The sequence below is a fragment of the Xenopus tropicalis genome, chromosome 1 (genome assembly GCF_000004195.4).
Source record: "Xenopus tropicalis strain Nigerian chromosome 1, UCB_Xtro_10.0, whole genome shotgun sequence".
Lineage (NCBI taxonomy): Eukaryota > Metazoa > Chordata > Amphibia > Anura > Pipidae > Xenopus > Xenopus tropicalis.
This window is the reverse complement of record NC_030677.2, coordinates 9,586,893-9,658,981: the sequence shown is the minus strand read 5'-3', so window position 1 is coordinate 9,658,981 and position 72,089 is coordinate 9,586,893. Positions and strand designations below refer to the sequence as shown.

Genomic DNA, 72,089 nt, shown 5'->3' with positions numbered 1-72,089 from the left:
GGGGTTGCAGCGACGCCAGCGGAAAAGGGACTTGGCCAGTTTTACCTGCATGGAATTCAATTGGTTGGGTTCCATAATGCAATCTGATACCTACAGTAGAACCCGATTTTCCATCCTTGGATTTTACGTTTCCCACAAACAGTCCCACAAGCAGCATCTTTATTCCCAGATTTTATATCTGCCCAGAATTTACAGTGGGTTCTACTGTACTACAAGTTATTGATTCTGTATCCGAGGGGAATGGAGAGAACATACAAACTGAAATGAATGAAATGGGAATATTATGTTGTGGCAAAGGGCCAAATCCAAGAGCCCAAGTAATCTTGTATGTATGGTTTAGCAGCCATTCATGGAACCTGCTGTAATATCCCTTGTGTAACCCAGACACTTTCATTCCTTATGTGACTTTGCATACACAAACTGTGGGTGAGTTGCCTGTAGATATAAGGGGCTATAAATGTTCTATTTCCTATGTGACTCAGTCTCAGGGATCTGCCCCTGCACTGCTCCTACTGTCAGTATGGGGAGATACTTACTGCTTGGCCTCTGCGCTCTCTTCTCTCTCTCTCTTACAGGTACTTATAGCAGCACTCACATACACACATTTGCCCACTGCTTTACAGCTATATAGACTTACTGTGTATTTATTATCCCCAGGTTCCTATGGGCAGATTGTGCTGACTCAGTCCCCAGATTATGTCTCTGTGTCACCGGGAGAAACTGTCACCTTCACATGTAAAGCCAGTAGCAGTGTTGGCAGCTATTTAGCCTGGTACCAACAGAAATCAGGGCAGGCACCAAAGCTGCTGATCTATGGGGCAAGTACCCGACACACAGGGACCCCAGAGCGGATCAGCGGCAGCGGTTCTGGAACTGATTTCACCCTTACAATCAGCAGAATGGAAGCAGAAGATGCAGGAGATTATTACTGTCAGCAGGGTAGCAGCTGGCCACTCACACAGTGATACAGAGCTGAACAAAAACCTTCCCCTTTATGAAGATCTGTGAATACAAGAAACTGACAGTCAGCGCCTCACTGGCTTCAGTTCCGTTGGGTGCCGGTCCCACCAGTAAAGTGATGCAAATGCTCTTCAAGCTGTTGGAACACGGCTGTATGTCAAACTAAATCACCATCATAATAATATTTCCTGAAAACCTTCTGAAGCAAATGTTTGAAGCTCCCAGTTTTAGTGCTGAGTCGGCACTTACCTCCTTAGTGAATTATCTGAATCAGCAACTTCTATCCCAGTTACAGCCCCAGGGGGTACAAACTCCATAGCCTTTTCTGGGCATATTTGTCAGATATGAGGAAGGTAAACTCTTTGTCATAAACCAACTGAGCCAAATCCCTTATTTCCTGCCTGTAAGTTTCACCCACCGGCTCTAATGAGGGAGGTACCATTTCCCAATGAGTAGAATTAAGCGCATTACGTGAGAGCCCCATGAACTTACCCCTTCACTTTCTACTATGGCCTCCGAGAGAGGGAACTGTCAGGGTATCACTGAGCAAGCACTCATTGGGGTAAATAGTAACACTGAGACAGGGAGAGCAGTGATGGGCTTGTGTGTGAGTGTTGGAAAGAGACAGAGTAGGATGAATGAGAGTTTCCCTTTACTTACACTTTTGTGTCTTTACTTTGACCCATTGGGGAATTCCCCCATACCTCTAATTGCTGGGTTTCCTTGCTTTTATGGGTGCAATCCCCTAGCCTGACTGGGGAACAGCAAAGCTTTCATGTACTGAACAGGAGGAATGAAAATAGCAATGAGATCTTTTGTGTTGTAAAGCCGGGAATATTTGTTCATTTAGAGCAGCGCTGCCCAACTTATTACATGTAGTGGGCCAGTTATTTCCCATATAGCATGTTTGAGGGCCAGAATACATTACAATGATGATATTATACAGTAAAGTCTATGGAGCCTTTGAGTAAACTGGGGGCCATATAAATCCTTTGGAGGGCCACATCCGGCCAATGGGCCTCCACTTGGACAGCCCTGATTTAGAGGCTGTTGCCTAATGGCCCCTATAGAGAGGTCAGTATCAGATCATGTGTTCAGCTTCTTCTTGGCCAATAGAGACAGAGAGGGGAGAGCCAGGAAGAAGTAGAGGCTGCAGTAGTCTATGCAGATAGGGTGAGGGCTTGGGTGAGTTTGTTTAACCATAGTTTAAGACGTAAAGAGAGATCCTGACATGCTGTGACTGGGGGTATGAGCTAAAGTATTGCACTAGGCCCCTATAGCACGTTCTGCCCCAGGATTAGAGAAACACTAAAAGATAGATATACTGTAAGCCGGGAGAATTGCTGGATTCCCAAACCTGAGTCTGCACCAATGTCCTGCCTCCTGAAGAGTTATAAATTAGAGAGAAATAGAAATTTTAATTTCAGTGATTATAAGGACCTGGGAAACTGGGGGATTTACTCCCCCTAATGAAGTACATCAGTACCGAGCAGAACATCTATGGGCTAAACTGTGGGCACCTGATACGGCTACAGATATTTATACAGACTTGTTACCCAGATATAGTCTTAGAGACATAAAATAGATTTTATTGGAGTTCCCTACAGCTCTCCTGGTATTCCCCAACCAAAATCCAGGGATAATTCCTTGTTCAGTTCCAGGAATCCCCACCATGGGCAGAAGGGACGGCTGAGACCAACAGGGGGGGCCCATTAGCCTCCCCCCAATCTTCCTTACTCCCCTACTGAACATTACCCCATCTATCTGTTGGGGGCCTGTTGGGGGGGTAGAGGAGTAATAGGAGGAATTTCCAAATTGAGCAGTGATTCTTATCCTGCCAGGTATAGAAATGTGCCATAGCCCTCTCTATACCCCCCTTTATAGGCATATAAAATCATGGTCAGAAATAGCCCCTCCTACAGGTATGGGATCTGTTATATGGAATGCTTGGGAACTGGGGATTTCTGGATAATGAATCTTACCATTTAGTGGATCGCCATAACTTATAAACATTTAAACATGAATTAAACATAATAGGACATGGATGTGTGCAGCTTAGTTCCCATTAAGTACAAGGTGCTGTTTTATTATTACAGAGTAAATGGAAATCATTAAAAAAAGATTTGCTTCAAATAAAAGTTAAAAATGAAGTAGAAAAAAAAGTTATAAGAAGTAAGAGATGTGGAGTCTTCAGCTCCTTGTGCCCCCCAGAAATGAACTGCTCGGGGCTTGTTATTATAAAGAATGTTCTATTTAGTATGGATAGACTTTACTCATGGGAGTTCATTGAGCCTAAACCTTTCCCTATAAAAGGAAATGAAGGAAATGCAGCCATTACATTGCAGCGCCCAACCCAACCCAAAAGGCAAAGTCATTTAGTAGTTACAGTAATCCCATCTCTTTTCTTCATGTAAGATCCCACTCTAAATATCCCTTGTGTAACCCAGACACTTTCATTCCTTATGTGACTTTGCATACACAAACTGTGGGTGAGTTGCCTGTAGATATAAGGGGCTATAAATGTTCTATTTCCTATGTGACTCAGTCTCAGGGATCTGCCCCTGCACTGCTCCTACTGTCAGTATGGGGAGATACTTACTGCTTGGCCTCTGCGCTCTCTTCTCTCTCTCTCTTACAGGTACTTATAGCAGCACTCACATACACACATTTGCCCACTGCTTTACAGCTATATAGACTTACTGTGTATTTATTATCCTCAGGTTCCTATGGGCAGATTGTGCTGACTCAGTCCCCAGATTATGTCTCTGTGTCACCGGGAGAAACTGTCACCCTCACATGTAAAGCCAGTAGCAGCCTCGTAGTTGGCTCTTATAACTGGTTAGCCTGGTACCAACAGAAATCAGGGCAGGCACCAAAGCCGCTGATCTATTGGGTAAGTACCCGACACACAGGGACCCCAGAGCGGATCAGCGGCAGCGGTTCTGGAACTGATTTCACCCTTACAATCAGCAGAATGGAAGCAGAAGATGCAGGAGATTATTACTGTCAGTATCATTACAGTTCCCCACACACACAGTGATACAGAGCTGAACAAAAACCCCCCTGTTACTGTGCCAGGGAGTTATTTGCAGGATATAAAGCTACAGAGCGGGGCAGGATATTCTCAGTAGGGGGGGGCACAGGGGTAACTGAGCTCTGTGTATATATAGGTATAAATCCTACTTACACACATAGAAAGGACACTCACAGCTAAATAAAAAGATGCGGCGTTTCCCATACACCCTATCAATACAATTGTTTAGGCTCCGTGAGCTCCCACTTTCCTTGTTTTTAATACAGAACTCAGTGAGGCTCTTTTATTATCAGTAAATGCCCCGACAGATGCAACACTGTGTGAGGCCCAAACACAATACAGAAAGAGAGCGCGTATATGATGGAGTGTCAGTGACTCTGCCGGTGTCGGTGTTAGTTACAGGGTTTGAAAACTGGGAAAAAATCTTTCATAAAGTTTAAAAAATACTGAATCAAGACCAATTAAAGAATAGGACACTGTATAATATACTAAAAGGTGAGTAAAACTGTGGATTCCCCACTGGGTCACTGCCCCACTGACGCCATTGTTGGGGCCAAGGCTATTGTTCTTTTTAGCTTGGTTAATACTGAGATGAGCGCTACTAACCTGCCACTGATTAGCCCTATGGCAGAGGGATAGTTACATTGGCCAAATAAGCTTTTCCTACCTATCATTACCCTTATAAAGGGCCTATGCCTTTGGCTCCCCCTGTGGGCCAGTAACTGTAAGTGGCGCCCAGCCAACAGCCGACCTACTGTCCAACATATGAAATACAATGAACTATGTGCAAAAGCATTTCCCCCCCGTACAGGAGCTGTTATGCTCATACTGATATAAGAATACTGACAGGGAGAGGCCCAGCACAGTGTCCATATTGTATGAATGGCGCATGACAGTGCATATATGTCCTGCAGGGGGCAGTAGCTCCAGGGTCCCACAGGCAGGTTGGGCCAACTGGCACCGCTGACTTGTTCCTATTGGATCGGACGCTAATGCCATTATTAATTCTGTGAGGCAGAAGTGATGCCGCTCTTACACAAACACATGGGCATCGCATCTGTCGTTTAATCCCACACTCCTCCTTGTTACAGTTAGAGCTGCTTTATTATTTTATTATGGCTCAAAGGGAAAACATGTAAAAGGGACATATTTACTGCTATATATTCCAGTTTGGGGAGATTTTTTTATCGGTCACTTTATATGACATAAAGTAAGTATTCATTCTGTGGTGGGGATTTTGGCTATTGGGGAGGGGCACAGGGCCTGGATCCACACTATGAATGTGGGGGGGTTAGTCCCATTGGTGTAAGTGGGGCCCATCGGTATTCCCATTCCCCGGAATCGAAGGCCTTTTCATTGTCCAGGGAGACAATATTCCTGTTTCCACCATTGTCATGTTTAATGGATACGTTTGTAAAAAGTCTCCGGATATGAGTGTCGGTTGAGCTTCCAGGCATAAAGCCTGTCGGGTCGGGGGGTATTAGGCCTGTAATGTGCTCAGTCAGCCTAGTGGCACTTTGGCTAGAATTTTGCCATTTACATTTATAAAGATACAGGTGTATAGGAAGAGCACAGCAATGGATCCTTTCCTGGTGTGAGTATAAGGAATATTAATGTTTCTCTCACTGACCGTGGGGGAGGGTTCCCTTTTAGTTTCCCATTATAGAGTTGGGCTCGTGTATTCTCTTGTATCTGTAATTAGGTTTTCAGTAAGTAGAACCAGAGAACTAAGGCACACACTGGGACAGTTTCATGATTGGGTTTAGTTCCCCTTTAAGATGGTTACTCAGCAGTTATGGGGAATGGGGCCCCTAGTGGCAGGGGGCAGGGGATGCATGGCCATACTGTATTGCTGCACTAACAGCCCCAGCATTCCTTTATCCACTGTCCCCATGGGGTGGGGCTGAACAGTCAGGGGGAGCCCCCCAATTGCAATTATTTCTGTGCCCAGATGAGGGGGGGGCAGATACCATTTGCCCAATCAGAGGAAAGTCTGTAAGATTTGCCCAATCAAGGTGCCCATATACCTTCAGAGCTTTGGCAAGAGGGCGGAATTAGGACAAAATGGCTGACAAATTCTGTTTGGATATTGCAACCTTTAGGGGCAGATTTACTGAAACTTTATCATTTCTCATTTTTTTTTTTATTATTTTAAAATTCGACTAAACTCATTTCCTTGAATGTCTGACATTTACTAAAAAAAATCCAATATAAAAAGTCCATGTGGGAAAAACTGATTTTTTTTTAATTGTCCCTGAAAAAACTCAAATTGTTCCAGTTGTCTCCCCAGAACCCCTACTTTCTTGAATTGTCGCACAAAAAACCAGCATCAAATATCTGAAACCGTTAAAGTTTCCAGACAAAAGAAGGAATTTCAGGGAAAGGGAAGGGGCCTCTGCCATTGGCTTCTACATGATCTCGGCAAGTTTAATCCGGCAAATTCTCAGATTTGGATTTTTAGCCATTGGGACGCATCTAATCTTGAAAAAATGGCCTTTATTTCTGCAACTTTTAGAAATGAAAAAAACAAATCCGATGGTCAATAAATGTGCCGCTTAGTGTGCGGCCCCAACCTATAGCCGATACCTGTACTGGGTCACATGATCAGTAATTCCAACTTTAAGAACATTCTAGTTTCTTACTGAGGCTTCTGACCAACCTGCCGGCTAAGCTTTGGGTATGAATCTTGTGAGATGGAAAGAGACAGAGCTGGGCTTATATTTAATATTACAGAATGTGTAACAGTGCATATAGGCAGAGACGTCATTATATACAGAGATATATTCATATAAACAGTTGCAAATAGTTTTATTTAAAGAAAGGAAGAAACATAGAAAACCTATAAGTTACCCAAAGGGTTCAGACTCCCCAGTCCTGGGGGCAATTGTGTCTCCAGTTCCTTGTGCCCCCCAGGTACCCCAGAAAGGATATGCTTAGGGGCTTGATTTTCTTTATTATAAAGAATGTTCTATTTAGTATGGATAGACTTTACTCATGGGAGTTCATTGAGCCTAAACCTTTCCCTATAAAAGGAAATGAAGGAAATGCAGCCATTACATTGCAGCGCCCAACCCAACCCAAAAGGCAAAGTCATTTAGTAGTTACAGTAATCCCATCTCTTTTCTTCATGTAAGATCCCACTCTAAATTGCCCTTGTGTAACCCAGACACTTTCATTCCTTATGTGACTTTGCATACACAAACTGTGGGTGAGTTGCCTGTAGATATAAGGGGCTATAAATGTTCTATTTCCTATGTGACTCAGTCTCAGGGATCTGCCCCTGCACTGCTCCTACTGTCAGTATGGGGAGATACTTACTGCTTGGCCTCTGCGCTCTCTTCTCTCTCTCTCTTACAGGTACTTATAGCAGCACTCACATACACACATTTGCCCACTGCTTTACAGCTATATAGACTTACTGTGTATTTATTATCCTCAGGTTCCTATGGGCAGATTGTGCTGACTCAGTCCCCAGATTATGTCTCTGTGTCACCGGGAGAAACTGTCACCTTTACATGTAAAGCCAGTAGCAGTGTTACAAGTGGCTATTAGTGATGGGCGAAAAGTTTCGCCAGGCATGGATTCGCCGCGGAAAAATTCGCTGCACGTCCAAAAAATTGTCGCCGGCGTCAAAAAAGAATAGTCGCGGGCGACAAAATAATAGCCGCGCAACGAAACAAGAGCCGCGCGACGAAACAAGAGCCGCGCGACGAAACAAGAGCTGCGCGCGACGAAACAATAGCCGTGCGACAAAATAATAGCTGCGGGCGACGAAATAATAGCCGTGCGACGAAACAAGAGCCGCGGGCGACGAAACAAGAGCCGCGCGACAAAACACGAGCTGCGGGCGACGAAACAAGAGCCGCGCGACGAAACAAGAGCCGCGCGACAAAATAATAGCCGCGGGCGACAATTTTTTTTGTCGCACGACATTTCCGCCGTTTCGCGAATTTTTCGCCGTTTCGCGGATCTTTTCAAAGATTCGCGAATTTTTCGGCGAAGCGAAACGGAACAGATTCGCTCATCACTAGTGGCTATACAAGCTATTTGCACTGGTACCAACAGAAATCAGGGCAGGCACCAAAGCTGCTGATATATAATGCAGACACCCGACACACAGGGACCCCAGAGCAGATCAGCGGCAGCGGTTCTGAAACTGATTTCACCCTTACAATCAGCAGAATGGAAGCAGAAGATGCAGGAGATTATTACTGCCAGCAGGGTTATGATACCCCACTCACACAGTGATACAGAGCTGAACAAAAACCCTTATGAAGACAAATACAGAAAGGGAAATAAGCAGCCGACAGTATTTCCGGGGTTCATGCAATGGAAGCAGTGACCGTGACCTGATATAGAGTAGCCCCCCCTCTGTGCAAGGGCCCCGCAGTGTCACAGAAAAGCCCAGAAAGGAAATAAAAACCACAGAAATATAAATAGTGACACCTTTAGTTCCTGTGTAGCTCAGACTCTTACATGAACTCTCCCATCGTTGTATCCAGCAACCCAGTATAACCAGTACAGCCCCTTAACTCACAGCGTTCTCCTCCCACCAACCCCCCAACACTGTGCCCCCCCTTACATATATACATATACAGTATATACCTATAACAGTTTTATGCGTAACAGATCTTGCCAGACTAATTTAGTCGCCTTTTATGAGGAGGTGAGCAGGAACCTCGATGCTGGAATGGCAGTGGATGGGATCTACTTGGACTTTGCTAAAGCGTTTGATACAGTACCTCACAGAAGGTTAATGATCAAATTAAGGAATATTGGCCTAGAACATAATATTTGTAATTGGATAGAGAACTGGCTGAAGGATAGAGTACAAAGAGTGGTTGTAAATGGAACATTTTCTAATTGGGCCAGTGTGGTTAGTGGGTACCGCAGGGGTCAGTCCTTGGGCCTTTGCTTTTTAACTTGTTTATTAATGACCTGGGGGGGGGCATAGACAGTATTGTTTCTATTTTTGCTGATGACACTAAATTGGGCAAAACTATAAGTTCCATGCAGGATGTGCCGCTTTGCAGAGCGATTTGACTAAACTGGAAAACTGGGCAGCAAACTGGGAAATGAGGTTCAATGTTGATAAGTGCAAAGTTATGCATTTTGGTAGAATTAATATAACTGTGAGCTATCTACTGAATGGGAGTGTGTTGGGGGGATCCTTAATGGAGAAGGATCTGGGGGTTTGTAGATAACAAGTTGGCTAATTCCAGGCAGTGCCATTCTGGGGCTAATGATTAGTGCCGCTAATCAGATAAGTTGTGCCCCCAGCCCTGGCAGCTCGAGAGCTCTTTCTTTCCCTCATTAATGTAATCTAAGCCCAAGGTATAATGGAACCATTTCTCTAATAAATAACCTATACGAATGCACATCGTTTTGAGCTTTTCCCTTTGCTTTGCATTAGTAAATGAGCTATAATAATAAGAATCATGGTACATTTACATGTGTACTTACACAGAGTGACCACTTGGTGTCCCTACTAGTGCCCTTATGTGCCTAATGTGAGTGTCCTCTGTGTCCTAATTTGTTCCTTTGGAACTATAAAACATCACTAAAGAGGTATTTATGGAACGTGTCACTATCCCTTTAATCCTATTGCAATTGCCTGGTCAGAGCTAAGTGCTGATTTCATTGGTTAGTACTTCTCTCAGGGGGGGTAACTATAGTGGAAACAGACCCTGTGGCTGCTGGGGGCCCATAGTTATAGGGGTGCAGTGGGGCCCTGACTCATGTTTCAGTATAGAGACCCTACATCAGCATCAGCCTTTCCCTGTGCCCGTAGCCATCGTGCCGACCCGAGTGCAGGCACAGAGCGGATTTCAGCCCAGAAACCTGCATTTTGTGTTGAAATCCACTCCATGTGCCTAAACCTGGGTCGGCACGATGGCTACAGGCGCAGGGAAAGGCTGACGCCAGGGTTGGGGTTGAGCCCCGCGGGGCCTTGGAAGTAGAAGTGCATTAACATTAGAGAAGGGCATCAGTGAAGGCCATTGCTTTTAGTTTCAATGAATAACAGAATTATATATTTTCACCTGGCATGGGGGGGGGAGAACAAGAGTTAATGGAAGCGAGTAAAGTAAAAAAAATCCTTTTAGTTAGTTCCTTTTAAGTTACAAGGACAGAGCAGCACCCACAGATAGTTGGCTCTCTAGGCTGTGAGAGCTCCCCCTAGAGGAGGAGATTATAATAGATTATTACTTCAAAAGAGATAATGTGCATTGCCAAACTATATACCCCGGCTCCGATGGGCCTAAATGAGAATCTCAGGTTTTTTTGCTTCTTTTAATATGTGTAACCTTTCCAGTTGTATCATGGAATTATGATGGACTGGGGTTCCTGGGGCCCACCAGAGAGCCTCACCCCAGGGGCCCCCCATACACATAAGGGCACCCACTAGCTGCTACATTATGTACTCGTATGATCAAGGAGTCTTAACAAATATGGGGCCTAAGAAAGGTCAGCGCAGAAAATGGGCAATATGAGCTCAGCAACCAAGGAAATGTATAGAATGAAAGGATTCCCCCACTAACGGCTGCATAACAGAGCGCTCTCATTCTGCTTCTCTGCCTACCGCTACTTTACTGAAGCTCCGGCAAAAATGGAAGATGGTTTTGAGTTCCACAGTGGAACACGCGGCCATCTTTGCTTTTATTTCAGCTTTGGTTTCAGGCGCTGGTTTCTGTTTATCAGTAGCGAGCGGCTGGTTTGTGCCGGGGGCAAGCAGCAGGGGCCAGCAGGACTGGGGCCCAATGGGATTGTTCCCAGTATCCCGTTGGGCCAGTCCGACCCTGATGATGACTTACATGGATTTACTATTAGTGATCACCATTTGTTCTTTACAGCCACAACTGTATTGTCATGGATGGGACTATTTTTTTAAAATGGACAGGGTTGTAATATTGGGCTCTTTAGGCAACTCTGTCCTACATAATGTTTGTTTGTCACTGATAGGTATTGTTTTGTACTATTATTATAATGTAATTAGTATGGAAGCCGTACACTTATTGGCTTAATTAGGGGGAGGGGTTTTGCCTATATAACTGCGGATAAGGTATAGTGATGGGAGACCAGGGGAGGGAGTCATAAATTGGGTAATTCCAAGGGAAATTGGGGGGGGTGACAGGTTACTACTCAGCCCTGATAGTCGGGTACTTGGCAGCTGGTGCCATGGATTTTATACCATAGAGCAAGGAAATGCCGTGTCCTTCTGCCTCTTCTCCAAATATTGCTCTGATCAGAACTAAGGTACATGGGGCAATTATACTGGTGAGAGATTTCAGTATGTAGTTATACAGAGTGACCACTAGGTGTCAGTACCAGTGTATGTGTGTATAATGTATGTGCATAATCTGAATTTCCTCCGTTACAGTCGAGAAACATCAAACTGTGGGGAAAATACTTTATTACATAGTAACTATCTATTTTGCATACAGTGTACATGTCCCTCTGTGCTTGTGGGGGGGGGATATAAATGTGAGTGAGTGCAGGCAGGGGCTCAGGGATCTGTATCAGCCCTGTGTGCAGTGATCACTATGGTGTCCCACAGCTGCTGGCTGCCTCTACTCATGCTCTGGCTTCCCGGTGAGAAGGAATCCATTGCTCAGTAAATATACAGAATATGGACTAACAGTTCTACTGAGTAACAGTAATTGTACAGACTATGCCCTTTTAAAATTTGGGGTGGTTACTGATGCAACGTAAGTCATTTGTAATATATATTTTTTCTAATCCTCAGGTTCCTATGGGCAGATTGTGCTGACTCAGTCCCCAGATTATGTCTCTGTGTCACCGGGAGAAACTGTCACCTTCACATGTAAAGCCAGTAGCAGTGTTGGCAGCTGGATAGCCTGGTACCAACAGAAATCAGGGCAGGCACCAAAGCTGCTGATCTATAGGGCAAGTACCCGACACACAGGGACCCCAGAGCGGATCAGCGGCAGCGGTTCTGGAACTGATTTCACCCTTACAATCAGCAGAATGGAAGCAGAAGATGCAGGAGATTATTACTGTATGCAGAGTAGCAGCTACCCACTCACACAGTGATACAGAGCTGAACAAAAACCTTCCCCTTTATGAAGATCTGTGAATACAAGAAACTGACAGTCAGCGCCTCACTGGCTTCAGTTCCGTTGGGTGCCGGTCCCACCAGTAAAGTGATGCAAATGCTCTTCAAGCTGTTGGAACACGGCTGTATGTCAAACTAACTCACAGCTTGGTACTATTTCCTGATATGTATAAACTGATTAGTTTTAGTATTAAATGTATTACATTCTGCAGTCATATTTTTAGATTAATGTTTATTATTATTTAATTAATAATTTATGGAAGGAAAGAACACAAACCAGTAGCTACGTCCCCCGAAAAGAGCCCGACAGCCCCCCATCAGCTCCCATTCACTCACTGAGAAACACTGCTCAGCCCAAGGTTACTCACCAGAGCATTTTTGGGCTGGAAACAGTCAGTACTGACACTGCCAGGGGTTTGCCAGTTACGGTAACGGGGGGCAGCAGGGGCAGATCTCAGGCAGTTTCACGTAGATGAGCCCCCCGTGTGCTATCAGCCTAAAGCCGGCCGTACATAATCAGATTAACTGCCTCCCTGACAGATGTTGGGCAGGTTTGAACTTGCTGTTGGGTGAAGACCCCCATACCTGCCTTATTGTGATCTTCTCCCAATGGGCCTGCATTACCCCTGTTATAACCCAATCATTGGCCCGATCAGATTGGTTGGATTTGGCTCAGCTCATAGTGTCTAATGGGGCAAAGATCTGCTCATTTAGTGACCTTGTCATACAAATAACCTTTATGTGTATGGGCTGCACAGCACGGCTCAACCAAACGTTACTCAGCTGTTGCCGGACTAGGAACCCCAGAATAATGTAACATATAATGAAGGGTGAGGCATGCTGGGAGCTGTAGTCCAGCAACATCAGGGTTGTATTCTTAAAGCAATATTGCCCAATAAAACTTTCCCCCAAATCCCCATTAAAATGTAAGAAATTCCCCAATGAGAATCCCAGCTGATGTGAGTAAATCCGGCTCCCTGTTCTCTGTTCCTGCAATTGGAGTTGGGAGCAATAAGCACAGTTTCCCAGCACTGAACAAGTCTGTCCCTTTATCCCCATGTCTGATTCCTGTGCCATATAATGACGGGAAAATGCCATCATTATCTCTATATGTAAGGTACCAGCAAGGGGCCTGAAACTGAAGTTATTTATCAGTAGAATTCCCATTAGTGAATTTTCTTGCATCTATAATTATATTTTTTTGGCAACTTCTATAGCAAAACTATGGGGCACCGTGGGACAGCATCATGGCTGGGATTGTAACTGTAAATTACCCTCCCTTCACCGGGTGACTGACCAAATTAATACATTGATTTACAATATAAAATAACAAATCAATACTATTTTGACATGTGATCCTAGTGATAGTGACAGGATCCTACCAACTAAAGGGAGTGTCAGTTACACATTAATGGGAGGGGCCCTGCTGTTACACGTGGGTTTACTCAATAAACAACCAGTGGCTCAGGGGTAACATGTTGCTCCCCAACCCCTTGATGTTGCTCCCAGTGGCCTCAAAGTGGGTGCCATTTTTACATTTCTGGCTTGGCAGTAAGTTTTGGAAGCCCAGAGACACCATTGTATCCCAGAGCCTCCTGCATGCCAGCTGCCCCCATGGGGCTACTAAATAGCCAATCACAGCTCTTATTTGGGGTATTTAAGGAACATTTTCATGCTTGTGTGGCTCCCCAACACTTTTTACATCTGAGTGTGTCTCCCGAGTAAGTAAATTTGGGGATCCCTGGGTTAGAGTTGAGGCCGTGTCTGTGACCCCCACGTCATTCTGCTGTGACAATGGCATGAAGTAGGGCCAAACTTGCAGCAAAAATCAAAAACAATGAGCACAACTGCTTATCTAGAGGGAACCATTTTCATTGAATTCACTGTCAGTGAGACTTGTAAAGATGCACAGTTAGAAATACAGGGAACTGTGGGTTTTATAGGGAGGGGGGGCCCCCAGCAGGACTTCATGGGATTTGCATACAATATACATGTAGGTCCCCCAGTGCCTCTGTGCTTGTGGGGGGGGGATATAAATGTGAGTGAGTGCAGGCAGGGGCTCAGGGATCTGTATCAGCCCTGCAGGGTCAGACTGGGGGGTGCAGGGCCCACCGGGGCTCCCGCCCCAGGGGCCCTGCAGGTGCCCCAGCCGCGTCCCCTAACCCCCCCAGGGGCCCCCCTAACCCCCCCCCCGCAGGGCCCCCGCCTGACGTCCTCCCCGAGCATTTATAAATTGAACACGTAAGGGGAGGAAGTCAGTAGGGGGAGTAGGGGGAGCGGACTGGGCCGCTGGGGCCCACCGGGATTTTTCCCGGTGTCCGGCGGCCCAGTCCGACCCTGCAGCCCTGTGTGCAGTGGTCACTATGGTGTCCCACAGCTGCTGGCTGCCTCTACTCATGCTCTGGCTTCCCGGTGAGAGATAATCCATTGCTCATTAAATACGAGAGTAATATATTTTATATTTTATATTTATAATGGAAGAATTATGCCTCCCTGAAAGGGTTAAATCCTGTAATCTCTGTTCGTAACACCTGTAGCACTAACTGTTAGGGTAAATCTCTGTAACTCTGTCTGTGCACCTGTAGCACTGTCCCTATGAGCAGTCACGGACCGGTCCGATTTTAATCTCTGTGTGATGGCAAGATATCTGATATGTCTCTTCAGGTGCGCTGATCAGGGAACTTGTACAAATGATACAACCAGTATGTGTATTGCAAACAAGTTCCAATATATTTTGTTTTGATATTACTTATATAGTAGATAGAAAAACACATCCTATTATGCTTACGTATCATGGGTGGGTACATATGCCTTGCAATTATTAGCAGAAATTCAGAAATTATTAAAGTAGCTACTGAAGCTTTATTATGATCTCTTAGCCTTGAATATTAGCTGAGATAATCAAGGCCAAAAGCAACTTGGACAAAGACAAGATAGTGAGGATAATCATAACAATTGAAGTAACACATTCACAGACCTTCATGATTGAAAACAAAATTGTGTAAATTCAGCATTTAGCAATTTTAACCCTATCAATCCCCCTTTTAGTCACAAAAGTGACTACATACAGTATGTGTAGCATAAATAAGCTTTAAGTTGTTCAGACTGAGCATGTGAAATCATTTTTTTTGAATACGTTTACGAAAAGTACATGAGAAATATAAATTGAATAATACAAGTAAAATAAGCACAGCAATAACAGCAAAAAGTGGATAAATAAAAAGACTTTGCATAATAGCAGAACCTGTAGGAGACCAGCCAGTGAAGACATCGTACCAATGGGGTTGCAGTTCATCTTGTATTTAGAGCCCAGAGAGAGCAATTTGTTCTTGGTAGCAACAGTCTTAATATCAGTGTCATGCAATTGGGTATCATGCTTACGATAAGCAGCAATCATGTTAGTGTTATGGATAATAAGTGATTGATGTACAGTATTGGGAATCTGATCCTACAGGCAAGGTAGGCGGGAAATACACAAAGGAACGATGGCAGTGGGGATAGGAGAAAAATAATAGGTATAATTATACCAACGTAAAAGGGTGACGTTAGTGAGGCAACCACTGAAAGGTAGTGAGGAATCTATAGCAGGAATTAATTTGAGTTGTTCTAGTTGAGAAATGGAAATCATCTTTTGTATGTGTTTGCAAAAGGTACATGACAAATACAAGTTGAACAAAAAATAAGCAAAACAAATATAGCTACAACAATGATAAGCAGATAAAAGATGCTTTGAACAATAGAATAGCCAATGTGTGACCAACCTGAGAATATATCATACCAATGATGCTGTAAATTGTCCTGTATTTGAGATCCTAGGGATATTAACTTGTTCTAAGTTGCTACTGTTTTAATAGCTGTGTCATACAGTTATTGGTCATGTTTTCGACAAGCGGCTATAGCATTAGTATTATCAGTGATTAAGGAACGGTACTTTGAAGTAGGGATCTGATACTGATCTAAGGTAAAGCAGATGGGAAATACATGAATGACTTGTGAACAGTAGGAAATGGGAGAAAAATAGTAAGTACAATTGAAACATCGTAGCAGAGTGACATTTGGCAAAGCAGCCACTAAAAGGTAGAGAAGAATCAACAGCATAAACACCGACAGGAAAGTCTGTAGCGAGGCAAACACACTGTGGGACAACTGTAATCATTACAGAATAGTCAGATAAACATTCTAATGAATGTAGTACATTCAAATCTTTGTGTAAAAAATAAGGTTCAGCTGTGGTTTACTTGGTATTCAGCCTTGAGCATTTTAACCTTGATGGTATTGGCAAAAAGAAAAACAAAAACAGCTTGTCCAATAACAGGATGGCTAAGATTATTTAAGAAGGACAGAGACAAAAAGAGAAGAAAAAAAAAACATATACAGATTTTTATACACATAGAATAACTATGTGTTAAGGTGTATCAAGATGGACACACTTGATGTTAAAAATAAACTATGTGCGGTTAGTGATAGGAGTATTATTAATAAAAACTAACGCAAGGTCTACAGGAAGAGACAAATTAGTGACATAAGTCCAGGTATAAGTAGTGGACACAATGTTATTCAAAAAAGGTTAAATCATAAACAACAGAAAAGTAAAGAATAATAGATTGGAATGCAGTGATATTAGATATGGAACAGTTACAGGTGGTGTTAGAAAACATAAAATAACCTTTTAACAGATCTGGAACCTTATAGATAGAGAAAGTTGCAGACATATTCCATATAGTACAGTGATTATTAGCAGAGCAAGTTAAATTATCTTTAAGTGTGAATAGTAATAGCATTGAACCAACCTCATTGCATTATCACAATTCCATTAAAACCTTTAAACAAAGAAACTAATAAGGTAAGGTGATTAAACTTCATGTTTAACCCTAGATACTATAGATAAATTGGTTGTAGAAATAGAAAAAATGTCATTAATGGGAGGCTTATAACAGAGACTGAAAAGTTTCTGCAAATGAAGAAGAGTAGATGCAGTTAAGTAATATTCACAATGGGATAAACATCAAAAGGAAAATAAGAGGCTGCACCAAAGTGCATATTTTGTCTATTTCCTGTTCATTACAGGTAGTTATCAGTTCTTGAGTTTCTCTCTGATCATCCTCCTGGTCATCCTGGTCATTCTGTCTGTCCTGATGTCTTGGGGCGGTGTTATCAGGCAAGAAGAGGTCATCTTTGGTAGTGTTATAGTCTTTAGAAGGTACTGGTGGTGGTAGCAACTCGGGCAAGTTTCACTCTCGAAGCGTGAATCCACTCGACACTGGAGTCTGTTAGAATGGAGGTTGGTGTGATGGCAATAACTGTGGCTTTGGGTCCAAATGGAAATCCCCCATTTCGATAACGATGCAGCTGTCGAACAACAAGAGAGTCTTCAGGGCAGAAGGTATATGTAGGTTCCTGTGTGGGTAAACGAAAAGATAAAGAGACATCATCATAGTTGCCATTCAAAGTAATGATAAAGTTATGTACATATTCTTATTTGAATAGTTCTAAATCACTGGGAATAATAAGTGGACTTCTAACCCAAAGAGTTAATAGTTAATGGACCTGACTAAATGACTATATCAGGGAGTTGCACCACTGCGTAGTCTGCCTGGTACTCGTGATCTGAGGTCCTGGTACAAGAACCCTCAACGAAAATGTTAATAGTATTCTCTAAGGGATATCCTATAAATCCCCTCTTGGTGTAGTACTATTATGAATTTCAGTAACACACAGAGCTTGTAACAATGGATTGCTATCAGAATTAGAAAAATGTAATAATGCATTGAAAACTGCTGCGGGACCTTGTGTTGTAGAAGCATATTCAATAGTTAAAATTTTGCGTGTCAAGTAAGATGTCTCCACTAAGGCATTGGGAAGTCTTATGTTGGGTGGTAATGTTTTATAGCCAATGTGTGACTTGGTGTGAAGTATGCAAGATAGTATTGTGACCAATCGTGACTGACTATGACATTTCTACAGCCATAGCACTAGCTGCTAAAGCTTTGAGACACGCCGGCATCCCCTGTACCGGAACAAGCATTACTTTGGAAAAATGGGCTACCGGACGCAAATTGCCTCCAGACTCCTGAGCATAGACTGCAGTCATGGTTTTACAGGTGTCCTTAACATACAAAAGAAAAGGTTTACAATAATTTGGTAGTCCTAAAGCAGGGGCTTGAACCAGAGATTTATTAAGCTGATAAAACACATTTTGCATAGCTGGTGACCATATAATTAACGCATATTGATCTTTCTTTGTGCACTGCCCAAGAATATTGTATTAGTATTCAATAGACTCAGCCCCCATCTGAGTTTTGTGTTTAGCAATTTTGTGACCTTCAAGTGCAAAGTGTTGTAAAAAACAAACCATGTGAGCAACATTAGTAGCCTGATTAGGACTACACAACAGTAGGTCATTGACGTACTGAAGCAGGATGGAACCATGGCTAGGAGTCCATGACTTCAAGGAATTTTGAAGCATCAGGGAATGGCCACTGATGAAATCCAATAACCTTAGGGATGATGGGTCTAGGTATATTAGGCCCCATCAAAAATAAAAGCCAATAGTAACTGTGTCTCAAGGTCAACTGGGACCGAGGAAAAAACATTACTTTAAATCATAACTGTGAATACAGACACATCACAGGGTATAGATGTAAGTAGAACTGTCACATCAGGAATAATGAACACAATAAGTGTAATTAAAGCGTTAATGGCCCTTAGGTCTTGGATTAAACAATATTCAGACCCTTTTTTTTATGCACTGGGTTGACTGGTGTGTTGTAAGGGGAGAACAATCAGGCGTGAAATGCCTTGCTGTAGGAAGGAGTTAACAAGGGGACAAATACCATTTACTGATAGGATACTGTTTGAGATAACAGGGTGAGAATGCGGGCGTATAGAAGCTTTGTATGGTGTACAGTCAACTAGTTACGTTTGAAATCTACCGACACTGAAATGGGAATTCCTATTAAAGGGAAGATAGTATTGGTTTTGGGAACAAAAATATTGAATGCAGCTTTGTGGCATTAGTAAAATAATAACCTCAATCTCTATTCCCCCTTTCCTCTATTGGAATGGGACATTGGGCTGTTACCAATAGGCATTGTCAGTGTCCCGTTTCTCTTTCTTTGTACTCTCAAACATGCTGCTTCTTTCTCTAACACTTTCTTATCTTTCTTATAAAAATAGCAGTGAGGCTAGGCCATTCAGAAATTAACTAAAACAAGTTTATAACTTTAATTGTGCCATATGTCCTCTAATATTCTCTGAAACCTTTTGTTTACAGGCTAAGGCAACTACCATAGACTATCAGTCCATAATCTTTCCATTTCTACATGCATTGACCCTGACACATACATACAAGATAGATAAGGCAGGCACCAGGATTTTTCTAGGATCTGGAGCATTTATTAAAATGTTCCTAAAATCTGAAGGAGTTAGGGGTTTCATAATTAATTGAGCTCCTACAGTGAGAAAGGGCATAGCTTTGTTAGGCTGTGTATTAAAGGAGTTGTACTAGAACTACGTAACCCCATTTTTCTATCTAATTGCTATCTCTTGGGCTAGTAAGATGTTTGTAAACACACAGAAAAGCTCTTTTAGGCAGAGCCCTCTTCACCTCTTGTATCGGTTATTGATTGCTTTATAAATAAATGTTAACAATAATAATAATAATATAAAAGGATATAAGTTATCATTGCATGGATGTAAGTGTTCCTTCCAGGGCTGGGGTCTTTTTGCAGTGGGAGGTGTAGTTCCAAACAGATTCCTTTAGCATCACTTAGTCCTCGGGCTGCAGTTCCCTCAGTGAAGATGGGATCTGTTACAAAAGAGAACACCTGGCCATGCACTTTAGTTAGTTCATAAGTTAATTGAGATACAAAATTATTTTTTTATTATATTATATTAGACAAGTACAATAATCATTGGGAAACAAACAATCCCAAACGGGATTAATAAGGTACATAAGTAGATCAATACAATGAGCAATTCAAACAATTTTACAAGTGACTATGGATGAAAAGGTAATGGCAGAAAAACATGGATTATTGTGATACAATTGGATAAGATTAATACTACGTTAAACAATTCTTATTGATACAATTAAACAGGCTAGTAGAGTTTGGAAATATTCATGGAACTATGGATAGTAAGGAAATGAGTCCAAATGAGAACTATCATTGGGAGAAAGGGTATGCATGAGGAATCTCCATTTAGATAAGAATCTTGTGCGGTTTTTTGTATTACTAAATTTGAAAGCAATGGCTTCATTTGTACAGAGAATTTGTAACTCCGAAATGACCTCCAATAATAATAGGGGGTTTGGATCGATCCACATTTTGAAAATAATCCTCTTTGCTGCTGCCAAAATAAGGTTCAGGTAATTTATGGAGTAGGAAATGTTCCCAAATTTAGGCTGAATTAGGCGAGACACTTGTATAATGTCTTCTGAAAAATTTTAATAAAGCAGATTTTGGAGTCAGATTATGTTTAAAGTCCAATGCAGATTTTAAATGGCTCTCAATGACTTGCCAAAAACTTTTAATATGAGGGCAATCCCAAAGTAGATGAATAATGTTTGGAAGCGGTGTATTACATTTGGGACAATTTTTAAGGAAATTTTTTTTTTTTTTTTGCAATCAAAGTTAAAACCTTTATAGGCTAGATGGATAAGTCTAAAGTTTTGCTCCCTCCAGATTTCTGTATGGATGAGTTTATCAAAACGCTTTATGCAATTTGTTAAGGTTTCTGGGGAAATTTCTGTATGTAGATAGATGGACCATTTTTAGAGATACAAAATTAGTGAAAGCATCAGAGTGTAATTGTAACTGTTGGGAAAACAAACATTCAGCGCTGCGGAATATGTTGGCGCTTTATAAATAAATGTTAATAATAATAATAATAATAATAGTAACACCTTAATCTGGGAACCGACCCAAACAAAATTTTAAAGAAAAACAGTTTACAATTTCTTTCTTTCCTTTTTATCTGATATTTCTTCCCCTCTCTGACTGCCATCAGCTCACATACTGAGATCCCTTCCTCCACCATACTATTGGTTTGATCCCTGGAACCCAGTAGAGAGAGATATCCAGGGTCCTAAATTTCTAACTCATAGCTCCCACGCACACTGTACTAGGTTAACCCACCAAAGTTATGACACCCCCCACACACACAATCGCATTTCGCATGTGACTATCCCCTTTCCAACATGTACACCTCTCAGCTGGAATGTAACCATTAACCCCTCTTATCCCTGCACATAAGAATCCTCCTGCTACTGAACTTCATAGACACAACCTTAGACTGTTAACAGAGACCAATTATAGGGAGGCAAAAGAAAACATAGAAAAACAGAACATCAGGTTATAAATACCATGTGCAGGTTCAGTTAAAATGGGCTGCAGGCCAGAGGAACCTGTCTTTGCTGGCTGCCAGGAAGCCACTGGGGTCTACGGACTAATTCACAATAGGATATGGGGATGACACGGTAAAGAAACTAAAACCTAGGTTCCTATCGTGTCCCGGAGGTGATCAGTCTCCGTCCCATTCCGTGTCAACTGTCCGGAACCCTTATATTTGGCTTAAAGGCAGACAAAACCTGCAGTCTCACATTGGGCTCAAATTGTTAAAGACATAATCAGTCCTCACGGTATTTATTCCTGTCCGAATTAGTTCAACAAAGCGTGTGGGTGCGCACCGAAATAATCATACTGACACCAGGTTCAGTATTCCTTGCAAGTTTATCACGAATGAGTAGTAGTAATTTCTTAGCATTTTTATTTCCTTTATTTTCAATTTCGTATAATGAAAATTAATTGCAACAATTCCAAAAAAGCAAACAGGCTGTACTGGGATCAAGGTCCCTACAAAACCTTATTAGCTCAGTCAGAGGTATTCCTTAATGTTGTAATAAATTTTAGATGACCAGTTTAAAAATATAAGTGTTACGATATTAAAAACATTTACTTCTAAAGAAAATAACAAAGACACAACACAGGCAAACAGTAATTCATCCAACAGTACCTTTAATTTTCTCTCGCGATCAAATCTTAATACCATAAATTTCCAAAATTGAAAATATAAACACATTTGGCAAAGCAAAGTCGTTAGGGCTGAACTGAGATCAAGGTCCCTACAAGACCCACAATGACTTGCGATCACTCTTAATAGCAGGTGTGCTTATATGAGCAGATACATAAAATACAGTTACAGGTACATATAACAAAGACAGGACAACACAGGAATACACATGCAGAGACGAATCAGTCAGAAAATAATGTTTCCCACACACGTCCTGAGAATCCCTAATTCTCTTATTATCTCTGTATCTCTGTATCTTGTATCTCTGTATCTCTGTATCTCTTTTTATCTCTGTATCTTGTATCTCTGTATCTTGTATCTCTATTAGACTGCTAACTGTACCCTTTTTAGATCGGCCTGTAGGGAAGAGCCAGAGGTAAGAGGAAAACCATCAATTAAGATGTAAATTCTACTTACCGCTGGATTCTCCTGCCAATCCCACTTCTTGACACCAAACTGTAAGGGTTAATCTCTTTAACTCTGTCTGTGCTTCTCTGCACTGTATCTAAGCAGTCACGAACCGGTTCGATTTAATCTGTGCGTCGGCGAAACATCTGATATCGTCTGCGCATGTGCGCTGATCAGGGAACTTGTACAAACGATACAACCAGTATGTGTATTGCAAACAAGTACAAATTTATTTTGTTTTGATATTACTTATATAGTAGATAGAAAAACACATCCCATTATGCTTACGTATCATGGGTGGGTACATTGCAATTATTAGTAGAAATACAGAAATTATTTAATTAGCTACTGAAGCTTTATTATGATCTCTTAGCCTTGAATATTAGCTGAGATAATCAAGGCCAAAAGCAACTTGGACAAAGACAAGATAGTGAGGATAATCATAACAATTGCAGTAACACATTCACAGGCCTTCATGATTGAAAACAAAATTGTGTAAATTCAGCATTAAGCAATTTAAACCCTATCAGACCCCACTCACACAGTGATACAGAGCTGAACAAAAACCTTCCCCTTTATGAAGATCTGTGAATACAAGAAACTGACAGTCAGCGCCTCACTGGCTTCAGTTCCGTTGGGTGCCGGTCCCACCAGTAAAGTGATGCAAATGCTCTTCAAGCTGTTGGAACACGGCTGTATGTCACACTAACTCACCATAATAATAATATTTCCTGATATGTATAAACTGATTAGGTTTAGTATGAAATGTATTACATTCTGCAGTCATATTTTTAGATTAATGTTTATTATGATTTAGTGCCAGCCGGTCTGTTGAGCTAAAATGGAAGGAAAGAACACAAACCAGTAGCTACATCCCCCGAAAAGAGCCCGACAGCCCCCCATCAGCTCCCATTCACTCACTGAGAAACACTTCTCAGCCCAAGGTTACTCACCAGAGCATTTTTGGGCTGGAAACAGTCAGTACTGACACTGCCAGGGGTTTGCCAGTTACGGTAACAGGGGGCGGCAGGGGCAGATCTCAGGCAGTTTCACGTAGATGAGCCCCCCGTGTGCTATCAGCCTAAAGCCGGCCGTACATAATCACATTAAAGGGACATTCGGCCCCTTCAGACTGAGTTGGCTGCAAATCTGCCTGTGTATGAGCCCAGTTTTACTGCCTCCCTGACAGATATCTGGCCAAAAATCAACTAGATATCTGTTGGGTGGGTTTGAACTTGCTGTTGGGTGAAGACCCCCATGCCTGCCTTATTGTGATCTTCTCCCAATGGGCCTGCATAATCCCTGTTATAACCCCATCGTTTGCCCGATCAGATTGGCCGGATTTGGTCCAGCACATAGGTGTCAAATGGGGTAAAGATCTGCTCATTTAGTGACCCTGTCAGACAAATAGATCTCTCTGTGTATGGGCTGCACAGCGCGGCTCAACCAAACTTTACTCAGCTGTTGTTGGACTACAAACCCCAGAAAAACGTAACATATAATGAAGGGTGAGGCATGCTGGGAGCTGTAGTCCAGCAACATCAGGGTTGTATCCTTAAAACAATATTGCCCAATAAAACTTTCCAAAACTTTTCCCCAAATCCCCAGGGCTAACGACTGCTTTAAAAAGCAAAAATTCCCCCAATGAGAATCCCGGCTGATGTGAGTAAATCCGGCTCCCTGTTCTCTGTTCCTGCAATTGGAGTTGGGAGCAATAAGCACAGTTTCCCAGCACTGAACAAGTCTGTCCCTTTATCCCCATGTCTGATTCCTGTGCCATATAATGACGGGAAAATGCCATCATTATCTCTATATGTAAGGTACCAGCAAGGGGCCTGACACAGTGCTGGGAATCAGCATTCTCATTGGTCAGTTCAAGTGTTTTGATCAGTAGAATTGTAATTAGTGAATTTTCTTTCATTTATAATTATATTTTTTGGCAACTTCTGTAGCAAAACTAGGGGGCACAGAGGGGCAGCATCATGGCTGGGATTGCAGTAGGTCCAAACTCGCAGCAAAAATAAAAAACAATGAGCACAACTGCTTATCTAGAGGGGCCCATTTTCACTGAATTCACTGTCAGTGAGACTTGTAAAGATGCACAGTTAGAAATACAGGGAACTGTGGGTTTCATAGGGAGGGGGGGCCCCCAGCAGGACTTCATGGGATTTGCATACAATCTACATGTAGGTCCCCCAGTGCCTCTGTGCTTGTGGGGGGGGGATATAAATGTGAGTGAGTGCAGGCAGGGGCTCAGGGATCTGTATCAGCCCTGTGTGCAGTGATCACTATGGTGTCCCACAGCTGCTGGCTGCCTCTACTCATGCTCTGGCTTCCCGGTGAGCACATTCACTATACACATAATAATAAGGGGCATTTTATATAAATATGTATTGATAATAGATTTCATATCTGTTTGTGTCCTCAGGTTCCTATGGGCAGATTGTGCTGACTCAGTCCCCAGATTATGTCTCTGTGTCACCGGGAGAAACTGTCACCTTCACATGTAAAGCCAGTAGCGGTGTTTATAACATTTTTTATAGATACAACAGTTTAGCCTGGTACCAACAGAAATCAGGGCAGGCACCAAAGCCGCTGATCTATGGGGCAAGTACCCGACACACAGGGACCCCAGAGCGGATCAGCGGCAGCGGTTCTGGAACTGATTTCACCCTTACAATCAGCAGAATGGAAGCAGAAGATGCAGCAGATTATTACTGCCACCAGTATGCTCAGTACCCACTCACACAGTGATACAGAGCTGAACAAAAACCTTCCCCTTTATGAAGATCTGTGAATACAAGAAACTGACAGTCAGCGCCTCACTGGCTTCAGTTCCGTTGGGTGCCGGTCCCACCAGTAAAGTGATGCAAATGCTCTTCAAGCTGTTGGAACACGGCTGTATGTCACACTAACTCACAACTTGGTACTATTTCCTGATTTCATATTTTTAGATTAATGTTTATTATGATTTAGTGCCAGCCGGTCTGTTGAGGTTAAATGGAAGGAAAGAACACAAACCAGTAGCTACATCCCCCGAAAAGAGCCCGACAGCCCCCCATCAGCTCCCATTCACTCACTGAGAAACACTTCTCAGCCCAAGGTTACTCACCAGAGCATTTTTGGGCTGGAAACAGTCAGTACTGACACTGCCAGGGGTTTGCCAGTTACTGTAAATGTCCCCATAGAAACCCCAGAATAATGTAACATATAATGAAGGGTGAGGCATGCTGGGAGCTGTAGTCCAGCAACATCAGGTTTGTTTTCCTTGAGCAATATTGCCCAATAAAATATTTACTAAACTTTTCCCCAAAGCTACACAGGCAGCAACAGCTTTAAATAGCAAAAAATCCCCCAATGAGAATCCCAGCTGGTGTGAAGGGAAAAATGCCATAATTATCTGTATATGTAAGGTAGCAGAAAAGAAGGACCCTCAAAGAGAGGGGAGGCACCTCTGCCACTGGCTTCTACATGATCTTGGCAAACTTTTGCAGGCGAATTGTCAGATTCGGATTTTAAGCCTTTCAGATGCTTGAAAAAAAATTCAGCTTTTTTTTCGCTGATTTTTATTATCGAGAAAAAAATATTCCGATGGTTAATAAATGTGCCCCTTAGTGTGCGGCCCCAACCTATAGCCGATACCTGTACTGGGTCACATGATCAGTAATTCCAACTTTAAGAACATTCTAGTTTCTTACTGAGGCTTCTGATCAACCTGCCGGCTAAGCTTTGGGTATGAATCTTGTGAAATCGGAAAACTGGTTCTCCAGAGTGGATCAAATTCTAGGCCCAAGAGCTGCCTATCTATATAAGATTCCTGGGGCATCAGGTAACTGGACACTCCCCCCCCCCACACAAATTATAGGGAGTATCACCCTTAGCAGGACTCCCCCTGTTGGTATGGGCTGTGCCAATAATATAATGACCATAAATCTTTATGGGAACATAGTAGGGAAATGATATTATATTCATTGGGCAGGATGTTTCCTACCGGTTTCATAAACCCCCAAATGCTGTGAGACCTGCTCAGATATTCATATTGGATGAACCAATGATAAGAGGCGGCCATGTTTAGCCTCATTTTGTAGCTGATCCTGTATAAACCATCAGGATTTGGTGCAGGTCACATGGTGGCCATGTCCATCTGCTCATACAGAAATATGTGCAATAGGCAGCACTGCAGCTAAATCTTCTTTAAAAAAGTCTTTATCTGGACATTGGCTCTGACCCAGATAGCAGCAAGCTTGATAAACACCTGGGGGATATGTAATAAAAGGCACTAAGTTTGCCCAGGAGCAAACAGGGGACCAGTAAATGCTTCCTCCTTATGTGGCGTCTCCAGTTCCTTTTGCCCCCCAGGTACCCCAGAAAGGATATGCTCAGGGGCTTGATTTTCTTTATTATAAAGAATGTTCTATTTAGTATGGATAGACTTTACTCATGGGAGTTCATTGAGCCTAAACCTTTCCCTATAAAAGGAAATGAAGGAAATGCAGCCATTACATTGCAGCGCCCAACCCAACCCAAAAGGCAAAGTCATTTAGTAGTTACAGTAATCCCATCTCTTTTCTTCATGTAAGATCCCACTCTAAATTGCCCCTGTGTAACCCAGACACTTTCATTCCTTATGTGACTTTGCATACACAAACTGTGGGTGAGTTGCCTGTAGATATAAGGGGCTATAAATGTTCTATTTCCTATGTGACTCAGTCTCAGGGATCTGCCCCTGCACTGCTCCTACTGTCAGTATGGGGAGATACTTACTGCTTGGCCTCTGCGCTCTCTTCTCTCTCTCTCTTACAGGTACTTATAGCAGCACTCACATACACACATTTGCCCACTGCTTTACAGCTATATAGACTTACTGTGTATTTATTATCCTCAGGTTCCTATGGGCAGATTGTGCTGACTCAGTCCCCAGATTATGTCTCTGTGTCACCGGGAGAAACTGTCACCTTCACATGTAAAGCCAGTAGCAGCCTTGTAAGTGGCTCTTACAGCTATTTGCACTGGTACCAACAGAAATCAGGGCAGGCACCAAAGCTGCTGATCTATAAGGCAAGTACCCGACACACAGGGACCCCAGAGCGGATCAGCGGCAGCGGTTCTGGAACTGATTTCACCCTTACAATCAGCAGAATGGAAGCAGAAGATGCAGCAGATTATTACTGCCAGCAGAGTTACAGTGGGTCACACAGTGATACAGAGCTGAACAAATACAGAAATACAGAAAGGGAAATAAGCAGCCGACAGTATTTCCGGGGTTCATGCAATGGAAGCAGTGACCGTGACCTGATATAGAGCAGCCCCCCCTCTGTGCAAGGGCCCCGCAGTGTCACAGAAAAGCCCAGAAAGGAAATAAAAACCACAGAAATATAAATAGTGACACCTTTAGTTCCTGTGTAGCTCAGACTCTTACATGAACTCTCCCATCATTGTATCCAGCAACCCAGTATAACCAGTACAGCCCCTTAACTCACAGCGTTCTCCTCCCACCAACCCCCCAACACTGTGCCCCCCCTTACATATATACATATACAGTATATACCTATAACAGTTTTATGTGTAACAGATCTTGCCAGACTAATTTAGTTGCCTTTTATGAGGAGGTGAGTAGGAACCTTGATGCTGGAATGGCAGTGGATGGGATCTACTTGGACTTTGCTAAAGCGTTTGATACAGTACCTCACAGAAGGTTAATGATCAAATTAAGGAATATTGGCCTAGAACATAATATTTGTAATTGGATAGAGAACTGGCTGAAGGATAGAGTACAAAGAATGGGGGTAAATGGAACATTTTCTAATTGGCCCAGTGTGGTTAGTGGGTACCGCAGGGGTCAGTCCTTGGGCCTTTGCTGTTTAACTTGTTTATTAATGCCCTGGAGGGGGGCATAGACAGTACTGTTTCTATTTGTGCTGATGACACTAAATTGGGCAAAACTATAAGTTCCATGCAGGATGTGCCGCTTTGCAGAGCGATTTGACAAAATTGGAAAACTGGGCAGCAAACTGGGAAATGAGGTTCAATGTTGATAAGTGCAAAGTTATGCACTTTGGTAGAAATAATATAAACACAAACTATCTACTGAATGGGAGTGTGTTGGGGGTATCCTTAATGGAGAAGGATCTGGGGGTTTTGTAGATAACAAGTTGGCTAATTCCAGGCAGTGCCATTCTGGGGCTAATGATTAGTGCCGCTAATCAGATAAGTTGTGCCCCCAGCCCTGGCAGCTCGAGAGCTCTCTCTTTCCCTCATTAATGTAATCTAAGCCCAAGGTATAATGGAACCATTTCTCTAATAAATAACCTATACGAATGCACATCGTTTTGAGCTTTTCCCTTTGCTTTGCATTAGTAAATGAGCTATAATAATAAGAATCATGGTACATTTACATGTGTACTTACACAGAGTGACCACTTGGTGTCCCTACTAGTGCCCTTATGTGCCTATTGTGAGTGTCCTCTGTGTCCTAATTTGTTCCTTTGGAACTATAAAACATCACTAAAGAGGTATTTATGGAACGTGTCACTATCCCTTTAATCTTATTGCAATTGCCTGGTCAGTGCCAAGTGCTGATTTCATTGGTTAGTACTTCTCTCAGGGGGGGTAACTATAGTGGAAACAGACCCTGTGGCTGCTGGGGGCCCATAGTTATAGGGGTGCAGTGGGGCCCTGACAGGATACAGTTTTTGGATGTTATGCAGATTAAACAGGATAATCCACTCATTACTGATCTATACAAACTGATAATAATTAGCTACTTTTGTATATCAGTTTTCAGTATACCAGTAATACCAAAAAGGGCTTACCGTACGGCCAATTACTGAGGGGTAAAAGGACTGTGTCCCAGGGGCAGGTTTGTGATGAAAGATTGGAGGAAATTTGTGTTGCCCCCGTGTGGTTTTGCCCCAGCCAGGGAACTGGGCAGGACTCTCCAAGACTGACACGGTGATCGCCACAATATAGCCCTGCCCCTGTGATGGCACTGCCCCGCCCACATGGTGTCACTGCCCCGCCCCCCTGCCTGGAGTTACAGACAGGGAACGGTGCCAGCCCTAGATCAGAAAGCCTTACATTTTATAGATCGTGGCTATGATCCTACATTAGTCACATCCCAGAAATCCCTACAGAGGGAGGAACTGCTAGAAACCAAAATGGATAAAAGGATAATGACAGGATTCCTTTTGTGCCTCCCTGTAATGATTATTCTCATGGGATTAATGATTATTTTTAAGTATTGGGAAGTTTTACAAAAAGATTATGATTTTGGCCAGGTGTTTAAAGGTAAACCTTTATTTTCAAAAAATCCTGTAACTTGGGAGATAGGGTAACCAAGGCTGATTTATTACAGCCCGTATGTAAGAAACTTACATTGTTTGGTAATCCGAGGGCCGGCACATTCCCTGCTTATCCTGTGGGGGCTGTAACTGTATCATTATAGGGGAAACATAGCAAACAGGTTTCTCCTTTTTGGGTGCTGTTCTCAAGTCTACCACTAGATGGAGTAGATGTTTAGCAATACAAACGATTTCTGAACTCATTTTGATCTCTACAATGCTGAAAACTTCTCCAGATTTCAGGAAATCTACTTTTTGGAAGTGTAAGGTGGTCTTGGGTGTTATAAATCCTTGCCTTTAATTGTGTTAAATGTATTTAGGACTAAAATGTCTACTGCTTCTCACTGCATTTAATGTACTTAGGGTGCCACTACCCTCTGTCTCTCACTGTATTTAATGTATTTTGAGTGCCACTCCTTTTGCCCCTTACTTTATAAAGTAACTAGTATCTGGAGTTATTGTTCATAAAGCCAATGTACTATTATTTACAAGTGCATACTGTGAGTATATAACTATATATCTTTACTGTACAAGATCATCAGTAGCGCTGCTCCCTATACGCAGACTACGCAGTCTGCTTAGGGCACCAACTTACCAAGTCATCGTTCGTTGGCAGCTCCTTCTCTCTTATGCCGCGGCAACAAGCCCTTTTATAAGGTTGCGCCCGTGCGTATGACGTCACACGTCAGCGACAAGGCGCAACCTTATAGAAGTGCGTGTTGCCGTGGCATAAGAGAGAAGGAGCTGCCAACGAACGATGACTTGGTATGTTGGGGGTACTTTTTATGGGGGCAATTGGGGGCACTGTGTGTGGGGGCTACTGTCTATGGGTGGTACTGTGTATGAGGCAATTGGGGACACTGTGTGTGGGGGCTACTGTCTATGGGGGTACTGTCTATGGGGCAATTGGGGGCACTGTTTATGGGGGCAATTAGGGCACTGTGTATGGGGGCACTGTGTGTGGGGGCTACTGTCTATGGGGGCACTATTTATGGGGGCAATTGGGGCACTGTGTATGGGGCACTTTCTATTGGGGGCACTGTGTGTGGGGGCTACTGTCTATGGGGGGTACTGTCTATGGGGCAATTGGGGGCACTGTTTATGGGGGCAATTGGGGCACTGTGTATGGGGTCACTGTGTGGGGGGCTACTGTCTATGGGGGGTACTGTCTATGGGGCAATTGGGGGCACTGTTTATGGGGGCAATTGGGGCATTGTGTATGGGGGCACTGTGTGTGGGGGCTACTGTCTCTGGGGGGTACTGTTTATGGGGGCAATTGGGGCACTGTGTATGGGACACTTTCTATTGGGGGCACTGTGTGTGGGGGCTACTGTCTATAGGGGGTACTGTCTATGGGGCAATTGGGGGCACTGTTTATGGGGGAATTGGGGCACTGTGTATGGGGGAACTGTGTGTGTGGGCTACTGTCTATGGAGGGTACTGTCTATGGGGCAATTGGGGGCACTGTTTATGGGGGCAATTGGGGCACTGTGTATGGGGGCACTTTCTATTGGGTGCCCTGTTTATGGGGGCAATTGGGGCACTGTGTATGGGGGCCCTTTCTATTGGGGGCTACTGTCTATGGGGGGTACTGTGTATGAGGCAATTGGGGGGCACTGTGTGTGGGGGCTACTGTCTATGGGGGGTACTGTCTATGGGGCAATTGGGGGCACTGTTTATGGGGGCAATTGGGGAACTTACTATGGGGGCATTGTCTATGGGGGCTATTGGGGGCACTGTGTGTGGGGGCTACTGTCTATGGGGTCAATTGTGGTCTATGGGTGCATGGTGTATGGGTGCACTGTGTATGGGGGTACTGTGTATGGGGGCACTGTGTATGGGGGTACTGTCTATGGGGGCACTGTGTATGGGGGGTACTGTGTATTGGGCCATTGGGGCACTGTGTATGGGGGGAAAAACTGGTACATAATTATAACTCACTTATAACTGACTGCCTTCTCTCTATATTTGTATTTTATATGTAGGAGTTGCTATATTGTTTTCCTTAGGTAGTACAGTATGAGGGTATAGCACATTTGCATCTGATCCCACCATTACAACTATATAAAAGGAGTATTTTTGGGGAAAAAATGAGGTGTGGTAATTGGGGTGTGGCCACAAAAGTGGGCGTGGAGGGGCACAAAAGTAAATTTCTGCTTAGGGCACCCATTTGGCCAGCAGCGGCCCTGAAGCTCATTGAAGCTAATTGCACATGGGGCATTTTCTTACAGTGTATTTAAGCCACCTGAGAGATGCCTGAAGCCACCCTAAATTAATGGGAGGTAGTATAGGTAGTTTTGCCTGCTTACCCACTTGCCTAAATTCAGGACAGTACCAGCAGTGCTATTAGCCCATGGAGGCACTTCCGCAGGGGTGTCAGGGAGCTGCCATCTTGTTAACTGCCCATTGTTCTGCTGATCGACTGCTGGGGGGGAAGGGAAGGGGGTGATTTGACTCCAACTTGCAGCGCAGCAGTAAAGAGAGACTGAAGTTTATCAGAGCACAGGTCACATGGCTGAAGGCTCCTGGGAAAATAAGAAAATGGCTAGCCCCGTGTGAAATTAAAAAAAAAAAAAATCTGTTTAGGTTTTTGAAAAATGGATTTCAGTGCAGGATTCTGCTGGAGAAGCTCTATTAACTCATACATTTTGGAAAAAAAAATCCTTTTAGTTAGTTCCTTTTAAGTTACAAGGACAGAGCAGCACCCACAGATAGTTGGCTCTCTAGGCTGTGAGAGCTCCCCCTAGAGGAGGAGATTATAATAGATTATTACTTCAAAAGAGATAATGTGCATTGCCAAACTATATACCCCGGCTCCTATGGGCCTAAATGAGAATCTCAGGTTTTTTTGCTTCTTTTAATATGTGAAACCTTTTCAGTTGTATCATGGAATCATGATGGACTGGGGTTCCTGGGGCCCACCAGAGAGCCTCACCCCAGGGGCCCCCCATACACATAAGGGCACCCACTAGCTGCTACATTATGTACTCCTATGATCAAGGAGTCTGAACAAATATGGGGCCTAAGAAAGCGCGGCCATCTTTGCTTTTATTTCAGCTTTGGTTTCAGGCGCTGGTTTCTGTTTATCAGTAGCGAGCGGCTGGTTTGTGGCAGCGGCAAGCAGCAGGGGCCAGCAGGACTGGGGCCCAATGGGATTGTTCCCAGTATCCCGTTGGGCCAGTCCGACCCTGATGATGACTTACATGGATTTACTATTAGTGATCACCATTTTTTCTTTACAGCCACAACTGTATTGTCATGGATGGGGCTATTGGTTACAAATGGACAGGGTTGTAATATTGGGCTCTTTAAGCAACTCTGTCCTACATAATGTTTGTTTGTCACTGATAGGTATTGTTTTGTACTATTATGATAATGTAATTAGTATGGAAGCCGTACACTTATTGGCTTAATTAGGGGGAGGGGTTTTCCCTATATAACTGCGAATAAGGTATAGTGATGGGAGACCAGGGGAGGGAGTCATAAATTGGGTAATTCCAAGGGAAATTTGGGGGGGTGACAGGTTACTACTCAGCCCCGATAGTCGGGTACTTGGCAGCTGGTGCCATGGATTTTATACCATAGAGCAAGGAAATGCCGTGTCCTTCTGCCTCTTCTCCAAATATTGCTCTGATCAGAACTAAGGTACATGGGGCAATTATACTGGTGAGAGATTTCAGTATGTAGTTATACAGAGTGACCACTAGGTGTCAGTACCAGTGTATGTGTGTATAATGTATGTGCCTAATCTGAATTTCCTCCGTTACAGCTGTGAAACATCAAACTGTGGGGAAAATACTTTATTACATAGTAACTATCTATTTTGCATACAGTGTACATGTCCCTCTGTGCTTGTGGGGGGGGATATAAATGTGAGTGAGTGCAGGCAGGGGCTCAGGGATCTGTATCAGCCCTGTGTGCAGTGATCACTATGGTGTCCCACAGCTGCTGGCTGCCTCTACTCATGCTCTGGCTTCCCGGTGAGCACATTCACTATACACATAATAATAAGGGGCATTTTACATAAATATGTATTGATAATAGATTTCATATCTGTTTGTGTCCTCAGGTTCCTATGGGCAGATTGTGCTGACTCAGTCCCCAGATTATGTCTCTGTGTCACCGGGAGAAACTGTCACCTTCACATGTAAAGCCAGTAGCGGTGTTACAATTGGCTCTACCAGCTATTTAGCCTGGTACCAACAGAAATCAGGGCAGGCACCAAAGCTGCTGATCTATTCGGCAAGTACCCGACACACAGGGACCCCAGAGCGGATCAGCGGCAGCGGTTCTGGAACTGATTTCACCCTTACAATCAGCAGAATGGAAGCAGAAGATGCAGGAGATTATTACTGTCAGCAGGGTTATGATACCCCACTCACACAGTGATACAGAGCTGAACAAAAACCCTTATGAAGACAAATACAGAAAGGGAAATAAGCAGCCGACAGTATTTCCGGGGTTCATGCAATGGAAGCAGTGACCGTGACCTGATATAGAGCAGCCCCCCCTCTGTGCAAGGGCCCCGCAGTGTCACAGAAAAGCCCAGAAAGGAAATAAAAACCACAGAAATATAAATAGTGACACCTTTAGTTCCTGTGTAGCTCAGACTCTTACATGAACTCTCCCATCGTTGTATCCAGCAACCCAGTATAACCAGTACAGCCCCTTAACTCACAGCGTTCTCCTCCCACCAACCCCCCAACACTGTGCCCCCCCTTACATATATACATATACAGTATATACCTATAACAGCTCTGTACCTCCCAGTATATAATCATTCTCAGGGCCAAATTTGAGAACCGCATGCCCCGAGGCCGCCGCCCCCTTTCGCAAGAAGGGGTGGGACCGTTATTATCACAGGGGGGTCAGTTGGCAGATAAGAACAAAGAAAAAGCAGAAATTTTGAACTCTTTTTTTCCATCTGTGTATCCACCTGAGGAGCCGGCTAACCAAGGATTCCCTTCTAATAGACCCAATTCTAGTAATATAACTACTGACGCATGGGTCACTGGGGAGGGAATTCAAAAGAGACTTGAACAGGTAAACAAAAGTCCGGGACCAGATGGGATTCAAACAAGCTGAGCGCTGTGATTGCCAAACCTCTTCCCTTCATTATTCAGGATTCGTTGGGGTCTGGCATGGTGCCGAGAGACTGGCGGATTGCTAATGTGGTGCCGTTATTTAAACAGGGATCCCGTTCTCAGCCTGAAAACTATAGGCCTGTTAGTCTGACATCAGTTGTAGGAAAACTTTTGGAAGGGGTAATAAGGGATAGGGTACTTGAATACATTGCAGTTCACAATACTATTAGTTTTATGCGTAACAGATCTTGCCAGACTAATTTAGTCGCCTTTTATGAGGAGGTGAGTAGGAACCTCGATGCTGGAATGGAAGTGGATGGGATCTACTTGGACTTTGCTAAAGCGTTTGATACAGTACCTCACAGAAGGTTAATGATCAAATTGAGGAATATTGGCCTAGAACATAATATTTGTAATTGGATAGAGAACTGGCTGAAGGATAGAGTACAAAGAGTGGGGTAAATGGAACAGTTTCTAATTGGACCAGTGTGGTTAGTGGGTACCGCAGGGGTCAGTCCTTGGTCCTTTGCTGTTTAACTTGTTTCTTAATGCCCTGGAGGGGGGCATAGACAGTACTGTTTCTATTTTTGCTGATGACATTAAATTGGGCAAAACTATAAGTTCCATGCAGGATGTGCTGCTTTGCAGAGAGATTTGACAAAATTGGAAAACTGGGCAGCAAACTGGGAAATGAGGTTCAATGTTGATAAGTGCAAAGTTATGCCCTTTGGTAGAAATAATTTAATATTGGGCTCTTTAAGCAACTCTGTCCTACATAATGTTTGTTTGTCACTGATAGGTATTGTTTTGTACTATTATGATAATGTAATAAGTATGGAAGCCGTGCACCTATTGGCTTAATTAGGGGGAGGGGTTTTCCCTATATAACTGCGGATAAGGTATAGTGATGGGAGACCAGGGGAGGGAGCCATAAATTGGGTAATTCCAAGGGAAATTGAGGGGTTGACAGGTTACTACTCAGCCCTGATAGTCGGGTACTTGGCAGCTGGTGCCATGGATTTTATACCATAGAGCAAGGAAATGCCGTGTCCTTCTGCCTCTTCTCCAGATATTGCTCTGATCAGAACTAAGGTACATGGGGCAATTATACTGGTGAGAGATTTCAGTATGTAGTTATACAGAGTGACCACTAGGTGTCAGTACCAGTGTGTGTGTGTATAATGTATGTGCCTAATCTGAATTTCCTCCGTTACAGCTGTGAAACATCAAACTGTGGGGGAAATACTTTATTACATAGTAACTATCTATTTTGCATACAGTGTACATGTCCCTCTGTGCTTGTGGGGGGGGGGATATAAATGTGAGTGAGTGCAGGCAGGGGCTCAGGGATCTGTATCAGCCCTGTGTGCAGTGATCACTATGGTGTCCCACAGCTGCTGGCTGCCTCTACTCATGCTCTGGCTTCCCGGTGAGCACATTCACTATACACATAATAATAAGATTAATTTTAAACCAACACGTATTAATAATAGATTTTTGGTTGTTTGAATCCCCAGGTTCCTATGGGCAGATTGTGCTGACTCAGTCCCCAGATTATGTCTCTGTGTCACCGGGAGAAACTGTCACCTTCACATGTAAATCTGCTACCAAGCTTTTGGCAGACAACTACTACAGGTTACAGTGGTACCAACAGAAATCAGGGCAGGCACCAAAGATGCTGATCTATAGGGGAACCTATCGACACACAGGGACCCCAGAGCGGATCAGCGGCAGCGGTTCTGGAACTGATTTCACCCTTACAATCAGCAGAATGGAAGCAGAAGATGCAGCAGATTATTACTGTATGCAGACATACACTTACCCTTTCACACAGTGATACAGAGCTGAACAAAAACCTTCCCCTTTATGAAGATCTGTGAATACAAGAAACTGACAGTCAGCGCCTCACTGGCATCAGTTCCGTTGGGTGCCGGTCCCACCAGTAAAGTGATGCAAATGCTCTTCAAGCTGTTTGAACATTGCTGTATGTCAAACTAAATCCCCATTGGGTAAAATTTTTCTGAAATATATGAATTGGTCAATATTAACATTACATTCTGCAGTCAGTTTTTCAGATCAATGTCTGTTTATTGTAGCAAAAGTGAGTATAGTGCCAGCCGGTCTGTTGAGCTACAATGATAGGAAAGAACACAAACCAGTAGCTACATACCCCGAAAAGAGCCAGACAGCCCCCCTCCTGTCACAATGTGAGACACTGACATGTACAGTTTACAGGCGTAAAAAAAGAATAGTCGCGGGCGACAAAATAATAGCCGCGCGACATAACAATAGCGCGCGACAAAATAAGAGCCGCAGGCGACGAAACAATAGCCGCGGGCGACAAAACAATAGCCGCGCGACGAAACAATAGCCGTGGGCGACAAAACAATAGCCGTGGGCGACAAAACAATAGCCGCGCGACAAAATAATAGCCGCGGGCGACGAAACAATAGCCGTGCGACAAAATAATAGCCGCTGCTTTGCAAATTTTTCGCCGTTTCGCGGATCTTTTGAAAGATTCGCAAATTTTTCGGCGAAGCGAAACGGAACAGATTCGCTCATCACTAATGGAAATAACTGGGAGAAATAACAAATCTGGTGTTTAACCCTTTTACTGCCAGCCATTTTGGTCAAAGTAGAACTTGTACTGCCAGACAATTTTTGAACATTTTGCACTGTTTCATTTTAAGGGCCTTTCCTCGGGGGGGACTTTTCATTTACCCAGGAAAACAATATATATTGTTTTTTTGGGACAACCTAAGCTTTCAAAATATGGTAGAATTTTTGTGTAATTCCAATTCTGTAACAAGAGATAGGCTTCTTAATGTCAAAAAAATGAAAAAAAAAATCATATTTTCCATAATATAAACACATACACCACAAACAAAAATTATTTTATGCACGAAAATACAACTGATTTGTAAAGTCCCATGTCTTCTGAATGTGCCAATACCAAATATATATAGTTTTATGGAGATTTCTCACTTAAATTCAAAAACTCCCAGCAGTACACTACCAAATTTCGAAAGCACTGCTCCAGAAAGCTGCATACTTTAGATTTCAAGGCCAAAAATTCCACTAACAGAAAGTTTATCCCAGAAAATTATACATTTTTGGAAAGAACAGATTCTGGGGATTTCAGAATAGGTAGTATTGTCTGTCTACTCCAAAGTACCAAATTGCAATGCTTTCCTAAATTTATTGGTTTTTATCAAAATTTGTGAATTTTTAGAAAAATCGCTTTAAAGCTTCCAGTCTATAGTATCTTGTCTCCTACAGGTCATAAAGTAACCAAATAAAACACCCTAAATATGAACACCAGGGGTCCACTGAACAGTTTGATGCCCAATATGCATAGGTTTACCTAAGTATGTGGCATGTAGGGGCCCCAATGTGAACATACCCCCATATGATCTATCATTTCTGTCATTTCAGCTTCTGCAAAATCAACACATTTACATTATTTTATGTTGGAAAAGCTAGTAAAAGTACGCTCATCCTAGAAAGCCATATATTTTTTGAAAATACACATTCACCCAAATCTAAAATGGGCACCCATGTCTTTCTACTTCATAGTACAAAGCCACAAAGCTTTCCCAAGTTTGCCGATTTTTATGACATCTCCAAAAATTTTAAAAACCTCAAAGCTTCCACTTTGCAGCATCTTATTGTCTACAGGTCATTAGGTAGCTATATAAAACATCCTAAATATGAACCCCAGAGATCTGCTGAACAGTTTGATGCCCACTGTACATAGGTTTATCAAAGCACATGGCACTTAGAGACCCCCAAATATACCTTGTGCACACTAATTTCATGGCTTACCTTTACCTAATTCATGAACACATGGCAGTTTTGTATGGGGTAGAAGCTGCAGAAATGTAGGGTGACCCCTGAAAAACATATATTTTTTGAAAGTACACATTCTGACAAATCCAACATGGGTAAAGAAATCTTTCTACACCAAAGTACCAATCTATAAAGCTTTTCTAAAGTTAGCGGTTTTATGGCTTTTCTAGAAAATATCTACAAATGTTGTAATTAGCCACATTTATCTTACAACATTGCTTACATACAATGATACATCACCCTAAATATGAATGCCAGAGGCCTACTGAACAGTTTGATGCCCAATATGCAAAGATTTACCAAAGTATGTGGTGTACAGAGGCACCCAAATGAAAAGAGTGCTTATGAATTTTCTCGTCTGCCAACTCAGTTTCTGCAAAATAAGCCCAATGACTGTGTATTATGTGCCGTAACTATACTGAAAAACCCAGAAAACCATATATTTTTTTGAAAGAACACATTCTGGCAAATCCAACATGGGTAAATAGTCTTTTCTACACCAAAGTACCAATTTGCAAAGCTTTCCTAAAGCTAGTGGTTTCTATGACATTTCAGAAAATCGCCTAAAAATGTTGCAATTTTGCCGCATTTATCTCACACAGTTTCTTGCGTACAAAGGCAAATCAGCCCAAATAGGAACACAATAGATATACACAGAATTATAATAAAATACTGCAGCATAAAGAGACAAACAGCAGTTCCTGTAGAGGTACTGTATGTAACGAAGATGGAACTGAGCGAATTTCCCCCCCAGGATGCTCCTGCCCTATCTGACAGTTTGTGCTCAATGTGTCACAGTTCACCCTGATCATGTCCATTATGTTTCTCACGTTACTCAGCCCACTGTTTCCATGGGGATTCATTAATCTGAGATAAATTAAACTGAACTGGGATACTATTTACATTCCTAGAGAGGGATTTAGAAATAGGTATTCAAATATTTCCCAACATTGTTCCTATGGGATCATCATGTACACAATATAAACCTCTTTTTAGCTATTTAAATGGTTTTATTGCCCAAGACAATTGATCCACAGGGATATGCAGTAATACTCACAATACAGATGCAGAGCAAATGGATTTGGCAGGTTTCATGCAGAGTAAGCAGAATAAAGTTGCACCACTGTGAAGTGTAGATTGGGGTGTAACAAAGCCCTTAGGGTTTCTACCTCTAGTGGTCCGGATCCCGTACAGCAGACATGGATCAGGGAGAAGACTATGCCTGATACCCTTATCACTACTGTGTTCCCTTCAATCAACAGAGCCTGTAAAGGAGAATAATCCCAGCTGTCTCTCCTGGTTGGAGCCAGAAACTGCTCTTTCTAACTAAAGCTGTGACTGTCTCACTTTCCTAGAAAGTACTATTACACAATATATCCTGCACTTACTAAATCCTCATTCACGGGGGCCCTGTTCCCAACTTCTCTAGAGATTAAGATCACAAGAAATCCTGCATTTTTTTTGGTAGAGGACTCAATAGCATTTTGTTGTGCATTAAATGGTCAGAAATGTGAATCTTCTGTTATATTCAAAACTGGCCACAAGATGTCACCAAAGACCATATTATCTGGGAGGCAGAAAAAGGGAGGGGGAGAGGGAGAGTGGAGCATACTGAGCAGACTCATGCCATGCACTGAAGGATTGAATAGATCAGGGATCCCCAACCTTTCTTACTCGTGAGCTACAGTCAAATGTAAAAAGACTTGGGGAGCAACACAAGCACCATAAAAGTTCATGGAGGAGCGAAATAAGGGCTGCGATTGGCTATTAGGGGCCTCTATGCACCCTATTAGCTTACAGGGGCTTTATTTGTTAGTAAAAATTTTTATTCAAGCAAAACTTGCCCCCAAGTCAGGAATTCAAAAATAACTCCCTGGTTTGGGGGCACTGAGAGCAACATCCAAGGGGTTGGGGAGCAACATGTTGCCCCTGAGCCACTGGTTGGGGATCACTGGCATAGATGAACATGTGTACACAAAAGAAGACAACAAATCCTGTGTTTCTTTTAATAGAGGACTCAGTGCAGCGTTTCTGTGAGTGCTTATGGCTGTATTTACATAGACCTTTCTGATAAAGCTACTGAGTTTTTCCTTTCCTTCTCCATTAAACACTATGTGAGCCCATAGACTTGTATCTGTGCTATAATGAGGCTCTGAAGCTGTCCCTCTTTCCAATATCATTTTGTTGTGCCTTAAATGGTCTGAAATGTGATTCTTCTGTTATACTCAAAACTGGCCACAAGGTGTCACCATAGAGCATATTATCTGTTTCTCCACAAATAAAATACCAATATAATACATTTCTTCCTTTTATATGTATACAAAGGCGAATACATGTTATAAATGTATTTAAAATTCTGAGCTGTCAATCATATACTGCCTGCCCCGCCCCTATGCCTTCAGCATATATATGATTTTCAGCTCAGATCCTTAATGACAGTTACTTTAACTTTCCCTTCAGCACTTCCTAGATATCCCCCCGATGGCAAATGCATAAGATTTTGGGGGGATACAAAGCTTTGCCTTAATAACAGTGATCACAAAATGGCGCCGCCCTGCTGGCTGTGACTGTAAATTCCAACACTAATGGGAAAAAAAATTAAATATTTTATATAGTGTAAGTAAAGTTTATTTTGCTCAACTAACATGATAGAAAAAGGTTTGGAATTATTTTTTAGGGTGACAGGTTCCCTTTAAGACTCTGTTTAATGCCAACCTGAAACAGATTAAATGTATAAAAGATTTACTATACATGGAAAATCCTACACTTATTATCAGAGCCAATCTAAAGGACTTTGTGCTCTACCCGACCAAAAGCCAGGGTTCCACTGAATGCTATAATAGATACAATGTTTCGCAGATTTAATTAAACAAGTAGCTTTTGGCAGAGAGTCCAGAAACCCAACAAGCTATACCTGCACTTAGATACAATTGTAACTAATCAGCTAAACTGGTCTCTTAGGGGAACTGACACTTGTAGCTTAAAGTTAAAATGTATAAAATAGGAGTGGTATTTAGGGGTGTGGTCATAAAATGGGCGCGGTCAAAAAATTACGCTTTCCATTTCTTTTTGTCCCTTTTTACATTTTTCCAATATTGGGCAGTACGTTACACCTATCTTTAGAATTGATGGGGAAATCTCAATACTGAGACTGATTTGTACCCCCAACCATCTGGCAGGTGGGATTAAGGGGCCTAAAACCCCCGTGCCCCTTTCTAAGCCCCCACTGTTACAGACATGTTTAAATAATGGTCACATGGTTTTGTTATTTCTATAACAGTAAATAAACATTCACCCTAACAAATGATTGGCCGGGAGTCTGGGCCCAAGGGGGGAACAGCCCCACAGACTGAGAAGCACTCCCCTAAATCCCTGTGTAAGGGCCCTGTGTCCCTAACCTGTAAATACGCTACGGTGAGTACCCGTCTGGGTCATTGTACTTCTCAAGAACTAAACCACAAACAGCTGTGAATCCCCTGGGTGCCCCTAAACTGGACTATTATTGGGCTTTTGCTTTGTTATTATGAACACCCTACATACAATATTATGTATATACTTTATGCATAAAAGGAGATTGCTGACTACTCCCCTAATATCAACCTACAAACTAATATTATTTCCAAATGTGATGTTGTTTCTCCCAATTGAATTCAAAAACCAGAATCATTTAGCAGCCAGAACAGGGATCCCCAACCAGCGGCTCAGGGGCAACATGTTGCTCCCCAACCCCCTTTGGTGTTGGTCCCAGTGGCCTCACAGTAGGTGCCTGTAAGTAAGTGCAGCCCTGCAGTAAATTGCCCCTGTGTAACCCAGACACTTTCATTCCTTATGTGACTTTGCATACACAAACTGTGGGTGAGTTGCCTGTAGATATAAGGGGCTATAAATGTTCTATTTCCTATGTGACTCAGTCTCAGGGATCTGCCCCTGCACTGCTCCTACTGTCAGTATGGGGAGATACTTACTGCTTGGCCTCTGCGCTCTCTTCTCTCTCTCTCTTACAGGTACTTATAGCAGCACTCACATACACACATTTGCCCACTGCTTTACAGCTATATAGACTTACTGTGTATTTATTATCCTCAGGTTCCTATGGGCAGATTGTGCTGACTCAGTCCCCAGATTATGTCTCTGTGTCACCGGGAGAAACTGTCACCTTCACATGTAAAGCCAGTAGCAGTGTTGGCTATGCATTAGCCTGGTACCAACAGAAATCAGGGCAGGCACCAAAGCCGCTGATCTATTTGGCAAGTACCCGACACACAGGGACCCCAGAGCGGATCAGTGGCAGCGGTTCTGGAACTGATTTCACCCTTACAATCAGCAGAATGGAAGCAGAAGATGCAGCAGATTATTACTGCCAGCAGCTATACAATTTCCCTCTCACACAGTGATACAGAGCTGAACAAAAACCCCCCTGTTACTGTGCCAGGGAGTTATTTGCATGATATAAAGCTACAGAGCGGGGCAGGATATTCTCAGTAGGGGGGCACTGGGGTAACTGAGCTCTGTGTATATATAGGTATAAATCCTAATTACACACATAGAAAGGACACTCACAGCACAGTCAGTTTTTTTTTGTTTGCAGAGAAGCCCTGGAAAATATAGATGATGCATAATAATGTGATAAAATCCACAAAGACTGGAAAAGACAGGAATTACAATAGAAAAAGGCAAATCCGATCTGGCTCCAAATACACTGGAGGAAAGGAAGATCAATGAGGCATCTTATTAGTATTTTAAAATATCTATTTGAAGTCAATGGGCGTTTTTTCCATGTTGTTCCATTTGCACAACACACTTACCCATGGAATGCCATGCATCTCCTCCTATTGAATGTAGGCTTTCTGCCTCCCAGAGATGCAACTGCCAGTCAGTTCCCACCACTAAATGGAACCCCATAATCCCTGTAGGGCCGGGGATCGCTCCATAGGAACTGAGTGTAGGAATTATTTCTTAATAAAAGAATATGGAAACCCACCTGGGCACCCTTTAAAGGCTGGTTTCTGGGTTTCTGGGTTTCTGGGTTCAGTTTCTATGTAACCCAGGATTTCCCTCTATCTTTCCCTTACTTTGCGGGCTATGATACACACAATCTTCTCATAATTAGTTGTTTGCTTCTCAGCGTTCCTCCCCACTGCACTATAGAATACAATAGAGTAACCTTCATCCTCTAGAGTCTTCCTTAAGAACTCTTCCCCAATGGGTAAGATGTGATACTTGTGGCCCCCGACAATGAAAAAGGATCCCTGGATATCTCCAATTAAGACCAGGTGACCTCCTAATTTTAGCAAAGCTGACATTTTCTTGAAATTGTTCCAGTAGGAAGTTTCATCTTGGCTAATGGTCTCCAGGATCCATGCTGTGAGGAGACAGTCTGCCTTTGGAACCGTCCTTTCATCAACCAGGTTTTCTGCTGAAACATCACATTTCAGTAGGTGTTTTATTCTTCTTTTTAGCTGTTCTTCTTTATGTGTCCAAACAGCACTAAAATACAGAATAAACAATTAATGTTTAATGTTTTTTTATTATGGTGGTCGGCCTCCTGTCTGCTTGCACCCACATACCCTCTGCTGTTACTGAAGCCTTTACCCTTACTTACTTACTTTTTGCTTCCACTGTGTCTACAACTTTGCTGGAAGTGACTGCCCCTAGTTCTAGCCTGGTAACCATCACAACAGATAAGTTAATTTACAGATGCAGCCAAGTTCCTTTACCACATTGTCACGTTATGTCTCTTCCAGTTAACACAGGAAAAAAATATACCAAAATTCACCACCAGGTGGCAGTTGGTCTATGACATTTTATATTGTATTTTGCTTATCTTTGCTCTCTAATACCATCTAGAGGCAGGATTTAACACTCAAATAATGGTGTCTGGACATAGTGAGACAAAGTGTGAAACTTGCTGGCTGCATCTGTACCTGTTTCCTTCCAGTTCCGCCATGAACTCGACTGCATGAGACCAGTCACAGGCACCCGGATCGGATGTTCTCCATTTTTCCAGTTCTTTGATGCAGTCATCATTTAATTTTAAGACTGTGATTTCTCTGAAGGGCTCAAAAACTGGGAAGAGGGGAAAAATGAGGGGTCCAATACTGACGTCAATCAAGCTTTCACCTTTGATATAACCTAAACAAACAAAGGGGTTTGCTGTGATTACTTTGCAGCAAAATTAGGGAAATGAAACTAAATTTACATTCTACTTCCTGGGCCCAATGAGAAAACCAAAACAAACCAACAGCCCCCCCGTGAATCCTCTGTAGGATGAGCTGCTCTGTATCTAATGATAACAGATGTAACGAGGAAGGAAGCGGTTTATTTATACAGAGGCTTCTCAGTGACCTACTGATTTGTTTGGCTTTGCTCATTGGGACCCAAAAGCAAAATATGACTTTTTTCTTTCCTTTGAATAAACCGCCCCCCTTCAATTGACATATATGTGGGGCAAAATTGGTAACTTTTGGGTTAAATGGATCTATCTAGAACTCATATAGATGAAGTGGGGGGCCCAGAATTCTGATGCCTGGGGGGGAGGAAGAGATGCTGACAAACTATAATTGTGTGATCCATGGAGCACTGGTCAAGGGGACTATAAATAACCTTTTTTGCTACCAAACGCTTTTATATTTGTCAAGACTGTATTTCTTTGGTATAAAATATTTAAACACGAAATAGAAAATTAAAAAAATAGGCAAAAGGTATGTTCAGCACAAGCCCTTTTCATTAAACTATTGTTATAAAATGGGGTATACTGCCCCTTTAATGGTACTCGGTGGAGTTGGGGTGGCTACCAATAGAAGGCTTCCATTAGAGAACATATAAATATATATGGATATCTAGCAGTTACTCTCTCCTACATCTTCATTACCCTCCATCTATGGCAGGACTGTATCTTTATTAGTTCCTGTACAAATTGCCCTTACTGAAGGAACAGTTATGCTATAAACTATACTGTATCTTGTCATAATGCTCTCCTGAAATCTCTTTTTATCTCTTGAAATCTCTATTTTGTATTTAGAAAATAACTAAATACTCAATTATATTTAATAAAGATTGTCAAACGTACCTGAAGCAAATTCCGTATACAGAGTTCTCAGCGGGTATTTCACAGCTTGTTCTAGGAACAAACTATCTGCTTGGGGAGAAAAGAAATTGTTAGTGAAATCTCTTGTGTCAAACTGGTGCAGATGATAGAACTTAGTAGGGTTTGGCTCCATTATTCTTAACTGGGAGATGTTAGATTAAAAGAAGGATGTTGGTGTCGAATTTGGGTTTTATAGTAAGATGCAAATCAGATGAATTAATATCCATATTGCATGGACTCTGTCACCTGAAGAAGATTTATGGTCATTAGTGAATCACATGATGGGTTGGATTGGGATGCCTTCTGGTGGAACAGGATATTCCCTTAGCTGTATTTGTTGTTTTGTCTAGAAAGTGTGAAAAGTAATATTCCTGTTTAGCATCACAAATATGAGGAGGGAAGCCAACACTATTGGCTACTATATTCAGTATTACTGGCCAGTGCAAGGCGCTGATAATCACATATATCCCCTATTGAGCCTATGGAGTCTGAAAACTCAATAAAATGATAAGTCAAGGCCATGGGACAGTTTTTCCAGTTTGTTTTTAATTTTCTTCCTTTTTCTTCTGTCTTTTGTTTTATGTTTTCTTCTGAATAATAAGGTTTGGGAGTTTGTTTCGTTATACACGTAAATAATAAGATCTAGTATTTCAAGACAACAGTTGTAAAAACTACGATGTATCTAGAACTGTTTTGCTTGGCTTTATACTCAAAACTGAGGGATAATGAAGAACCTTATTGGGGGGATAGGAAACTGTGAAGACTTTTGGAAAATTAATGAAAATGTATTGAAACAAAAAAGAATGATATGCCATAAGGTAAGGAAGCTTGTTAAGATATGCAATCATTTATGTGCTCTCATACAGATCTCATACAGATCTCATACAGATCTCACACTGATCTGGTGTCATGTGACACAATGTCTGTTTGTTAATGCAGAAGTGTTAATAAAGTTGAGACTTCCTGAAGGAAGAGAAGCATGGTGTCTGTGTGCAGTTTCTCCTCTGTCTAAAAGAAAGCTGAATGCTCAGATATCACATACCGGTTATCCTGTCTCTTAATCAGAATGGCAACAGGTTATGGGCCCAGGAGAGATGGAGGAAACCGATGGAGCAGGCTGTTATTTGACGGAGATGAAAAGAATTATGAACTATGGGAGACAAAGTTTCTAGGCCATCTGCGCCTGATGAAACTTAAAGAAACCATCCTGCATGAACCCTCAGATGATACAGACTCAGATGGGGACACAAGTAAGAAAGAGGAGGCTTATGCTGAGTTAGTCCAATTTTTGGATGATAAAAGTCTGTCTCTGATTATGAGAGAAGCAGCTGATGATGGCAGGAAAGCACTGCAAATCCTGAGAAACCACTATGCTGGCAAAGGTAAGCCACGAATAATTAGCTTATACACAGAGCTAACATCTCTTCAGAAAACTGCAAATGAAAGTGTTACAGACTATATCATACGTGCAGAAACAGCTATTACAGCACTGAGAAATGCTGGAGAGACACTGAGTGATGGTCTGTTAATTGCAATGATTCTCAAAGGTTTACCTGAAACATTTAAACCCTTTGCTATCCATATCACACAAGGTGATGGAAAAATGACTTTTACTGAGTTTAAAACACAATTAAGAAGTTTTGAGGACACTGAAAAATACCGTGTCAGCCCAAACACTGATAATGTGATGAAGGTCAGCACCCCTGTTACAACAGCAAGGGAGAGAGGAGACCTTAACTTTATTTGCTACAACTGCGACCAAAAGGGACATAAAGCTAATGCGTGCCCAAGCAAACTAAATAAAAGGAGGTCACAGTGGTGTAACTATTGCAAGAGCCCGACACATAAAGAGGCATTTTGCAGACGCAAAGCACGGGATAATGTAAAGCAAGTGACTGATGACGCAGAGCAAACATTTGCCTTTAAAATAAGTGAAAACCAGTCAAACAGTTTAATAACCAAAGGACTAATGGTTGATACAGGAGCAACATCACATATTATTACAGACATTAAAAAGTTTCAAAGATTTGATGACACATTCAAGCCGGAAAAGCACTACATGGAGTTGGCGGACGGGAAAAAGTCTTCTGGAGTAGCACTCAGGAGAGGTGACGCAGAAGTGTGCCTGACTGACAGCAAGGGAAACCAAGTGAAGACGACGTTACTTAATGCACTGTATATCCCCACATATCCACAGGACATTTTCTCTGTTGAAGCAGCAACAAGAAATGGTGCATCTGTTAAATTCCATCAAGATGGGAGCGAATTGATCCATAAGAACGGTACCAAGTTCATCATAAAGAAATATAATAGGCTTTATTATCTGAACACTTTTGATGAGACAAATGACAGCTGTCACGGCTGTTATGATATCCAAACGTGGCATGAAATCCTTGGTCACTGTAATTATGATGATATTTTAAAACTACAAGGTGTAGTAGAAGGAATGAACATTAAGGGTAAGGTTGATAAGTCTAATCTAAAATGTGAAATTTGTACCCAGGGAAAATTTGTTCAAAACAGGAACAGAGAACCTGACACTCGTGCCAAGCACTCACTTGAACTAGTACACACTGATTTATCAGGCCCTATAGAACCAGTAGCAAAAGATGGTTTTAGATATGCCATAGCATTTACTGATGATTATTCAGGTACAGTATTTGTATACTTTCTGAAAAATAAGAGTGATACAGTGTTAGCCACAGAAAAGTTTATTGCTGATACTGCCCCCTATGGGACAATTAAATGCATGCGGTCTGATAATGGCACAGAATTTATGTCAAAGAATTTTCAATCACTGCTCAGTAAGAAGAGTATAAGGCATGAGACCTCAGCACCATACTCACCCCATCAAAATGGGACTGCTGAGAGAAATTGGAGAACGCTATTTGAGATGGCGAGATGTATGTTACTTGAGAGTAAATTACCAAAAGAGTTATGGACATATGCAGTAATGACTGCTGCTATGATTCGCAATAGGTGTTTTAACAATCGTTTAAGGCAAACCCCATACTATATGCTAACGGGGAGAAAGCCTAATCTTTCAAAGATGAACATTTTTGGGTCAGAATGCTTTGCATACCAGTATGATAGAAAGAAACTAGACTCAAAGTGTAAAAAGGGAATTTTTGTAGGATATGACAGAAATAGTCCCTCATACCTGGTGTATTACCCAGAGACTGGAAAGGTTTTTAAACACAGGCTAGTGAAGTTTATCACAAAGTGTGTAACTGAGAGACAAACCCAAACGGATCTGTCAAATGATGATGATGTCATTTATAGGGAAAGAAGTGTACGCCCTATATCAAATCAAAATCCAGGGGAGGCCCCAGTTTCTCAAACTGAGATTACAGAGGGTAATGATAATGGCCAAATTCAGGATAGCCATTGTACACGATACCCCAAAAGAGAAAGAAAATCCCCTCAGTACTTAGATGATTATGTACTCAAGTCAGACTGTAATGATCAGATACTGACAAATATTGATTACTGTTACAGAGTACATGATGTACCACAAACATTTAGAGAAGCAATAGATTCACCCCAGTCACAGGTATGGCTTAATGCAATGAAAGATGAAATGGATTCATTAAAGGAGAATGATACTTTTACACTGACTACCCTACCAGAAGGTAAAAATTCAGTGGGGGGTAGATGGGTATATGCAATAAAAAGCAATACCGATGGATCGGAAACATACAAAGCTAGATATGTAGCTAAAGGTTACAATCAAGTAAAGGGAATTGATTACATGGAGACATTTTCTCCAACTGTAAACTTTACTTCTATACGCATTTTGATGCAAATGGCAGTACAATATGACTTTGTCCTACATCAAATGGATGTGAAAACAGCTTATTTACATGCCCCAATTGATTGTGAGGTATACATGGACCAACCAGAGGGATTTGAGGTCAAAACTGAAACTAATGATAGGTTAGTTCTCAAACTAAATAAGTCATTGTATGGTCTAAAACAATCAGGTAGAAATTGGAATAAAATGTTACATAACTATCTATGCACAAGTGGATTTGTACAGAATTCAGTAGACCATTGTGTATACATTAAACAGTCTGGAAGTGAGAGAGTAATACTATTGATATGGGTTGATGATCTTATTATTGCTGCCAGTAATGAAACACTACTCACTGATGTGAAAGCAATGCTCGCTACAAGATTCAAAATGAAAGATCTTGGCAAGCTTAGGTATTTTCTAGGTGTAAATTTTGAACAAACTGGTGAAGTGATAAAGATGAATCAAAAGAAATATATATCAAAAATACTTGAAAAATTTGGTATGTCAGATTGTAAACCAAGATTGACTCCTTGTGAGCAAAAACTGGAGCTTAATGACAGTGATCCCACAGATGCTAAAAGGTATCGGGAGGTAGTAGGCAGTTTAATTTATGTGACAACATGTACAAGACCAGATTTGAGCTGGGTGATAAGCAAACTGTCACAACATTTTTCAGAACCAAATGAACAGCATTGGACTATTGCTAAACATGTGATGAGATACTTAAAAGGTACTATTGATTTTGAGTTGTGTTACAGAAAATGTAACGAGAACCTAAAACTTGAGGAATACAGTGATGCTAGTTGGGCTTCAGACCTAAATGATAGAAGAAGCACAACGGGATATTGTTTTAGTCTAACCAAGAATGGCCCATTAATTTCTTGGAAGTCAAAGAAACAACCCACTGTTGCACTATCTTCCTGTGAGGCTGAATATATAGCACTAGCTGCTACTACACAGGAGAGTTTGTACCTTGTACAGTTGCTCAAAGAAATGGACGGTGAATGTCAATATGAGCCAGTAAAGATTTTTGAAGATAATCAAGGTGCAATAGCACTGACAAAGAATCCAGTTTGCCGTCAAAGGTGCAAACATGTTGATATCAAATATCATTTTCTTAGATCTGCACTGAGTGAGGGTAAGATAACCCTAGAGTATTGTTCCACAAACAAAATGGTAGCAGATGTTATGACTAAACCAGTAACAAAGTTTAAACTGGAAGAGTTTACAAATTACATATTTGGTGAATGAACCAGTGTATTATAAATTTATGATAAATAAGTCTTTCAGTAGTATGTGAGCAAGTGGGGGTGTTAAGATATGCAATAATATATGTGCTCTCATACAGATCTCATACAGATCTCACACTGATCTGGTGTCATGTGACACAATGTCTGTTTGTTAATGCAGAAGTGTTAATAAAGTTGAGACTTCCTGAAGGAAGAGAAGCATGGTGTCTGTGTGCAGTTTCTCCTCTGTCTAAAAGAAAGCTGAATGCTCAGATATCACATACCGGTTATCCTGTCTCTTAATCAGAATGGCAACAAAGCTGTAGATATGGGGGATAGTGGGAGGGACAATATCTGGCCTTCAGGCCGTGCCTACAAAAGAATGATTCCTTGTCATCTAAGCGGTAATTCTTTTCAGTATTCTCCAATAGGCAGGGAGGGGGAATTCTCTCAGAGTCCCTCTGCATATGGTTTCATATTGTAGCGCTCAGCGCTGGGTAATTGCTTCCCTGGCGGCACTGAGATCTCAGCAGTGTTGGGAAGGGGAGGCTGGAACCCAATCTTATGCCTCAGCACCTTTATCTATTAATGGCAAATCCGAAGAGGGGCTGACAAGGCAAAAACTCATAAATTATGATATTTCCTTAAGGATTTAAGAAGTTTGATTGTTGCTAAGCATTTCAAGTGGATACTGGATGGAAGGAGAGTGTGGGCTTTGGAAGTGATTCAGAGGCTACTAACATGGTACTGTGAAACACCAACTGGAAAGGCTGGAAAATTTCATCAGGAGAGGAACACATTGCAATGTTTATAAACCCAACATGCTCCAGTTGTTGAACCAGGGGGCAAATAATTGGATTTGGGCCCCAGTCCATCAGTCTGTGCCCATCTTAACTTGGAGATTTCCGTGTCGCCGTTGCTATTTTGTGTTAAATTGGTGATGAGTAAATTGCCGCGTTTCATTCCACATAAAAGTTCAGAAAACCACAGAGAATGTAATGACTACAATTGGAATCAATGGGAAGAAATAGCTTATACATTGCCCTATATTGTTACAGAAACTGCTCCCCACTATGGTACAACTGCTCTTTGTAGAGAGAAATGGCTCCCATGTTTCTTTCAAAGATGGCAGTGACATTCCCATCAGTATCATACTGTCTAGATTTCCTTTCTTCCAGTTACTCAGGCCAGAAATTGTCTAAATCATCTCTGATTCCATTGACATCTAATAATAATCTTTTTTTTCTCGTACAACTGTTTGTGGTGTTTTTTCCCAGCAAGACAGACCATACGGCACAATTCTAGCGCGGTTTCATGGACAATTCATTGCTGGTACCATTACATGCCCCGGCCGGTTATAAACTGCTTGTTGTACACTCGGTATCCTGTTTCACATGTGAATATCCTGGAATTATATAAAAGCCCTCAGGGATAATATGTTCAGCATCAAAATGTACATTAAACAGAACATGAAACTTTATTGGTTTATAGCACCTCGTACCCCCCGGAGCCCTTCCCTGTTTATAAAGCCAAATACACTCTGCAAAGAAGCAAAATTGCAATGTATTTTAGTGAACTACAATTTAACCCCTAATAAAGGTAGAAATTGAGATACTGAAAAAATAATCTCCCAAGAGAATCACATCTCCCCCCTAACAGACCTGATTCTTGTTATGAATCAGAGTTAATTTAATGACAATATGTAATAGAACTATGACACTGACCGACCGTGAGTCTCTCACCCAGCAGCTGCTATTGGTTCATTATACAGTATATGTGCCATGATTGTTCATTACCCATAATACTTTTAGGAACCTGGATATAAGGCCCCATCTAGAATATGCCGTTCAGTTTTGATCTCCAGTCTCCAGAAACTTTTTGTGAACTAAAAGTGTTTATGCACTTATTTATAGCTTTATAGTTTATCATATTGACTTTGGGGTTGCAGCGACGCCAGCGGAAAAGGGACTTGGCCAGTTTTACCTGCATGGAATTCAATTGGTTGGGTTCCATAATGCAATCTGATACCTACAGTAGAACCCGATTTTCCATCCTTGGATTTTACCCACAAACAGTCCCACAAGCAGCATCTTTATTCCCAGATTTTATATCTGCCCAGAATTTACAGTGGGTTCTACTGTACTACAAGTTATTGATTCTGTATCCGAGGGGAATGGAGAGAACATACAAACTGAAATTAATGAAATGGGAATATTATGTTGTGGCAAAGGGCCAAATCCAAGAGCCCAAGTAATCTTGTATGTACGGTTTAGCAGCCATTCATGGAACCTGCTGTAATATCCCTTGTGTAACCCAGACACTTTCATTCCTTATGTGACTTTGCATACACAAACTGTGGGTGAGTTGCCTGTAGATATAAGGGGCTATAAATGTTCTATTTCCTATGTGACTCAGTCTCAGGGATCTGCCCCTGCACTGCTCCTACTGTCAGTATGGGGAGATACTTACTGCTTGGCCTCTGCGCTCTCTTCTCTCTCTCTCTTACAGGTACTTATAGCAGCACTCACATACACACATTTGCCCACTGCTTTACAGCTATATAGACTTACTGTGTATTTATTATCCTCAGGTTCCTATGGGCAGATTGTGCTGACTCAGTCCCCAGATTATGTCTCTGTGTCACCGGGAGAAACTGTCACCTTCACATGTAAAGCCAGTAGCAGTATTAGCAACTGGTTAGCCTGGTACCAACAGAAATCAGGGCAGGCACCAAAGCCGCTGATCTATAGGGCAAGTACCCGACACACAGGGACCCCAGAGCGGATCAGCGGCAGCGGTTCTGGAACTGATTTCACCCTTACAATCAGCAGAATGGAAGCAGAAGATGCAGCAGATTATTACTGCTATCAGTATGACAGTGGGTCACACAGTGATACAGAGCTGAACAAAAACCCCCCTGTTACTGTGCCAGGGAGTTATTTGCATGATACGCTATAAAGCTACAGAGCGGGGCAGGATATTCTCAGTAGGGGGGGGCTCGGCACAGACCAATAATAACTTTACAGAGACCGTAGGTTGTACAGTTACAGTTGACATAAACCTGTGATAAAGATGTGCAATGTCCATATTTTAAAACTTTATACATCATATTCCCACACACTGCTTCCACTAAAGGAGAACTAAACCCTAAAAATGAATATAGGTACAAATGCTATATTTTATATACTGAATTTACTGCATCAGCCTAAAGTTTCAGCATCTCAATAGCTGCCATGATTCAGGGCTTTACAATTGTCACAGGAGCTCCCCACCTTGGAAAGTGTCAGTGGCACCGCACATGCTCAGTGGGCTCTGGGCAGCTGGTGAGAAGCTGGGCTTAGGGGTTATCGCAAATTATCAAGCAGAAAATGAGGTTTGTCTGTCATATAAGCTGATGCTACAGGGCTGATTATTAAATTCTGATGCTAATTGCACTGGTTTGTGAGCTGCCATGTAGTAATTATCTGTATTAATCACTAATCAGCCTCATATTGTGCCATTTATATTCTGTATATACAGTATAGTGTGAGTGGGCCCCTAAGCTCAGGTAAGTGCCAGCAGCACAGAGTATGTGCAGGGAATCAGCAGAAAAGAAGATGGGGGGCTACTGGGGCATCTTTGGGGGCACAGACCTTCCCTGCTAAAGGGCTGGGGGTGCCTTGGGCTGGTACAGAAGCCAAAACATAATGTACAACTAGTGATGGGCGAAATAATTCGGCAGGCAAATAGGGTAAGTAGTTTATTTCTATATGAGGGCAGTACAAAGCAGATTATTTCAGCTGCACTTAAGGTGGGTCTGTGCCCCCAGAATAAATACCCACATAAAGGGCCATTTACTTGCACAAGTGCAGGGTACAAAGTGCAATTTCCGATGCAATTAGCCAGGATTTTTACCCACAATTCCAGCCAAATTGCAGCCACTAGAAGGAGTTGCACTCAGTGGGTTACAATGGGCACAAATCAGACAGAATTGAGCTGGAAACTGGGTGCTGCCATTTCAGGTGTTTGGGGTTACAATGACACCCGTGTCCCATTCTTTGGGTGGGATTTTGTTGCATAACCTGGAGCCAGGGGCAAGTCTGTATTGTGCCAAATGGCAATTGGCTTGGAGACAGGGGTACTTGGCCCCCTGCTATTTGCCCCATACAGTCTCTCTGTAAGAAACCTTTTCTCTTCATTTGACCTTCATTTGCAGATGCACCCAGATATATTTATAAACCCCTTCACTAACTACTGATGTGTAACCCCAAATTGCTAACTGCCCCCTAGCAATCTCCCCCATGCCCATTAACCCTGTTAATTCAGCTGCTGCCTGGGGGTATCTTTGCCCAGTCCCTCCCCCTCTCTAACCATATTACTGCACTCCCAAAACTGTCACTTTTTCTCTGCAATATTGTCAAGATACTCCCCTTCCTTTCTCAAGTTGTAACAGCTGAACCCTAATCCCTGCCCTTATCCTATCCCGTCTGGATAACTGTAACCTCCTACTAACTGGTCTCCCAGAGAGAGCAGGTTCCACCTTGGGTTTTCACCCGGGCAAGATAATTAGTTACTCAATGCACAGCTATTTGGAAGTGAAAAAGTCGAGGAGGCAAACGTTGTGTTAACAAATAATGCTCTTTATATAGTAAATAAGTATTAACAAACAAGAGTTTCACAGCTCAGTGCATAATATACAGACCCTCAATTACCCCTGACACAACAGAGCAGATATAGAAACTAGCTGTTTGCTGTGTGTCAGTTGAGCAGTCTCTGATGGGAAGTGGAGCCAGATTCTGTCACTCAAATAAACTCAAATAAAAATAGCATTTTGTTTGGGTGCAACCAACCCTCACCCCCCCCAGTCAGTCGGTGCTGTGAGAGGGGAGTGGGTTGGGGTTTTGCATAGAGACAGTGTGTGGCTAAACTGCAGCTGCTATAAAAGTGCCAGTGTCCCTGTGCCATATTAATGATCTGTATCTGTCACACAGTGCTACATACACACATGCCTTATCCCACTTATCTACTGCTGGGGCTGCTGCTGGGGGGCCCCCTGCTCTTTAGCCACGGTGAGAGGAACCCCCATGTATCCTGTGTATCTTCTACAGATAAACTGCTAAGTAATGATGAACATTTATAATATTTTCCTTTCTTTCCCAATCCCTCAGGTTCCTATGGGCAGATTGTGCTGACTCAGTCCCCAGATTATGTCTCTGTGTCACCGGGAGAAACTGCCACCCTCACATGTAAAGCCAGTAGCAGTGTTGTTGATAGTGATGGAGACAGTAGGATCTACTGGTTCCAGCAAAAGTCAGGGAAAGCACCAAAGCTGCTAATCTACTGGGCAACCAGGCGACACACAGGGACCCCAGAGCGGATCAGCGGCAACGGTTCTGGAACTGATTTCTCCCTTACAATCAGCAGAATGGAAGCAGAAGATGCAGCAGATTATTACTGTATGCAGGACTTCCAGTCCCCACTCACACAGTGATACAGAGCTGAACAAAAACCTTCCCCTTTATTTCCAGCTGCAGTTGAGCTGAATGTCGGTGCCACTGAGAGGGGGGCCCATATAGTGACTGCTGTTATACAGACTGGGCTTCCCAATATGAATACAGATAAGTACAGGGGAGAGAATGTGTGGGGTGAGTGGGAGATTCCTGCTGGGAGTTCAGTACAGCTGGGAGCCTACTTGCCCATCAGAAGGGTGCTGGGAGTTGCAGGGGGTTGTGGGGAGGAAGGGGGGGCTGCTGCAAGGCTGGGTAACTATGGGAACTATTTGGCTATGAATATCCAGTAGCGCCTTTTGTATACTCACTGCTCACTGTGCGTAAGGCAAAGCCCCCTGGGCACCCGATAGCTTTCTCCAAATGTTCATTAAATATTGTAAAAAAAAAAAAAAGATTTACCTGTTGAAAACCTTACATTGCTGTTACTGTACTGAAATGAAGGACCAGGTGTATCTGGAGAAAGCTTTATTGCAGATGAAAAATCAGATAGTGCCCCTTCCCTTTCTGGGGGACACTGGGCAAATGGCCCTATTGCCTATCTACCAAAGCTGCCCCAGACATTGCATGTAAGGGGATGGGCAGAGCTCCATGGCCTATAGTATCCCCAGCAAAAATTTGGGGGTTAAATACAATGTAATAACTAATGATCTCAATAAAATAGTTGATATATTCAACAATTACTATGAAAAGCTATACTCATATAACACTCATTTCTTACTAACTGCAAGATCCCCCAAATTTCTTTGGAATAATTAAAAGATCTTAATGGACCAATTTTAATTGAAGAAGTTACTTATGCCATTGACAATTTAATAGAAAAGTGAGTGGTCCTGATGGCTTCCCCCCCACTTTTTATAAACTTCTGAAGGACAAAATGTCTCCTTTCCTAACTAATCTTTTTAATGATATTCTTCTATCCGTTAAAAAACTTCCTTCTAGTGAACTTTCTAGCCATAAAGTTATACCGAAAAAAGATAAAGATCTTTCTCTCCCCTCATCTTATAGGCCAATATCTCTATTAAATCAAGATATTAAGTTATTATCAAAAATTTTGGCTGATAGATTGTCCCTGATCCTTCCTTCTGTTATCTCCGGAGCTCAAAACGGTTTTATTAAAAATAGATCAGGGGTTAAGAACATAAGAGCTTTACTTAATATAATATTTTATACCAAGAAACATAAGTTTCTTTGCTCCATAATTAATATTGATGCTCAGAAAGCTTTCGATAATTTGATTTGGGACCATCTTTTCAGTTGTTAGGATTTATTTGGTATTAATGGCCCATTTTATCATTACATTCAATATCTTTACTCTAATCCCAAAACTCAATTTTTAAGGGGACTAGACAAGGCTGCCCCTTATCTCCCTTGCTATTTAATATAGCTTTAGAACCATTGATTAGAGCTTTCAATTCTTCTAAGGCTTTCCAAGGTATCACTTAAGGGATTAGCATTTGCAGATGACTTGCTGCTAATCATAAAAAATCCCAATAACTCTCTTAAAGCCGTTTTTGATATGCTTGTGAATTTTCAGTCCTTTTCAGGATATAAAGTAAATGTTGACAAGACTGAGATAATGAATCCATTTGGCTCTATATCTAACTCTCTTTTAAAGAAGCTGCAATTAAGACCCCCAAAGACACAACTCAAATATTTGGGCTAAACTATTCCCATAGATTTAAATAAGTTGTATTCCTTGAACATCACTCCTGCCATTAATAATATCATCTCAATGTGTAAAAAATGGATACATTCCCCATTAAATTTAAAAGGCAGGGTGATCTTTTTCAAAACTTTAACCTTTCCTAAACTGATTTATTCTTTAATCAACTTACCTTTACTTATTAGACACTCAGATATTAGAAAGATAGATTCTGCACTTGTGAAATTTATTTGGAATGAAAAAAAATCTAAAATAGCTTTGTCCAAATTAAGGGGACCTGCTAAACTTGGTGGACTAAAAATACCGAATTTTAGAACATTTAACCTGTCTGCTCTAACAAGATTCCTTATTGAATGGATCTTTCAAAGTAACAAATACACCAACCCAGAGATAGAATTACTCCATGAACCTTATTCTGATATATTTTCTGCATTACACAGTAAATGGAGTAATTTACCAAGAGATATTAAAAGGAACCCTCTATATCGGGACACTATTTGTGTATGGAAATATCTATTCTCCAGCCATGGCTTCAGTTACTCTCAAACTCCCTTCATGCCAGTTACACTTCTATTGAAAACCTCTGACCCATTAAGGTCTTCTCCCTTTTTACTAACATCTGAGAAAAAAAACATCATATTGATAAAAGACCTACTAGATCCAAACAATTATTCTTTAATTCACTGAAATTGATAAATACTTTTCCTTAGCCGGCCAGTGTGGTTTATCAGTGACTCACAATAAAGACAATTTTGTTGTCGCTAAACACAGACTGGCTGAGGAATTATTAGAATTTAAAGACAAACCACATAATATAAAAATCAACATACTTTCTGGTACATTCTGGGATGTTTTTACCCAAGATAATCATCCCTTAGAGAATGTGTCTGCTAAGTGCTCTGTTTATCTGCAACACTCTATATCCCCTTCCAATTGGTTAAGTCTATGCATGAATTCTACAATCTGATTTTTGCTGAAAGCTGGAGGATTCAACAATTCAAACTTGTCCATTTAGGATATGGAAAACGTTTAGTTCGTAATAAGTGCTTTAAAACAAACTCTTATTGCCCCAAATGTAACGAAACTGGGGTTAATTTATTCCACTACCTATGGTCCTGTCCGAAGATTGGGAACTTCTGGAACTTGGTGGAAAGATTCTTGAACCACAGGTTGAATTAAATATAAAGTTATCTCCTAGTTTCGCTCTATTACACATTAAAAAAGAGGAGGTGTTATGAAACATTTTTCCAGTCTCCTTAGCACAAAAAATTGATAAATTATTATTTTTGTTTATGGCTGCCTCTAAAAAAGCATTATTTTATTATTGGTTAAAAGAAGAAACCCCCCCTATAACAGAAATGATTTCTTATCTTAATCAGCTGAGCCGGCGCGGGGCCATCAAAGCAAAAACAAGTAAAACTAAATCCAGGATTCCTTTTAAAAACACATGGTCATTTTTCTTTAATGCTATAGATATAAGTAATAAGGATCAGATTTATAAAATGCTGCATATATAGATTTATTTCAATAATTCACGAACATATAAGCAAAATTATCCTTGATTTTGCTCTCTTTTCTTTTTATAGTTTATCCACTGGGCAAAGTTAGTTAATTTGTTTTTGTTTTGTTTTTCTCTATTTAAATCACTTATTTTGTTTCTCTGTAAGTATTCTATTTTCTTCATTTCTTATCTTTTTGAAGGACAAACTGTCGAATGTGACTATTGTTGTACAACCTATGTTTAAATAATTTGTCATTATTCATCCTACATGTTTATTGCAAAACTTCAATAAAATGTTTTAAAAGCAAATAAAATTGGGGGGAGCAGATCCTCACAAGAAAGGCCACTGAGGAACTTGGCCAAAGACTTACTCCTGTAGCACCGAGTGATATTGGAGGGACACATAAGGTCCTAGTGGTGCAGTCTTAAAGGGGCTGTCCCCCTCTGAGTTAAGTTTAAGTATGATGTAGGGATGTCTGGCTCAGAGGTCAGTGACCCCCATTTGAAAGCTGCAAAGAGTCAGAAGAAGGGAAATAGTTCAAAAATGATATTATTATATTATGACCATGTCATCATGTGATGTTTATACATTGGTTATTGGTGTTTTTATTGAGTCTCTCTCCCAGCCGGATGTCTCTTGGGAGTCTGTGTGGGATTTCTTATATGGAGGTGTTAGACTAGTGTTTGTACACTGTCAGTTAGCAACAAAAGCCTTCTCTCTAATATACTGTGTTATACTGTTATGTTCTGTCAGTAGGTGTCAGTATACATACTGTTTTGTGTTTATAAAGCTTTTATAAACCTATGCATTCTGGGAAGAGTCTCCAGGATGTGATGTTATGCTCCTGTTTCCTTCTTGTTGTAAGGTGAATAAAGTATCAGCCATGCTTGCAGCATCATCCTGATTGGTAAGACTCCTGACTGTTACTGCTACTCCAGATTACCCAGATACTCTGCTAACAGGTTATGGGCCCAGATACAGCTCCCAGATACAGCTGGCAGATAAAGCTCACAGATAAGCTGCCACATACAGCCTGCAGATAGAGCTAGCAGATACCGCTCCAGCTATATACCTGAATAGTGGTGCAGTTATAAGCACAGCTCAGAGAGCAGAAGTAATGGCTGCTAACAGCATAAAGTTCTCAGTAGCCAATCTGACTAACCAGAACTACCAGTCTTGGAAGTTTAAAATAAAGATGCTGCTAATCAGAGAAGGTACATGGAAGTGCATACAGGAGGCCAGGCCAAATCCACCCACAGATGAATGGCTAGAGAAAGATCAAAAGGAACAGAGCACTGTTTCTCTTAGCATTGATGATGATCAGATTGTGCATATTTGCAAATGTGAAACTGCAAAACAAATGTGGGAGGAGCTACAGAAAGTACATGAGAGGGCAAATCTCAGCAATAAACTGTACCTAATTAGAAAACTGTACCAGACTAAGCTGATGAAAGGCCAGCATATGCAGGACTATATAAGAAGCACCTTAGAAATGGTGGAACACCTGTGAGGGGTAGGAGAAGAAATAAAAGACTTTCATGTTGCAGCACTGCTGCTCAGCGGTCTTCCAGAGAGTTATGAGACACTTGTCACAGCGCTAGATGCACGGCCAGATGATGAGCTCACACTAGAGTATGTTAAAGGCAAACTTGTGGATGATACAAGCGTAAAGCAGAAAGTACAAATGACAAATCTGCTACAGAAACAGAGACTGCACTAAAAATTAAAGATCAAACTAAAAACCCTATTGCACTGCGTGAAACACGTGAATGTTATGTTTGCAAAAAGCCAGGTCATTTAAAGGCAAACTGCAGAGTCTGGAAAGCTAGAATGAATCAGCTAAAGAGGCAAGCTAACCAACAAAAGGCCAAAAGTGTTAAAGGAGAAATGGAAGACACAAATGCAGAGTGTGCCTTTCACTCCAAAGAGGATGGAGCATCAATTCACAACTGGTGTATTGACTCAGGAGCTACAAGTCATATGACCAATGATAAGAAATTCTTCACACAGCTTGATCAAAGTAACGCAGAAAGAATTGCTACAGCTAATGGGCTATATATGGTCTCAGAGGGAGTGGGAGAAGGTTTTCTTCACTGCCCTGTCTCCAAAACAGTCACTAGAAAGATACCTGTCAAGAATGTCCTATATGTCCCAGCTCTTGAAAGTAATTTGTTGTCTGTGAAAAAGCCAACTAAGCAAGGGAATACAGTTACATTTAAAGGTAATGACTGCATTATCACAAAGGGGAGTTGCATACTCGCCAAAGGAAAAATCAGAGATGAACTTTATCAGCTGCACTGTAAGGAAATGGTTAAGGCTGCCAAAGAGGAAAGACATGTGAACTGTATTCATACATGGCACCGTCGCCTTGGGCACAGAAACCCTGAAGCCATAAAAAGACTAGTTCAGGATCAGCATGCCAGTGGTATAAAAATTGATGCATGTAGTAAGCAAATGAAATGTTCTAGCTGCATAAAGGGGAAAATGACAAAGAAACCTTTTCCAAAAGCCAGCAACAGCCGAGCTCAACAACCCCTGGACCTAATTCACACAGATCTATGTGGTCCAATGAAAACTCAGACTCCAGGAAAGAAGAAATATTTTCTTACATTTATTGATGATTTCTCAAGGTACACAGTAGTCTACCTGCTGCACAGCAAGGATGAAGTTCCAGAGAAGCTTGAAGAGTATCTTGCTCAAGTAAGCGATAAATTTAGCAAAATGCCAAAAATACTGTGTGCAGACAATGGGACTGAGTACACAAGTGGCAAAACACAAGCCATTCTGAGAAAACATGGAATTATGTTTCAGACTACTGTACCATACAACCCAGAGCAAAATGGTGTTGCAGAGAGAATGAACCGCACATTGTGTGAAAGTGAAAGAAGCATGCTCTTTGATACAGATATGGCAACCATGTATTGGGGAGAAGCAATTGTGACAGCCTGCTATCTTCAAAACCGCTTACCCGGAAAAGCAATAGAAAAGACTCCATTTGAGCTATGGAATGAAAAGAAACCAGACTTGAGGCACATTAAAATCTTTGGAAGCAAAGCCTATGTACATGTTCCCAAAGAAAAGCGTACAAAGTGGGAAGCTTGTGCTGAGGAAGGGATACTTCCTATAGTGAATCTCAAAAGAGGTACAGAATCCTGCACCCAAACACCAACAAAGTTACAATCAGCAGAAGTGTGATTATTGATGAAAACTCTGTATGTCTAAAGTTTCATGATGTGATAACAACTGCCCAATCTACAGAAGATCCTCAACCAACACAGAGCACAGAAACTGAAGTAAGTGATACAGAAACTAAACAGGCAGAAGATGAAACCTCTACAAGTTCAGTCAGAAAGTCCTCAAGAAGCAATAAGGGCATCCCAGCTAAACGCTTGTCCTATATGGTTCGGACAGCACCACAGCCTGAACCAGCATCATGGGAGGAAATGCAAAAGTTGCCTATCCCTGAGAAGCAAATGTGGATTAAAGCAGCCAATGAAGAAATGGCATCTCTCAACCAGCTCCAAACTTGGAAACTTACAGAGTTACCTCAAGGTAAATGTGTAATTGGATGTAAATGGGTTTTTAAGGCTAAATGTGATTCCGAAGGTAACATCCATAGATACAAGGCAAGATTGGTTGCAAAGGGATTCTCACAGAAATATGGAGAAGATTATGATGCTACTTTTGCTCCTGTTGCCAAGCAAAGTACTTTTAGAACTTTAATGGCTATTGCAGTTCTGAGAAATATGATTGTGAGACATCATGACATTAAAACAGCCTTTCTTAATGGTGACATAATAGAGGAACTGTACATGACACAACCAGAAGGTTATGTGAAAGATGGAGAAGAACATCTTGTTTGTAAATTGAGTAAATCACTCTATGGGCTGAAGCAATCAGCGAGGGCATGGAATGCAAAAATGAATAAAGTCCTGTTAGATGAAGGCTTCACAAGAAGTAAAGCTGATCCATGCCTATACTGCAAACACACGGGTGAGGAGTGGATGTATTTACTACTCTATGTTGATGATTTGATAATTGTTCACAAAGAGCATAAGGAAATTGCAAAGCTGAATTCAACTCTCAACAAGCACTTTGAAACCAAAGACCTAGGAGATGTAACCTACTACCTAGGAATACAGATACAAAGAGAGGAAGAGGGAAGCTTTCTACTAAATCAAAGTGCCAAAATTGGTGTTATCCTTAATCAGTTTGGCATGGCAGAATGCAAAGGTGTGAGCACCCCAATGGACACAGCCTACTTAAAGTTGGAAGGAGAAGAAGATCTTCTGCCAAATAATGAAAAATACAGACAAGCAGTGGGGGCACTCTTCTACATTGCCACCACTACACGTCCAGATATAGGTGCTGCTATGTCATTTCTTTGCAGACGTGTAAGTAAACCTCGTCAGAGAGATTGGAATGCAATTAAGAGAGTAATGCAATACCTCAAACAAACTAAAGACTTGAGTTTAAAGATATCAGCAAGTGGTGTCCTAGAACTCACAGGATATGTGGACTCAGACTGGGCAGGTGACCCCAGTACTCGCAAATCTACAAGTGGCTACTTGTTCAAGTTGGGTAACAGCCCAATATCCTGGTCTAGCAAAAAGCAAATTTCTGTGGCATTGTCTTCTACAGAAGCAGAATACATTTCAGCAGCTCATGCTAGTCAAGAAGTAATTTGGTTGCGTCAACAATTAGAAGATATTGGTGAGCCGATATCCCAGCCAACAGTTTTATATGAGGACAACCAATGTATAAAGCTTGCAAACAGTGAAAAGATCAACGCCAGAACCAAGCACATTGATGTTAAACATCACTACCTGCGTGATCTACTGGAACAAAATGTCATTGAGCTTGTATACTGTGAGACTGACAATATGATAGCAGATGCTATGACAAAGCCACTACCACGATCTAAATTTGAGAAGCTCAGAACAAGAATGGGACTAATGTGAGAAGTATTTGTTGAGTGGGGGTGTTAGACTAGTGTTTGTACACTGTCAGTTAGCAACAAAAGCCTTCTCTCTAATATACTGTGTTATACTGTTATGTTCTGCCAGTAGGTTTCAGTATACATACTGTTTTGTGTTTATAAAGCTTTTATGAACCTATGCATTCTGGGAAGAGTCTCCAGGATGTGATGTTATGTTCCTGTTTCCTTCTTGTTGTAAGGTGAATAAAGTATCAGCCATGCTTGCAGCATCATCCTGATTGGTAAGACTCCTGACTGTTACTGCTACTCCAGATTACCCAGATACTCTGCTAACACATGGGCCCAGGGTATGACAAGTGAGAGGCAGATACTGGGAACGATGGAAAAAATCCCGGGCAGGATAAGAATAGGGATCTTTTGCAACGTGAATCTTATGGGATTTGGGCTCTTCAAACTCGGGGCCCCGGGGCCTTAATGAAGAGTTTCATTTGACTTATTTCCTGTAAACTATTGTGTTATTTATGATTAATGTTATTTTATTTATTTGCAGAGATGAATTTGGAATATACCGGGGACAGATTCTACCCCTTCTGCCCCGTAGGGTAAAGTAGTGACTTTCTTCCCTATTAAGCCCCTCGGTTACATGGAAATGGTACTTGCCGCATCTTTCAAAGTTGCTTTGTTGCAACATTGTTTGGTTTCAGTGTCTATTCACTTAGGGGGTAACTTTCACACATAGCACAAGTGATAATGGATTTTGGACTAGGGATTAATTAACCCCTGAGTTTCTATGTATTGTACCAGGAACAAATGAATTAATTAAATGAGTGATATCATTGCTGCTATAGTTCAAATACTGCATTGGTTTTTTTAGCACAAGGGGTAAAGGACTTTGGACTGTGGACTAATTAACCCCTTAGTTTTTATATATTTTATTGGGAACAAATGAGTTAATTAAATGTGTGATGTCATTGCTGCTACACTTTAAATACTGCGCCGCTGCACTGGTCGTTATGTCTGACGAAGGGGCGAGCCCCCGAAACGTTACATGGTTTGCTACTATTAAAATCAGCAGGGTTTATCCACTTAAACAAGTCCTGTTGTGCCGGTATTTTTGTGCTATTTGGATAATATTAGATTCCAGCCATGCAATCCCCTGTAACTGCTAAACCTTCATATTGTGTCAGAGGCCTCAGTTGGAAATAACCCTTAGGGGAATATTTAACATGGATGAAAGAGAGGGGGACACTGACCCTTCCATAAGGGACACAACAGCGCCATCATTTGGTGGTTATGCCAAATGGCTTCCTATTTAAACACAAATGTCTCTTTTCTGATTGGTTCTAGAATTCAGGAAAGGAATCTTTCAGCCAAACCTGTATAAACGGACTCCTCTCAGAGCTCAGTTGGACTCATATTGATTTATTTTTTCCTATGCCAAATAAAAAAGAATTGGAACAGGTCCAGTAACGGGAGTATCTGGTAGAATCCCATCACAGGAAAGGGGATAGTGGGGGCCTGCCTCCCAACTCTATGGTGAGCCTGGTACTGACCCGGCACTGACCCGGCACTGACCCGGTACTGACCCGGCACTGACCCGGTACTGACCCGGCACTGACCCGGTACTGACCCGGCACTGACCCAGTACTGACCCGGCACTGACCCGGTACTGACCTGCAAACAGGGTGCAGCCTACCAAATGGCCAAAGAGAATGTCCCTGGCTCTGGCACTTATATAGGCTCCTTCAGGGGAATCCCCTACAGGCCAACCATAAGGGTTGGTGCCACCTACTGACTGAACTGAATATCCCCCATCTATTTACATTTGATTCACACTGGCATATAAATAAGGTAAGATTCCCCCCCGCACTAGGGAAGATTAACTGCGGGTATCAAAACCCTGTGCCCTCACCCTAAAGTGAAAAGAGAAAAGAAGAAAAGAAGGTACTAGACAGAGAGAGGGGGGAGCAAAGGATTTTTCCTTTCCAGTCCTATCAGCATTTACTTATATAGGGCCAGCAAGTTACAGAGCTCTCTACATTAATTTATAACAAACTTGCCCAGCTTTAATACATTTGGAGTCAATACTGTTAGATAAAATAGCATTTTCAGTGCATTGAGTTATTTAGATTACATGGGAATCTTTGGTTTCAGCCTTTCCTTTTATTAGCATGTTCAGCAAGGCATCACCACCAGGGGGAGCAATATAGCGATGCTACTGATACTGCCGGGTACAGAGTTTAACCCTAAATGTTCAGTGAGCTTTGAATTCTTTCCTTCCTGTCTTACACAGAGACTTTTTCTAAAATAGCATTTTGTTTGGGTGCAACCAACCCTCTCCCCCCCCCCAGTCAGTCGGTGCTGTGAGAGGGGAGTGGGTTGGGGCATAGAGACAGTGTGTGGCTAAACTGCAGCTGCTATAAAAGTGCCAGTGTCCCTGTGCCATATTAATGATCTGTATCTGTCACACAGTGCTACATACACACATGCCTTATCCCACTTATCTACTGCTGGGGCTGCTGCTGGGGGGCCCCCTGCTCTTTAGCCACGGTGAGAGGAACCCCCATGTATCCTGTGTATCTTCTACACATAAACTGCTAAGTAATGATGAACATTTATAATATTTTTATTTCTTTTCCAATCCTCAGGTTCCTATGGGCAGATTGTGCTGACTCAGTCCCCAGATTATGTCTCTGTGTCACCGGGAGAAACTGTCACCCTCACATGTAAAGCCAGTAGCAGTGTTGGCTATGCATTAGCCTGGTACCAACAGAAATCAGGGCAGGCACCAAAGCTGCTGATCTATGGGGCAAGTACCCGACACACAGGGACCCCAGAGCGGATCAGCGGCAGTTGGACTTGGACAGATTTCACCCTTACAATCAGCAGAATGGAAGCAGAAGATGCAGCAGATTATTACTGCCAGCAGGATGGTTGGACCCCTCACACACAGTGATACAGAGCTGAACAAAAACCTTCCCCGTATCTTTAGTGACACTGAACCAAAACGTAAACAAATGAGGGAGGAAAATAAAGAAACTCTCCTGCCTCTTGTTATGCATTGTCACTACTAGAACTACAGACTTTCTTTAGATTAAAAACAGCTGGAATAAATAAATATATAGGAAAAGTTGTATATAAACCAAGACTGTTAGGGCAATGCAGCTCATTCTGTGCCATAAGTAGGAGTTAAACCCTTCAGATGCAGAAACCCCTACACACAGCCATAGTACCTGATCATTATTCCTTGTGAGTCAGAATAATTATGGGATAATGTAAGGGGGAGATTAGTAATGTTTTGTATCAGCAAATGCCCATATAATAATGCCCCCTCTATAGGGAGACTCACTGGGAACATATTTAGTGATATTGCAATAAACGTATAACTCTCTTTTGGGAAATCAGTGCAACTGTAAAGAAAAAGCAAAAGTTACTGTCTGTATGGATTTAACTGCCAATTACTATATGAATGGTGCCAATTATATAGAGAGTTATATCAGGGAAGTGACCCCCTGTCATCTGAATAAAGGGCTGTAAGTATTAATACTCTAATGAAAGTTATATATTATACTAATGTGATGGGATACAGATATTATCTAGAAAGGGAATATTTAGCAATAAGCTATAAGGGGGGTGCGGCTCCTAGTGCAATGCAGGTAGGGGTGACTGCCGGGAGAAGGGACAGTGTGTAAATACAGTTATAGGATCTGTTATCCGGAATGATTTGTTACTGGATCATCGTACCTTAAGGCTATGAAACATCAGTTGAACATGAAATATTCCCAGTAGGATCGGCACCTATTGGGATTCATGCAGCTCAGTTGCCGTCAACTTCAAGGTTCTGTTTTATTATTACAGAGAAATAGATAATAATTGGAAAAAATAGAATTATTTGCTCATGGGTTTTCTGTAATTTGCAGATTTCTGGATTACAGGTTGCTGGATGAGGGATCCCATACCTGTACTTCATAAAATATAAATTTTAAACCCCACACAAACATTTAATCAGTGAGCAGCCTCTTTAAAATCTTTAAATCCCTTCCCCTACAGTTGCTGAAAGGTTAATAGTGAGGCTGCAGTACCCCCTTAATCACTTGGTTCCTTCCCCTCCTCTAACTACTCGGCCCCTCCCTTAGGAACTGACTTTGGCTCTAGGCTACTGGGCATGCTCAGTTCTTCTCAACTCAGGTTACCAATCACACCCTCCAGTCAAGCAGCCAATGAAGAGATGGCACTGCTGGTTTCCATAGAAACGCTGCTCTAGCTCTGCCCTCTGCTGGAGAAACATCTTTTCTCTCCCAACCTTCTCTCCTGAGCTCAGCTTAACCGTTACAGGGCACAATCCAAGCAGGACTGTTTATCAAAGTAAGTTCTGCCTATATGCAATACAAATAGGGTGGTTTGGGTGGGGGAGATGTGCCCAACTTATATACATGGTAGGGAAACCTAACCCCGCTATACCTGCCAAAAGATTGAGAATCTATGTATGAGGAAGGAACCCCCACCTGAACTAATAACAGATAATATAAGACAGGTGCATTCCCATGGCAACGGGGGCTCAATGGAAGCTTATATAGAGGGAGGAGGGGCAGGGAAAGTGCCTCGGGGGCAGGCGGTAACAGCAAAATGTGTCAGGCAACGTCATACCCAGAGTGCAGTGGGAGGCAGGGGGGAGAGGAGGCGCCAGCACCGCTCCCTGACTTACCTCAGCCCTGTGTAGTAATAAAATAATACAGTGGGTGGAGCTACAGACAGCCAATCAGATTTATTTCATTGATTTTAATGGGGAAATTCTAACTGCTGCCATTCTAACACGTTTAATGCCAGTGTCCCCAAACTTTTTATAGTTTGTCACTGGGGGACTAAGGTTAAAGGTTAGGAAAAGTGGGCGTAGCCACCAACACCAATCACAATTCACCTATTGACTTTTATTGGTTTAAATTTAAACTACGGACATTCTTTAAACCTAATCCCAGGGTCCCTAAACATTGCAGCGTTAGTCACTGGGTAAATGCAGGCTAGGAAAAGTGGGTGGAGCCACCAACTACCAATCACATGTCATTCATTGACTTTCAGTTGGGAAATTTAAATTGCTGCCATTCAGACACTATTAAAACCAGGGTCCCCAAACTTTGCTCATTGGTTTTTACTGTATAACTGTGGGTCCAAGGTAAGAAAAACTGTGTGGAGCCAACAACAGCCAGCCAATGACAGATCAGATATATTTCAGTGACATTTTTCAAACCAACATGAAGTTTGTTCTCAAACTCCCCTTTCTAGTTTTACACTGTTCCCCTCTATTGTTACTTTGTTTATAACAGAAATCTTTCTGCATTTTGTATTCTGACCAGTAGATGGCAGTGTTTACAAATGTATAAAAGGAATGCACATTAGTTGTTCATTAGCCAGTGATTAAGGGTTTTTCCCTAAACGCGTCAGGCTGCCGGCTCCCAGCAGCTATCTATGTTTTTATATTTAACAGAATAAAGTATACTTGTTTTATAGAAATAGGTGGCTGGGTAGTGGGCCCTTAGGTGGCTGGGTGGTGGGCCCTTAGGTGGCTGGGTAGTGGGCCCTTAGGTTGCTGGGTAGTGGTCCCTTAGGTGGCTGGGTGGTGGGCCCTTAGGTGGCTGGGTGGTGGGCCCTTAGGTGGCTGGGTAGTGGGCCCTTAGGTGGCTGGGTGGGGGGCCCTTACGTGGCTGGGTAGTGGGCCCTTAGGTGGCTGGGTAGTGGGCCCTTAGGTACTCGGTGGGTCCTGGGTACCCCAGTCCCACTCTGCCCACTACCCAGTGTATTGAGCCCCTCATGGGGAGCAGTTTGGGAAGCACTGCCCTAAATCCTTGATATAAGGGCTCTGTGCCCATAAATAAGCTAAGGTGTATACCCGTCTGGGTCATTATAGGGCTCAAACATTAAAGCAATAAAAAGCCATGAAAAGCCTTGAATCTCAAGGGCGCCCCTGAAATGGTCAATTAAGGTTCTATTTTCTCTGTTATTAAGAACATCCTTATTACAGCAATATAGATATACTTTATTCATGAAAGTAGACTGATGACTAAAGTTAATTTAATCCAAACATTATAATATTGTGACTCCCAATCAAATCTAAAAAGCAACATTTAGTAGTTAGAGTAATGCAGTCTGTTTTGTTGATATACGACCAGCCCTGCAGTAAATTGCCCTTGTGTAACCCAGACACTTTCATTCCTTATGTGACTTTGCATACACAAACTGTGGGTGAGTTGCCTGTAGATATAAGGGGCTATAAATGTTCTATTTCCTATGTGACTCAGTCTCAGGGATCTGCCCCTGCACTGCTCCTACTGTCAGTATGGGGAGATACTTACTGCTTGGCCTCTGCGCTCTCTTCTCTCTCTCTCTTACAGGTACTTATAGCAGCACTCACATACACACATTTGCCCACTGCTTTACAGCTATATAGACTTACTGTGTATTTATTATCCTCAGGTTCCTATGGGCAGATTGTGCTGACTCAGTCCCCAGATTATGTCTCTGTGTCACCGGGAGAAACTGCCACCTTCACATGTAAAGCCAGTAGCAATGTTGGTGGCTATTTAAACTGGTACCAACAGAAATCAGGGCAGGCACCAAAGCTGCTGATCTATTATACAAACAGGCGACACACAGGGACCCCAGAGCGGATCAGCGGCAGCGGTTCTGGAACTGATTACACCCTTACAATCAGCAGAATGGAAGCAGAAGATGCAGCAGATTATTACTGCTATCAGTATAACAATGGGTCACACAGTGATACAGAGCTGAACAAAAACCCCCTGTTACTGTGCCAGGGAGTTATTTGCATGATACGCTATAAAGCTACAGAGCGGGGCAGGATATTCTCAGTAGGGGGGGGCTCGGCACAGACCAATAATAACTTTACAGAGACTGCAGGTTGTACAGTTACAGTCGACATAAACCTGTGATAAAGATGTGCAATCTCCACATTTTAACACTTTATACATCATATTCCCACACACTGCTTGCACTAAAGGAGAACTAAACCCTAAAAATGAATATAGGTACAAATGCCATATTTAATATACTGAATTTACTGCATCAGCCTAAAGTTTAAGCATCTCAATAGCTGCCACGATTCAGGGCTTTACAATTGTCACAGGAGCTCCCCACCTTGGAAACTGTCAGTGGCACCGCACATGCTCAGTGGGCTCTGGGCAGCTGGTGAGAAGCTGGGCTTAGGGGTCGTCACAAATTACCAAGCAGAAAATGAGGTTTGTCTGTCATATAAGCTGATGCTACAGGGCTGATTATTAAATTCTGATGCTAATTGCACTGGTTTCTGAGCTGCCATGTAGTAATTATCTGTATTAATCACTAATCAGCCTCATATTGTGCCATTTATATTCTGTATATACAGTATAGTGTGAGTGGGTCCCTAAGCTCAGGTAAGTGCCAGCAGCACAGAGTATGTGCAGGGAATCAGCAGAAAAGAAGATGGGGGGCTACTGGGGCATCTTTGGGGGCACAGACCTTCCCTGCTAAAGGGCTGTGGGTGCCTTGGGCTGGTACAGAAGCCAAAACATAA

At 42.1% G+C, this 72,089-nt stretch overlaps 1 protein-coding gene and 5 gene segments (V, D, J or C); 5 read left to right on the top strand and 1 right to left on the bottom strand.

Moving 5' to 3' along the window:
• The first annotated feature begins 11,463 nt into the window (after positions 1-11,463).
• LOC116408416 lies at positions 11,464-12,274 on the top strand. The segment is given in 2 exon segments: positions 11,464-11,584; positions 11,739-12,274. Coding segments are annotated over 2 exon segments (357 nt in total).
• Positions 12,275-24,785: 12,511 nt separating this feature from the next.
• LOC101730301 lies at positions 24,786-25,461 on the top strand. The segment is given in 2 exon segments: positions 24,786-24,886; positions 24,976-25,461. Coding segments are annotated over 2 exon segments (375 nt in total).
• An 8,312-nt stretch (positions 25,462-33,773) lies between these two features.
• On the top strand, positions 33,774-34,569 carry LOC116408413. The segment is given in 2 exon segments: positions 33,774-33,867; positions 33,957-34,569. Coding segments are annotated over 2 exon segments (369 nt in total).
• Positions 34,570-36,299: 1,730 nt separating this feature from the next.
• LOC116408414 lies at positions 36,300-36,906 on the top strand. The segment is given in 2 exon segments: positions 36,300-36,400; positions 36,489-36,906. Coding segments are annotated over 2 exon segments (369 nt in total).
• A 6,929-nt stretch (positions 36,907-43,835) lies between these two features.
• LOC101734878 (nicotinamide N-methyltransferase) lies at positions 43,836-46,406 on the bottom strand. The gene is made up of 3 exons (XM_004919741.4): positions 45,890-46,406; positions 44,745-44,952; positions 43,836-44,307 (listed from the first exon to the last, which is right to left on the bottom strand). Exons 1-3 carry the CDS (start codon positions 46,038-46,040, stop codon positions 43,878-43,880), a joined length of 789 nt encoding a protein of 262 aa, XP_004919798.2. The 5' UTR covers positions 46,041-46,406; the 3' UTR covers positions 43,836-43,877.
• A 9,376-nt stretch (positions 46,407-55,782) lies between these two features.
• On the top strand, positions 55,783-56,627 carry LOC101735157. The segment is given in 2 exon segments: positions 55,783-55,980; positions 56,080-56,627. Coding segments are annotated over 2 exon segments (423 nt in total).
• Positions 56,628-72,089: the final 15,462 nt, after the last annotated feature.

Coding starts and splice junctions, on each gene's coding strand:
- LOC101734878 (XM_004919741.4), bottom strand. CDS start 46,040: ATGGAGCCAAACCCTACTAAGTTCTATCATCTGCACCAGTTTGACACA. Junction 44,953..45,889: donor GTATACGGAATTTGCTTCAG/GTACGTTTGACA, acceptor TTGTTTGTTTAG/GTTATATCAAAGGTGAAAGC. Junction 44,308..44,744: donor GCGGAACTGGAAGGAAACAG/GTACAGATGCAG, acceptor TCTGTATTTTAG/TGCTGTTTGGACACATAAAG.